Source organism: Anguilla anguilla, chromosome 16 (assembly GCF_013347855.1).
Source record: "Anguilla anguilla isolate fAngAng1 chromosome 16, fAngAng1.pri, whole genome shotgun sequence".
Classification (NCBI taxonomy): domain Eukaryota; kingdom Metazoa; phylum Chordata; class Actinopteri; order Anguilliformes; family Anguillidae; genus Anguilla; species Anguilla anguilla.
In genome coordinates, this window is record NC_049216.1 from 18,931,045 (window position 1) to 18,987,935 (window position 56,891).

Consider the following 56,891-nt stretch of genomic DNA (forward strand, 5'->3'; position numbering starts at 1 on the left):
CACACTATTCCATGGTATCCAGATGTGAACAGGGAGGAGTCCCAGTTGTGCCAAGACTGCCACAGATTACAGTAGCCTAGCTCAGCCTACCACAACCCTCTCTGAGGCCAAACGCGGCACACAAGGCCTCTGATTTAATCTGGACGATGTGCGTGTTTTACATCTAATACAAGGGAAGAAAAGGCAATTACAGTGTTAGGCATTTCGAGGCTGGTCAGCTAACAGGAATAGAACCGGGAATGGGAATATAGGTGAAAGACTGGGTGTTTGCCCCTTGGAACCCTGTTGGAACCCCCAGTCCCACCCCCTGATCACTTGGCTTTAAAGATGAAGCAGAAGGAGAACCACCCTGGAATTCACAGCCTCTGGAATGTTCTGAGGTTTTGGCAGGGGAAAAGCTATAATCACAGGGTTTCCAAAGCCATGTTTAAAAAAGTATAGTCAGGCACACATTTTAACACACATACTGTACTTGCACATACAACGCAAATCTCAGAAGGAAAGTAAATCTTTCGGCATTCAGGAACTTCTGGGTAATCTGCAGGATTTACACATTTGCAGGTATTTTTAAGGTAATGCATTTGTGTTTACAATGTTTATAAGTTTATAATCCTCTGAAGTATAGTCTAGTATGGATAGTAACCGTGGTACACCATTGTAATGCATCAGTTCCTCCCATCCCTCAGGAAACTGTATCATTCATAAGTTAAATTGTAATAAGAAATCACAAGATTTTACTGTTTCTGTTTGTCTTGCTTTAGTATTGCTATTTTTTGTGTGTCAAATCATCTCTGGTTTATTCTTCTGAATTGGGTTGCTTGCAGCTCAGACCATTACACAGTCAAAGAAAACAAAATGGCCACCCAGTCCCCTCACTAGAACAGTAAAATAGCCAACAAAGCTGAGTTAAATCCGCATCCTGTTAATCAAATCCATTCTGCAGGCCACTCACACAGTTCTCCTGTCCCCATCTCCAACCAGCCCAGCTACAAAGCTGCCACAAGTATTTTTTGATCTCCAAAAAAAACAGGATGCTTTCCCAGAGATGCAACCGAGTGTGCAAAAAGAGAAAAAAAATTAGTAAAAGAAGAAGTAAAGGCACGACAATTCACCCTGCAGGGTCTAATTGGGCCCACGTACCCGCTGCGGTTTGTTGTGTAATCTGTGAGCTATGCATTTCGGCTTCTCGCTGCCCAGTACAATCGTCTGCCAGTTCGTTTCCAGTGGTGATTGGGGCCTGTTTCCCACAACGCAGACACAAAGGCATGGGCTAATGCTCCCCAGTTGTACGCAGCTGAGCTGGAGAGGAACCCTGCCTCCGTGTTTGAGCTCTGCACAGGTTTGGCTAGCGTACAGGAAGCAGAATAAAAAGGGCTTGCGGCCCCTTTCTCCAGAGAGGCCACCAAGGATGGAAAGAAAAGATGCCTGAGGTGAAAGTTCCACTATTACTGGTGTGTTAATACAGTTTATGCCACATTACAGCATCTACTCCAGCATACTTAGCTATCTGCTTGGGTAACCCCCCACACCCCTGCTGCAGGAGTGGCACCTCGTCTCAGCATGGAGGGCAATTTCACTAAACACCTAGCCACATTTGTTAAAATAATTTTCTCCACAGAAACAGCACATTTTCGCTAATTTACAGTGTTGTTTTTCTCATTGAAGTCATAAAAACAGTGTGGTGGTGAATGTTTTTTTGCCAATGGGTCTTTACTGAACCTGGGTGCTACAATGCATGAACACTCCCACCCCCCAATCTCCAGCCTCCACAGTGACCATCAATACCACAAATTAGTAAGGAAGCTAGGTCCACCACCTCCAACCACGATTCATTTTAATAGATTTCCCAAATGAGTTCAGCCTCAAAAGTTTCAATAGTGGCCATTCACACAGGAAAGGGTCTAAAACTCTGGCCACCACCTCCTTGATCACAACATAACCTTGAATGTAAGGAGAAATGTAGCAGCAGCCTAGACCAAGAAACCGCTAACCACAGATAATGTGCGCTGGGCTCACTGTAGAGCTTTGTCTCCAGAAGGGCTGGGACCTGGCAGTGAGGTATTGGGCATCCAGACTGCAGAGCAAGCAGGCAGCTGTGCCAGCCCACAGCCAACTCACTGTCTTTGGGTGCTGGAAGCCCTGAAGGACTGCAGAACTGCTCCATCTTCCCCCACCACAGTCCATTGAGAAGCTCCATCTTCTATCTGTATACCATTCTCCAGAACAGACTGGCAATCACTGTGGATCTCCAGAACCTCAGGGTGCTCTAGTTTCACATGAAGTGACTGTGACTGTATGACTGCTAGACTGCTGGAGAAGGGGGGGGGGGTGACCATTTCTTGTGACTGAAGAGTTTGAGGTTCACTGCTGACTTTGAGGGGCTATTGGCGTGAAAGAATCAAAAAGCAGTCTGATCTGCCTCTCCTCTCTTCCATTTGAAGATAAGCCATTAGATGTTATGAAATCAGGGTGGCCATTATATAGTACTTTGGGGGTACGAGTAAGGAGGCCCAACAAATTTTGGGAAAACACAGGATAAAACCTCACCAAACTACTTGAGGACAAGACTTCAAATAGAAATATTGGGGAAACCTCTCCTTAATATCAGATACCCTTTTGCCAAAGCAAGCCTAGAATTTTAAATGCTAACCAAGATTATTTTATCCACTAAAGAGGAAACATTCACTTCATACATCTTTCTAGTACCCTCTCCAAAAGTTGGTTAACCTGAAGTTTCAGAATATTTCACCCCCTGCTTTCCTCATGGAAAGCAATGTGTTTAAAGCTGCAAACCTTAATTGTTTCATATAAAAATTCCCTATTTGATAGCTTTTCACACTAGAATTTTTGTAGCGATATCCATTCAATGTTTGTGTTCTGTAATTGAATGAAAGAAACATTGCATTTATATAGTACTTTTCCAGATGCTCAAAGTGCTATAGAGTGATGAGGGAGAAACTCACCTTAACCAACACTAATGTGTAGCACCCATTAACACTTTAAACATAACAGCACAACATAATATAACACTGATACAAATCAAGGGTGGACTGAATAAGACAACTTGGAAGAGCAACTCAAACCTTCCTGTGTATCTCTCCATTGGTGCGGTTTGCAGAAATAATGGCATAATGACTGAAGATGGTGTCCCAGTGTTTTGTATTTTGTACCATTAGGCACTGGGCATTGTATGCCATCATCACAAACATGTCCACATGCAGACTTTGGCTCTCATCTGTCAGTGTGTGTCAGCACATATATGGCCAAGGAACCGTTGACACGATTGAAGCGTACAAATGTTAACACTTCAAAAAACTGACAGAGATGAGTGCATCTCCACAGGGGTGCCAGTTCTGACACTAAAGCAGAAGAAACTCTCCAGAGATGGAAACCCGGGTGAGAGGGGCTGGGATTTGGGTGACAAAATTAGACAACCACAAACGAAAGAAAAATATTATGCGAATACTTTATTATCAATGTGTGAATGGTGTTAGCTTTTCGTCTGGATATTAATAGTACATGAAAACTATACACCAAAACCAGGCACATCCTATTTTTGCTGTATAATTTTTCAAATTGGTATTGAAAGATTCTTTATCTTTTATATATATTTATATATTTATATATAAGCCAAAGTGCATTTTCCGGTTTCTTTTTCCTCTCTTCCATATACACATTGCACCATACATAAATAATTACATTGTAAAAATGACTCCGTATTTACAGGTATAATATATATTTCATATAATATATAAAACTTTATATTAAATCTAGGTAGATGATATTTGGATATTTTCTGGTGAAAGCGGTCCATCTGTCGAGTCTCTCTGTCTCTGTCTGTCTGTTTGTGTTATCTGTGGTTGCTGAGCAGGATCTCCAGCCAGCAGGGACAGGAAGTGATGAACTGCCGGGAGTAGCAGGGGCCCCAGCCCTTGGCGAAGCTGATGCGGACGCTGTTGGGGTCGTAGGGTCCAGGTCCGTCCAGGTACTCGGGGTCGGCGGCGTGCTGCAGGAGGCAGGACCTGTCGTAGTCGAACACCTTGATGGAGTAGCCCGGCATCACCTTGCGCACCACCAGGCTCCTGCAGTTGGGGATGTCCAGCGTGGGGGAGTTGACGAAGATGGGGTGCTCGCTGCGGTTGTAGGCCCACACGCCGTCGGGCTCCTTGCTCAGCAGGATGCCGAAGCCGATTTTCCCCCGCGTGCGCTGGACGGTGCTGCTGCGCTGCTCCAGGCTCAGCTGGCCCAGGCAGAAGCCGGTGCCTTGAGGTAGATCGTAGAAGATGCTGACGGAGTGATCGTACACTGCGTAGAGGCGGCCCACCCGCGTCCGGTGCTCCCAGTACGCCACGTTGCACCAGTGGCTCTGCTTGGGGGCGTCCGGAGACATACTGGGATCTGAGGTCACGAGAGAAACAGAAGAGAGAAAGGGACGTTTTCAATTTTGAACAGCCTGTCACATGGAACACATTCAATCAGCTACACAGACAAACAGCTACACCAAGCAGAAGCTAGCATTTGCCATCATATAAAACAACTACCAATTGGTCCCTTACAGGACAGAGAGGGGACAAAAGAGACAGATTGATGCTTATTAAACAAATTAAAAACAAAATGAAAAATTCAAGTTACCACGCTGCAAATAGAATAGTCCCAGCTAAAAGGAAGGATTAGGTTTAAGGGGATTAACTGTCTCCTTTTGTTGTCTGCAACAGATGTCCAAGCTATAAATACAGAAGGAGGCATTGTATTGAAATTAAAGCAACATATAAATACTCTCCGTAAGCTGGCAGCCCCACACTGCTCCCTGATATGAATAGCCTATGGGGGTATTATTAGGTCAGTTATGCCTTGGAGGAGAGTACATGGTCTGGTCAGTCAACGCTTTCCACAGCCTTTAACACTGACCTTGCCATTTATGAAATAAACAGACCTCGACCACACAGTGATTACAAGTTTTTTTAAAAGGTCAAATGAAAAACATTGTTCTCCTGCAAATGCTAGCCAAGCTTGGTTGACATTTCTTCTGTACAGAAAACCTGCATGAGGATCGCTTGCTACATTCACAGTACAGGGAGAAATGATGACATTAAATAATTTGTCATAAAGATTAATCTCTTTCTTTTATAGCTTGCTTTTACCAATATAACAACTTTGTTACAGGTTTTACAGATATTTACTGATGCATTATTACATATCGTGCAAGGGTACAATGGCCATGCATTTCTGGAGAATTAAATGAACACCCTGAGAGCTCACCACACAACCGCCTGTAATAGATATGGTTTTGAGATGAACTCTGACCTGTGATGACCACATAGAGTTAAACTTCTGCACACGTTTCAGGAAATATAGCAAGATACAGCTTGCTGAACATGACACCTACCGGGATGGGGGGGGGGGGGGGAGGAGGAGGAGGATCAAGGCAACGGCAATTCAAGCTAACCAAAACCACGTGTCATTGTTTATGGCCACAGAGTCCCATGCATATCGCTGACTTTCCTCTCGCTGCAGGGTTAACTCCCGCTGCACGCATTCAGCGCAAAGCAGCAGAAGCACACCGAGAGAGCTCAGCTAAGAACCGGACTGGCTTCAGCGCAGCGTCTGGAAAGTTCCAGTTACGAATGTTAACAAAAAAAAAGCCACCACTGCAGCATTTAAGATTTCAGAATAAATACAGATCTAATATCTGGTGCACGCACGGGGATGTGCAGAACCAAAGTGCTGAAAGGTGTGGAAACCACAGCGCTGGAAGCCAACGTGCGTAATATGGGAAGGGGGGGTGAATTATGTACAAGATCTGCACTGCACTGAGAGGCACAGAGATGAGAGATGCAACCAGGGCTTCAGTAAGGTAAAGCAAATAGCACAGTTTGTTGTTTAGAGGAGGCAGGAAATTTGCGGCTTGAAATTTTTTTGCCTTTCCAAATACTGGACTGATGTAAACATAGCGACAGGAACTGGGGGCAGAGAAACATAGCCAGCAGGTCTGATCTCTGCTAAATGAACAATGGGGTCTGAGTATCAGGCCTCAGAAAGTATGCGCATATCTATGCATACGTGCACATATGCTCACACACACAAGCATATACATGCACACCCGCACGTACACATATGCAGACACACACACACACGCCCGCACACACACACACCCCCGAACACACACACATGCACACACACACACACATACACACACATTTGCACTTTAATACACACACACATGCTCACACTTTCTCACACACATACACACATATATTTGGCCAGTGATGGGTGACAAAGTCAACACATAAATAAGAACCTCTTATAATTATTGATAGTTGTCATCAGTATTCAGGCTAATTAAAACTTTTTTCCTAAGACACAAAAATAGCCACTTTAAGTCACTTAAAAACATTTTCTGGAGGTGAGAAATGAGTCCAAAAAAAGAGACAAAGCAAAAAAGCAAAAAAGAAAGGAGCGAGAGCACACTCTTATATGAGGTCACATCCGCCTGTCATTCCCAGCTCCAACACCCCCTGCCCCCCTCCCCACATTCCTGGCAGGCAGGGAGGGGGTGCGGGTAAGCGGGCCAGGCAGGGGGTCCCCCTCCCCCCATCTCACCCCCCCACCACCACCACTACAGGCTGAGGGACGGCATTCAGCTCCCTGACAACTTAGTACAAGCCTGCGACCTGCTGACCCCCCCAGCCTTCATGCTATCAGCTCCCATTAACTCACACACAGAGTGAAGCCGTTCTTGTGCTTCAGAGAGTCTATTGACACAGAGGATTTAAAGCCCGGGCCTGTGGCCCCATTCCTTTCATTCTCACCCCTCTCTGGGCTTAATGACTGCCCTCCCCATTAATAAACCTCCTTTAAGGTGGCGAACGGCAGATACGCTGCAGAGAGCTCTCCCCCGTTCGCTTTCCCTTCAGCTTGGCTTCATCTCACACACACACACACACACACACACATGCACACACACACACACACATACACACATACACACACACACACATGTATGTGCCCTCACACATGCATTAGACACATGTACATGCGCAGACACACAAAACACATTCGGAGGCAAAGCGGGTACTCTAGTGAGCAGGCTTGCAATGGTAATGGTAACTCTCCTGGCTGGGTAGACGGTGGGAGAGAGAGCGAGGGGGCGAGTATTGGGGCCGAGACAGGGGTCGCAGTGTGGGCCCTGGTGCCTCTCCAAACTCGCCTTCCTCCCCAGTTCCCACATAACCTGCTCAAATTGCCCCCTCTCATCTGAGCCCCACGTGTGCCATTAGCGAATTCCAGCCCTCCAGCTCCCCACAGCCACAGAGAGCTCACTCCTCTCGGGGTATCGAAAAGAATTCAACCCGGACGTGTTTATGACCCTCTATTGTCTATAATAAAACAGGACCAGCTCACGCAAACCAAGGCAGGAGCTCTCTCAAAGTCTCAACTCAGGCGGACACAAGTCTGTTTTCTCTCACTTGCATCTCTCTCCCTCACTCTCTCAATCAGTCTCTCAGGTTCTCAGTTCAATTGGGCTGTTTGAGAACTGCATGCTGGTTTACACACGCCAACGTTTTCCACACAAAAATAACTTCACACACTCACCTGTGATAGATATTCAACTGCCTACATATATGCTCGTGAGAAGCTATATAAAAGTACCTTCAACTTCTAAATGATCAAATCTGTATCGATGGAATAAACTCTGATTCACAGAGGGGTGCAGCTTGCTCTCTGAGCTCTTGTAATTTGCGAGTCTTTGCTTAAATAAATAATTATTAATTTATGCTCTTGATGAATTTAATTCAGATTAAGTACCAACATTTTTCCCTGGAGCACATTGTCAGCGGTGCTCAGTTCTGTAGACTGAAGCCCCAACCACACCTGCTGTTGTAGTCAAACATCCGGAGCCCAAACGACGCCAAAGACCAAGAAATGGAACTGGTCCCCAGCTCTGGCACAGGCCTAACGGCACAGAATGTGGTGGATCTCCTCACTAGACCCTTTACCAGATTTACCGGACGTGTGAAATGTCAGGAGCAACAGCAACCTCCACACCATGCATATAAGGCCACGCGTTCGCAACCTCCACACCATGCATATAAGGCCACGCGTTCGCAAACTCCACACCATGCATGTAAGGCCACGCGTTCGCAAACTCCACACCATGCATATAAGGCCACGCGTTCGCAAACTCCGCAGCCTGCCTGGTGACATGTGGCTGTTTGATTAACTCCAAGTCAAGGCCACTGCTAGCACACTAGCGAGTTGGAGCCTTTTTCCTTCCCTCACTCTCTCTTTCTCATTCTCCCTCTCCGTCCCCCTCTCTCTCTCTCTCTCGCTCTCTCGGTCATTTCACAGTCTAATGGCCTTAACGGTCCTGCAGGAATGCTGTGTGCTTCACCCTCAGCCCAGCCACACTGCCTCCTTAAGACATATGAGCCCACATCAAGAGAGAGAGCGAGGGAGGGAGGGAGGGAGAGAGAGAGGGAGAGGAAGGGGGAAAAAGTCAGGAATGTCTGTTCTTTCTGCGGGACTTGGAGAGCGGCGCACGGAGCAAAGGTTAATAATCTGTTTAATGTTTGGCCTGAGAGAAGACAAAGCATTTACCACAGGCAGGCCCTTTTCCTGTGCTTGTGTGTCCGCTTCGCAGCGAGCGTCAGAAGAGTGTGCTTCAGAAGCGTGTGCACTTTGGCTATCACAAGCCCACGCACAGGCAGACCGATTCTCAAAAGCCTTTGTGTACGTGTGAGTACGTGTGTGTGTACGCGTACATGTGTGTACGTGTGTGTGTATCCATACATGTGTGTACATGTGTGTGTGTGTGTGTACGTGTGTGTGTATGCGTATGTGTGTGTGTGTGTGTGTGTGTGTGATAGAAAGGGAGAGGGGGCTATTACAAGCCCACGTGCAGACAGAGTGGTTTTTGAAAGTTGTTGTGTGTGTGTGAGAGAGAGAGAGAGAGAGTAGAGAGACGGGGGGCTGGGTGTGTGCGTGTCACAGCGAGAGAAAAAGGAAGAAAAAAAATGGAGTTATGAAGGGCAAACTCATTAGAAACACCTTAACAAAACAGTCACAACCCCCCTCCCCCTGACAAGGCCCTGTTTATATAATTTCCAGAGCGACTCTGGCCTCCTCACAGTTCCCCTCTCAGCCAGTCTGCCTCCATCTCTCTCTCTCTCTCTCTCTCTCTCTCTCTCTCACACACACACACACACTTTCTCCCCCCCCCCCCCAATAGTCCTTCCTCCTCTGCATACCATCGTATCTCTTCATCTCTCTCTTCCACTCTTAAGTATCTCCTCCTGAATACTGCTTTACCTACAACACAGCCTCAGAGTACGTGCCCGCAGCTATGGCATACACCGTCATAAACACAGGAATTTCTGACCGGGAGGGTAAAAGAATTATTTCAACTCAGGAAAAAAATGAAGATGGCAAAAAACTGGACCGGACAGTGTGGGGTCAAAACACCATTGTGGATGACCGTGCATGATGACCATGCATTCATTCTCCGTAAGCTCTTTAGCAGTTCTTCCAAAGCAGATGTCCACAAAGGCCACACTGGCCAGCCTGAATATCCGGCCCTCTCCAAAGGCACCGTCCTGTAGAGCCGACAGTTGTTAAGGTTTTTCGACTCCGCGTTAACCACGCCTCGCACAGGCTTCTTGGGCAGTGTGGCGATGGCAGAACAGCGATGGCGGTACGGCGGGCTGCTGCTGATCCCGAGCGCCGCCGCACCAAGCGGCTGTTCCCCCGCTCTGCCCCGATCAGCAGCTTTAATCAGCCCAGGGGAGGATCAGCCTGTGCCTCAGAGCGGCTCGTTGCGGGTGTACTGGCGCCTGGCTCTTCACGGTTTACGCAGGAGGGTTTTGGGGAGGGCGAGGTGGGCGGGGACAGGCAGTGTGTGTGTATGAGTGGGGGGGGGGGGGGGGGGAGTTAAAGCTGGGAACAATTACGCTGCTCTGCATCCATTTAACCCAGCCACCTTTCAACAGTTCCGTTTACCCATTAGAGAAGTAGCTTTTGTTATTATATTTTCAAAATCGTCCCCCTTTAGTGTCAGTCTCGTGGAACAGGCAGACGCCACGCTTCTGCTCTGGCATGTGCTATAACACTACTCCTAGCTGGACCGCACACCCCAACAAACAGCGAGGGAATCAACATGTCTCCACATTCAAACTTAACGGCATCAAACTTTAGCCTCTTCAGCGAGACAGACTTCACACTTTCACAAAAAGTTTCACTCAAGTGCTCATATGCATTACGTGTGACACACGGCTAAAACTCACGTAAATACTGCGGCTCATACCAGTGTTTCAACAGCAATTAATTATATGTGACTTATGAAACATTCATTCTATGCCTGTGAAGTCCTGCAAAACCAAATAGCACAGCGATACCAACCGCTCCATAAAGAATATCATTGTTGTTTTTATTATATGAAGACATCTAATTTCATCCAACATATGAGAAGTAGTGAGCTGAAGACAGAGCACCGGTAAGAGCACCGGTCTCATGAAAAAGCGTCGAATCTGAGATGTGAGTTTGCCGCGACGGCGCGCAAGCGCCGCAGCCGTGTGACCGGGAGGACGGGGCGAACAGCGGCGGAGCAGAGGAGCAGTGAGCCGGGGGGCCAGATGGGGACTGGGGAACAGAACGCAGATATCAATCACCCCTCGCCCCGCGCCCCTCGCCCCGCGCCCCGCGCCCACGGGCACACAGGCAAACACAAACCCGCATACGAGCAAAGGAAGGAGGAAAAAAAACGCGCTTTTAAACAGGGGGGTTGCAGACCATACGTCACCAGAGCAAAGAGGGCCTGTGAAGCAAAGGGAAAAAGGTTATCTGATGTGGCTGGTCTTTTATTTAGTTTTCCTTTTGTTTGCAGCCACAGGTAAACCAGCAGTCAAAGCCAAACACATTTACCCCCCCTTCACCCCCCCCCCCCCCCCACTCCACCACCCACACGATTCTTTACCACGCTTGTCTGTTTCTGCACGTACAGCATGGCGGACACACAATCACCACGGTAAACAAAGGTATTTTAAACCCCCATTTCACAGGGAGCGCGTCTGCTGCGCTGCTTTTGATTTCAATAACAAGGAAAGGGCACCATGGTAACCACTTGAAATCCATAGGAGGAGAGGACTTTAATTCCCCTCTCTCTGATTGGGCTATACTATAAACAAATCAAACAAAAAATATGCAGTTGAGCCATTTGAGCTCCCAGGGATCTCGAAAAAGCTTTAAAAGTGTGTGTGAGAATATCTATAACTGAACAGTTTCCCCAGTTCCCACAATGCAAATGCTAAACAAATATAATAAAGACAAGCATACAGTCTCAGGGGTGTCTATTACAAAAACAAGCACTAGCATTGACAACACGAAAAATAAGCAGCATATTGGGCAACATTTTTCTAAAGCTTGGTGGCTGGATTAACACCCAGAAACAGCTGTCAGAAGCAGACATACTGCATCATGATCAATAAGTGATCATAATCATAATCTTAACTCACGTTAGGAGCTGAATGCTCCAGGGCAGCGATCAGACAGGCGTGCACTGCTGCCGCACCTGAACAGGTTTGGAACAGCAGGTAGGACTAATCAATAAAGACGTTTAAAAAAGACAAAAGAAGAGATGACTGGAGCGGGACAATGAAGTATGAAGACAGGCAGGCGGGGAGAGACAAACCCCACCACCACAAACAAAGAAGCAAGCCCACCCCCCCTGCTGGGGTACGCACTGCTAAGTACACAGAGGGGGCTTGGGAGTTTCACTGGCTATCCTCAGTTATTATCCAGTAATGCTTTTAAAAGCAACACCAGGCCAAAAAAGAAAAAGACAAGGACAACAAGAAAAGCACTGCCTGCGGGTAAGAGAGAGAGAGAGAGAGAGCATGGAAGAGAGAGCTAGAATGAGTAAACGGAATAGAGAGAACAACATACAATAAATAAAAATTAATGGCTATTCCACAGCTGTTTTAATGTGACTTATTTTCAGAATATACTTTGGCAACTTAAGTGTGTACTTGTCATGCCAATAAAGGAAACTTTGAGAGACAGACAAGAAAGGGAGGGAAAGTGTGACAGAGAGAGGGAGAAAGCGACAGAAAAGGGCAACCGGCGGGAGGGAAAACGACGAACAGACGCAACCTCCCCAAAACTTCAGCTTGGTCCCGCCGAAGCGCAGGCGCGTATACATTATTTCTGAGATCCGCTAATCCGCGGAATGCTGAGAAGATGAACTCATTTCGCTGGGGCTCTGGCTGCAGGAGAGAGGCGCTCTGCCGGGCCTGTAACCAGCGCGGCGACAGAGGGAGGTGGAGCCCGGCCTCTCATCCTGTGCCAAGGATTAGATTCCCCTCCAGCTATTAGACTCCACCACTGAGCCGACAGGGAGGGGGTGGGAGGAGGGGAGAGTGTGTGAGCGTGTGGAAGGAGGGGGAGGGGGGGAGTGTGTGTGAGCGTGTGGAAGGAGGGGGAGGGGGGGTTGTGTTGGGGGGTGCAGTGGGGAGGGAACCCAGCGTGGATGAGACTTCAGTTCTGACACAGCTCCGGCAGAGTGGGGCATTCCATTCTCTTGAGCTTGGAGCGCGGGCCGTTTTGTGGGATTAAGGTTCCTCCGATTTGAGACGCAAAACAAAGCAGAAAAAAAGACAGCCCTCCCTCCCTCCCCCGCGCCCCCGTACCTCTCTGTGGTACAGACTGGGTTTCCCCCCCCCCCCCCAACTATCATTACAGGGCAACTTACAACTTACTAACAGGCTGCATTTAGGCTGGCGTCTCAGCTATCTCTGCCATCAAAGGCTGCTTTATCAGCCAGACGTACACACTGGGGCTCCAGTTTATATATATGGATTTTTTCCTTGGAGTCCTGCTTCCTGTGCTGCAGCTGTGCGGTGGAGAGACGGGCACAGCAGCACAGAGAGATGGGGGGGTGGGGTGGGGGGGGGGGGTGTTCAGCACAGGTCCCACTTACATTCCATGGAACCTTCATGAGTTTAACGAAAAGGACCCATCACACTTTGAACGATAAACTATTACACATAACACATGAATATTTTCAGCCCTGCTTTCCTTCTCTCTCTCTCTCTCTCTCTCTCTCCCCCTCTCTCTCCCTTTTTCTTTCTAAAGAACTAATGAGACAAAGTGGGGATGGCAGATAGTTAAAAGAATCCATAAATTAAATCAATAAACAAGAGAGGGTTTAAAAAGCACAGGAAGTTCTTTCCTAACAAGATTAATGAGGAGGGAGTCGAGTCGTTTGTTCTCCCCTCTGAAGGAGCGAGGAGCCGGGCCGCGGAGAGCGCTCGCTCCGGAGGGAGAGTCCACGTGGCCGAACCTCCTCAAAGCGTGTCCTCCACGGGTCCCGTGCGTGCGAGGAGGGGAGCCGGACGAGCAGGGGGGGTGTCCGCGACATAGCGCACCTACACAGGGTCCTGCCTGCACATGCGTGCCACGCAGCCGGCATAGCGCACCTACACAGGGTCCTGCCTGCGCATGCGTGGCAGAAGGCGCAGTTTGCTCACCTACACAGGGTCCTGCCTGTGCATGGGTGGCAGAAGGCGCAGTTTGCTCACCTACACAGGGTCCTGCCTGCGCATGGGTGGCAGAAGGCGCAGTTTGCTCACCTACACAGGGGTCTTATGTGCAGCTTTTGCGTTTGTGCACAGAACCCTATCTCCGTGCAGACAAGTTTGCGTGCAGCACTTCTGCGCAAGATTCTACTGGTGTGGACAATGTGCAGGGCACTAACTGCATGGACAATAGCATGTGTACTGTGCATGCACAGGACCTATCTGCATAGACAATAGCATGTGTACTGTGCATGCACAGGACCTATCTGCATGGACAATAGCATGTGTACTCTGCATGCACAGGACCTATCTGCATGGACAATAGCATGTGTACTCTGCATGCACAGGACCTGTATGGAAGGCAACATATGCAGTATTTCTGCGCAAAACTCTGATCAGTAGAGACACTAGCATGTACAAGCGCCTCTCTGTCCGTCCACCCCGACTAAGTGTGGGAATACACACACACACATACTCCTGTGCATACTCTTATCAGCAATCTGTCACTGTCTGCCCTTTCAACATCGGCCACATCCACACCATCAATCGCCATTTTAAACATTCACAGGGTATGGAAAACAAAACACATGCAATCTTCACAAAAGCATGCTTTCTGTGTGTGCTTCATGCCAAGACACGTACACTTCAAACACCCACACTTGCATGTAAACACCCACACATGCACACACACACACACACACACACACACTGCTCAGCGCTACATGCAGGGAATTATGTCTCTTTGCTGGTTCACACTGCTCTGGCTATTCTTAACCCCAGTGACTTCAGTATGAATGCTGGAGTGGCTGCAATAATCTTTCTATATACATGGACACACACACACACACACACACGCACACACGCACACACCTATAGTGGAACTGACATATCTGATGGTTTCAGAAGTGGGGATCGAGCAGGAGAGCGGTAAAATGGAACTGGGAATCTCAAACAAATCCTATAATTCACCCAAGAGTAATTTTGGAGGATTTTAGGGAGGGAGAGGGGGCATGTTTGGCATAGGCAGGGGCTCTGGCAGTACCCTTCCCTGTACAGACAGCAGCCAGCCAGGGGAAGGGGAAGAGGTTCTGCTTCACAGGACTCCCCAAAGAGGTTCACCCCAGCCCCCGCCAGGACAGCGTGCTGAATGTGGGGGTGGCATTGGGCCAGTGGGTTGGGCAGTTGCGATGGGAGAGACCCTGCACATTCCTGGACACCCCCACCCCCCCAAATTTCCTACTCCGGCCAGGACGGTGGGGGAAGGGGCTGCTAACAGATTCTGATTCCTCTCTTCCCAATTCTGCTCCCCTCTCTTTCTCTCACCCTCTCGTTCTCCATCTCCACCCCCTTTCTTTTCATCTCTAATCAATCTTCTACTTTCTCTCACTATCTCTCCCCCCACCTCTCTCCCTCTCTCTGTCATCATATGTACCGTTCTCTAACTTGCTACTTTCTCACTTCTCCACGATCCTCTCACTCTTTCTCATCCAATGCCTTCTTTGTCACCCCAATCTCTCAAGAGTCCCACACTACCCACAGCAAAACCAGAACCGGCAAAAGAAGACGCAAGAATGCAAGATTTGCCTTCATTATATGAATGCCATGACTGTTCTTACAACCAAAAGTGCTTAATTTCGTGGACAAAATTAAATTAAAACTACCCTGGGTCTTTCAGACAATGGCAAGGATGTGGTTTCAGCTGAAGGATCACCAGAACCTATATTTATTGAGACTTGTTTGTGTCACAATAATTTAAGATGAAAGCCTGTGTATTCTGTTACCCTACCCCCTGAAGCGGAGCTGTCATGACGGACGTGGCTGCTGTTTAAATACTGTGGGGCTATTGATTCAGCCCTGTCAGGAAGACGTTGATGTCAGGGTTCCGTTTCCATCGCTGAGTAACCCACACTCCCTCTCTCACAACCAGCCCTGAGAGCGACTACCTAAAACAAACCTAAAGCAAGCGCCTTTCCTCTCAAAAGTCTTGTTTTTTCTTAAGATCGTCATTAAAAATGCAAAAAGCAAAACATTTCCAATAATTCAAAAAGCCGATCCCTGTCAACATCTGCAAAGAATCTTTAGGTTAAAGTGAATGGCAGGATTTCATTAAGCAAATTGCGAGTTGGCAGAAACTCTGAGGGAAAGAAGAAAAAGCCACAGCCAGTCCTATAATTTAAACCTTATTTTAAAATGCGACAGGCTGACTGCACAAACTGTGCGGCAGAGCTTTAGGGGAAAAAAAACACATAAATAAATAATAAATGAACACAACATCGACACACCTAAAGGGGACCTTCATTTCTTGTCCGTAGACCACAGCGTTCTCACTAATTGCTCTGGTGCTGCGAGATTTCCCGTTCCCATTCATGCACTGAAAAGCTCTGAAAAACTCTGCGTTGTCGCTTGTAATTAAATTTTCAGAGAATGTCTGAACCATGGAAAATGTGGCGATGTTCTGGAATAGTACGTATCCAGTAGTTTTTTTCCCTGACGTTTAGGGCACTTCACAAAGCCCTCCTTGTATTTTTTTTAAAGAGGTTCCTCGAATTCAAACTCTAACCAACCAAACACAAATAAGGTGATTTTTTTTCTTTGCCCGACTAAACGTGTCAACGTCAACAAACACACGAGTGTGGGGCAACCCGGTCCTCAGAGCGGGGCATGGGAGGGAACGTAACGCAAAACACCACAAAGGGAGGGGAAGCTAGCGGAGAGCGCTTTCACACTGCGTTACGGAAACTTTGAGGATTGAGGTGAAAGAGAGAGCATGGGTGACGCCTTTGGAGCTGCCCAAGCCACAGGAAGTGGACCGTACAGACACACGGCACAGTGGCACCATCCCCCGGCCTGCTGACCGGACCCTGTGCGGAAGTGGGCAGTACAGACACACGGCACAGTGGCACCATCCCCCGGCATGCTGACCGGACCCTGTGCGGAAGTGGACACACGGCACAGTGGCACCGTCCCCCGGCGTGCTGACCGGACCCTGTGCGGAAGTGGACAGTACAGACACACGGCACAGTGGCACCATCCCCCGGCCTGCTGACCGGACCCTGTGCGGAAGTGGACACACGGCACAGCGGCACCACCCCCCGGCATGCTGACCGGACCCTGTGCGGAAGTGGACACACGGCACAGTGGCACCATCCCCCGGCATGCTGACCGGACCCTGTGCGGAAGTGGACACACGGCACAGTGGCACCGTCCCCCGGCATGCTGACCGGACGCTGTGCGGAAGTGGACCGTACCGACGCACGGCACAGTGGCACCGTCCCCCAGGCTCCCGCTGTGTGTGTCCTTACGGAGACGCCGGATGGCATGGGCCTCCGCAGATAATCCAGGCACCGCATTCTGGGACGACAAGAATGCGACGGCTATTCTGCGTTTTAAAAATACTAACGGCGATATGTTCAAACACAACTGCCAATGCCTCCCCTGGGAGGAAGGGGGAGGTTGGGGGAGGGCAGAAACATTCTTAAATCTATTTTAACCCAGCAATCAAACCACAGGTCTGCTCTGTCCCTGGCCAGAGCCGCATTTCTGGGGTTTATAACTGCGGGTGAACCGGTCAGGAAATAAAAACAATATCAACAACAGGCCCATCTTCCCCGACCTCACCCTGGCCCCCATCCCCACCGTACGCCCCTCCCAGCCCAGCGGGAAGGGTGCCCTTCCAGGGGCGCGCTCAAACGGCGTATCGTTCCCCTCCTCACAGGCTTCAAGATGAAGCCGCGTTACAACACAAAACTAACAGTTGGAAATTCCATCCATTTTTAATGGCGTTCCTCTCTGGTTATTTGTTGCTGTAACCCCGTGGCCTGCGCTGAATGAATGGTGCTATTGGAGGAGTCCAGCGCTGCAGCGTAGAGGGAGAGAGGAGAGGGAGTCACCAGGGACCGACCCCCCTACCCCTTCCACACACACGCAAACACACACAAACACACGCGTGCGCACACACAAACACACACACACACCCACGTACTCACACCACAGCAGTCTATCCCAGAATACACTGCAGGATGACCTCACTCACATTGTTCATGAAAAAAAAAAACAGAAAGAAATTCATGCTATGCCAAAGCAATAATTCCACATACTGTGTTTTTGAACTGAAGTGCACTATTTCTACGGCTGACGTGTACTTCTTCCCCTGATGCTTTTGTGAGATGTTCCGTTTTGGTCACCTCAGAAGTAAGGCTTCTGAGGTAAAGGCATTCTTAATCAATCCCAGAGCTTGACGAGTGGGTCTGATGTTTGGCCACTGGGTGTGATCTACTCGCTTTACAATGCTGGCCACCAGTCATAGCTACCATGTGCTATGAGTAATTCTCACACTTCCACTGAATCTTTGAGACTATCAGTTGGACAAATTAACTTATAAACAGAGCTCAGGGCTGTACACAGAATGAATTTAGAGGCGATTAAAAAGAACCGTGAGCCAGGCGTGTGTCAGCGAGATATTTATCCTTTTTGTACACCCAGAACAACCCTGAAGCCCTTAAAGGAACACCTGTCCAACATCTGGCCATGTACCTACCCATATATCACACATACAGTGTATATACGAGCATACAGAGACAATATCCCCTCCTTCACCAGAGACACAGGGCAGCAAATTCACAAGGGAACGCTGCCACTGTCAACAGGTGAAGGCAGAGCCAGATAAGGTTACCAAGTGTTAAAAACAAACACACCGCTTAACAGCTCCAACTCTGTTGACTTTGCTGGTGTTTCATTCGCTTTCTTCAGGGTACGAAAGATAAGGTGTTTTTTTAATTTTTTGTTCGCCAGGGAAAAGGCCGTGCCTCCTCTGCAAGTCCAGCACCTCGGCACTCCATGAGCAGGGAGACACAGGTATGGAACGGCCCAGTCAGGAGCCATGTTGGGACACATTCAGGGGAATCCCGCCGCTACTCGTCGCTAACTAGCAGATCTTTCACAGGTCACATAGATTTTTCATAAATCCTTCATAGACCACCTATAGACCACCTGTGGAAGATCGCTGATGGGTCCCAATAGCAGCCGCTAACCAGAAACAGCAATCAACTTCAACTGCAGTCCATGCGACTCCACAGTCTGCCAAGCACGGTATGCCACAGTATCGCAGGCACAAAAGGAACGTGGGACAAACTAATCAAGCTAATACAGCCAAATGTTCAAGCAAAATATGTGTTATGCGTAGAGTATCTGCAACTTATTCATCCCCCACTAAAAAATCAAAACAATTAATAGCACAATGTGAGCCCTACAAGTTAATTCCAAACATAAGCCGAGAGACTGATCCAGTGCCTCACAGTGACAAAACCATAGAAATAGCAGACGCCTTGAAACCCTTACAATACTCTCTACAACCAGGAGGAAAAATAAAAAGATCCCAATCTTGTACCTGTAGTGATCTGATTTCAGTCCTCCTCAATGATACCAGCTGCATTCACGCAGGTTTATGCATATACACACGCGCACATGCGTGCACACACACACACATACACACACATACACACTCTGTATGTGCATTATTTTATGTGCATTATATAAGAAAAACAGAAAGAGAATGGCATTGAGTGGAATGCAGCTCTATAAGCTGCTCTGATTGGACAGAACACACACAACGGGGAGGGCAGTAGGGGAGGGGGGGGGGGATAGTACACAGCCCATCTCAGCAGCTCCTCCAGAATTAGAGTAGCTGGCCCTAATTTCAAAATTGTATCCCCCCTCCCCCAATGCCATCAAAGAGGCAATTCACTGGCTCGCATCGCCACCGAAAACTGGGCAGGTTTTTAAAACAGGATGTTTGGCGGAGGCCTCTTTCCCCTCAAATAAACAATCCACAAAACCTGATTTTCTGAGGCTGGGTGGAAGTACTCGAGTCACATTATTTCCACATCCTGTATCCTGGAGCAACCAGCACCCCCACCCCCCTTTCCCCACAATCCCCGGAGTGTGGCCGGGCAAGCGCTGGGCTGCGGTGGAAACTGGAGTCCGCATGCCAGGGGTCCCGGAGAGAAGGGTCAGGCTCACACTAGCAGGGGGGCTACGACTGCCACTCGTACAGCTGTCAAGTCATCATATATACCCGCACACACAACACGGAATAACACAGCGCCTGAAACTAAACAGCACGCATTTACTCGTCAAAAAATAATTCTAAAAAGAAGAAGATTTTCATTTTTAAATCAACCATGAATTAAAGTAATCACTTTATTTTTTGGAAATAAAAATATATAATTCATTCTGAACGATAATATATATTTTCAGATCTACTACGTGCATTATCATTATAGTTAAGAAACACATTCAGAGAGTATCAGGGTCCTTCTAATCAGTATCTAATGTGGGGTTAGACCGGCATGTTTTGATTGCACAGTTGCATGCCCTCAAAGTACCTTTCATGTAAGACTGAGATGTGGGTACAGCCTGGCAGGCAAATGAACCGGTCATGTTTCATTGTGTGTGTGTGAGCCACTGTGTCACTAGCTCATGAAAAAAAGTGGCAAAACACCCTTGTTGTGAAACTGTGTGTGTAATGCGGAACACAAACTCTCAAGTCAGATGTGAAAACAAACAAGTTTTTTGAATGAGATTTAACAAAAGAAGGTCTATTAAAATCCGCTAAAGTTCACAGTGCTGTTGCCCCAAGCAAACTAAAAAGGAAAGGGGGTTGAGGGGGGAGGTTATGGGGGCATGTGGAACTGTCACATTCATGCTTTTTCACCAAAAAATCTGTTTTCAACTTCTGCCACAGTTATGCTGACTTTGGATCCTGCCTGTCCTCCCACAGCTCCACTGCAGAAAGCAGAACCCTTGGGCCCCCAGCGGCGTCAGACCTCCAGGTCAATATCCTGTGACAATGCTGGCGCAAGTCACATGACGGCAGGGACGCCGCGGAGACTGCGGCTCCCTCACCAAACGGCAGGAGCGACTTGGCGCTATCAGATTCAATCCCCACCGCGCCTACCGGTGCTCTTTCCTCAGAGGGAAATGGAACTGAACTTTGATTCTGAGCCATAACCTCAACCTCTCTGTTTTACCGACCTTGAATCTTTCCATGACTTACATCCACCTTTCCTGCTTTCTCATAACAGTGAAGGAAGGAGGGATAAAATACGACAATCCGGGTGCTCGTAGTTCTTTTCGGCAACAGCGAAACACTGGAGATAACTACAAGTTACCAACAAGTTATTGATTTTGCTTGTACTAAGCACACTATTCAGAAATTATGGTTTTATGTATATTTTAAATATATAGTTTTAGTTGATCTACTTTTGCATCCTCTTGACAATTAGGGTGACGAAGAATGCACTACTGATTCCTTTGTTTGCCGGCCAAATGAAAAGAATGCATTTCTGCACAAATTGGATTTATACTGAGGCAAAAAATGCAGGTTATTATCGTCTAGCAAATGGAAACCAGACCTACAGACTCCTTCCTGATGGCTGGGAGTGGGGGGCTTTCTGGGAAGGTTTTACCCTCACCACAAAGGGAGAGAAAGAGTGAGAGAAAGAATGAGAGATAGAGATAGAGAGAGAGGAGACAAAAATTTTCTAAAAGAATATTCTACTGGGGTTTTATGGGAGGTAGTTCTATGTAAAATAGTTTTCAGACCCTACATTCTTCTGAAACACTTGCTCTTCACACATTAGTATCAAGCATCTCTACAACCGGTACTGCAGGTGATGGTAGGAGAGAGACTGCTGGACTCTGCACAACCCCAGAGTCTCTGCCCCTGAAAAAACATGAATCTTGAGCTGCATAGCTGGTCACGTCAATTTAAATAAATAGATGAACACGTGAAAAAGAGCAGCACATCTTTACTGATAACCCCTTCATCACCACAGCCTGCGGGGACCTGACTCCTGACCTATGACCTGCAGATCCTCCAGTCAGAGGCCACGTCCTTCCACACTTTCTCTAGCCCCCCCCTCTTTCTGCACCTCTGCCCACCCCCCCATAAACTGCACAGGGCCCAACCACTGCAGCATACAGCGCCCAAGCATCTTTGACTTCTGCCCAACATTGCAATCTCAGAGAGCACACATATATATATATAGCACATACACATATCTAAATCTTGAGAAGAATGGTTTCTGTCTTTTTTCTCATTTACAGTATTTTGGTAAAATAACAGATGGCTAACTTGTACCACTTTCTGAATTATCCTGCAGGTACACACAAAGACCCAATGCCTGGGAGTATGTTTGCCACCCTAACCCCAACTCTTACAGCATCAATCTTAAAAGCTAACTGTGACCTTCTCTGCCCTTCATTAATGACTTAAATGAATGCCTTGTATGAAAAGGGGATTTTGCTTGTTAATTTTTGTAAAAAATCTTTAAAAAATCTTATTCCTTTATCTATTTATTTATTTATTTTATTTATTTAAAAACTCGGTCCTTGCTTGCAAAGCTCACAAAAGGCTGAGTGTGTCCACCTTTCAAAGCCCCCAGGGTGTCACTGGGGTCCCCCTTATCTCCACATCCTCCCTCAGACACAAATTCCCAAATTCCAGCCAGTCCCAGATGCATTAGCCTTCTTTCCCGTGAATGAGCCTGACCTTAAGGACAAACAGCAAAGTCCTGAATGTGAAGTTTCACAAAACCAGAGGCAGGCTTCTTAAGCCTCCTGAGCTCTCACAGAGCTACCACTGCAGGCGCTAACACAGGGAAGAGTCCAGCAATGAGAGGGAGGGTGACAAAGGGAGAGAAAAAGGTAGAAGGAAAGGGGGAGAACTGGGAGGACAGAGGGAGCATGCAACGTGGGCCAGTGTCCAGTTGGATCACGTTTCCCTCATTAACGGATGTTTCTCGAGAGTATGCTACTGAACTGAAGAAGTGTCAACAAAGGAGAGTTGTGTAGGTATTCTTCACTGCTGCACACAGTGGCGTGGGGAATCGCAATGTACCGAAGTTTCAACTGCCATCTGCACAGACTCTACAGGCACAACTACGCATCAAAAGAATTTCTGAAAAATGTATAAAATATTGTGGTTAGCTGGAAGCAATGTACTAGAAATGAACATATGGTAAGTACAGAAAACATTTTGCTCCTTGAGCTATGATGGGTTTCCCATTCTGTTTATTCAAATAAATTCCAGCTGCAAGTTATATGATACACAGAAGACACACAGATTATGAAATGTTCAAGTTAAGGAAGTGTCCAACTGCTGAGGCCCACTTTACTGTGCTATCCTCTAAGGTAAAGACACACCTTTAAAACGGGACCATTTGAATACCTGCACAAGCCTGTGTGTGTGCGCGAAATAACAGAGGAATGAATAAGGACACGCTGCTCGCTGTCAACCCTACATAAAATATGAAACCACGGAAACCCTGCCACACAGAGTACAGCAGCAACCAGAAAAACACTATATCATGGACGGGAAAAATGATACTACACCTACAGGCATAATGGGTATAGGCATGTATGTATCTATGTATGCATGTATGCATATATGTATGTCTTTCTTTAGTTAATATTCTGCTTCATGTTCAGAGCTAATTGTGACAGATCATGAGATTAATTTCATTGACAAATAAGATCGTCTGCACTGCCTTGTGGTTTCTTGTTAATTAATTGTTTAAATTTTATAATTATCATCGAATAATCATGGGCTGGCAGCCCTGACTCTCTGCTGTCTCACCGCTACATGAGTGCAGTGCAGTAACAGCTGTAAAGCGTTTACAACTCCCTCTTTTCACTCTGCTTCTCAGACCAGGAGTATTGCCTGCACGTCATCAAAGAGTGAAAAAGAAAGGAAAAAACTTGCAGAGCTCACAGGCTCAGTGTGCGAGGGGAAGAAAAACATGCTCACAAAAAGCTGCCCCTCTGCCTCTCACCCAGTCATTCAGGAAGCAATGAGATCCACTTCAGAGCGCAATATTCTCATCTCCAATGGGCCGCATCATGGCAGCGAGGAAACAGGTGTGCGGCCAGTCGTGTGTGGCAGACACACTCAGTCGCAGTCATACACAGGCGCACACACAGGCGCACAAAGACGTATGCTGCCACACTCTAATACGCACACGCACGCACACACACACACGCACACTCATGCACACATACATACAGGCACACACACATACGCGCACACACATACACACACACACACGCACACACCCACACACACATACACACACACACCAGAGACACATACAGAAGTACTGTAACTGAAAAGAAAGACGTAAACATACATACTAATACTACAGTGCGCAAGTTGCACTCAGATTTTGCTGGGGATTAGCTTAAATCTGAGAACTTACCTTAGACTGGTTTTAATACTCAGATCAGTGAGGATCACATATCACAGGGCCTTTCTCTGATGCATAAAAACAGAACGGTCAGCTTGCTAACCACTGCCATACATCCCATAATGCACTGCTATGTCATTAAGGTAGCAGTCCTTGCTTCACCTGGTACCCAAAAGCAGTTGAAGATAAAAGGCTCCTAACTTTTTCTCAGTACCCTAATGCAAGAGATCATCCTATTACTTTTTGTAACATCACCTATTACCCTGTTCCTTAAATCTTAAAAAGTTCCAAGTTCCCTTCAAGTAATAGAAAAAAAGCTAATCCACCAACCCGACCAGTTCAAATGCGTTCATCAGCCATTGTTTGACAGAGAAGAGGAATGTTCAGACAGGGGTATTACTGTAGCCCAGGGCTGCTATCTGCTGCTGCACATTTGGCTAACCCCCACATGCCCCCAAGCCCTGCTTTTAAGAGCTTAACTAGTTCCTGCTTGGGGTGGGGGTGTGGGAGTGTGGAGGACCACACATACAACTCCTGTTAAATTGATCTTTTCTTTCCAAACACTTAACCAGGCGGGAGGGGGCCAGGGGGGTGGGAGAATTCAGCTCCCTTGGTTCCCTTGTATGGTTCAGCACTTTGGGCTAAATAAGATAATCGGGCCAACTGCATTACCCAGATTTCAGGCAAACAAGACAGGCTGTATGAGAATGCGCTCTCTATGAAAGAGCACTGACCTGTATGCACCATGTTCCCCAGTTGTAGAAAAGGTTCTCCCACTTACGGGAGGAATCACAGCTACACACGCCCCTATCCAACAACAACAAAGAACTCCTCCATAACAACAACATTTTTGAGGGCCACCAGGACATCTATTTTTCTTGGTTAAATGAATTATCAGGAGTCTTCTGCAAATCTCAATCTGCAACTATCCTACAATGGCTGTCTCTTCTAACGACTGGTTGGCTAATCTAAACCACACAATAACTCTGTGGCTGTCATTTAAAATGGCTGTGAGGTGAGTCACTGCAGGACTTTGACATCCTCCCACCCAGAAAGGGAAAATGGGCTTGTCGTGCGGGTATGAGAAACGGGTACACAAGCGATAGCGGGATCAGGACCTGGGAACATAAAGTTTGAGCATGACGTGTCCACCCTCCACCTCTCCTCGTCTGCTTCCTGTGAGGGAGCGGCAGCAATTTTGGCATTATCGTAAGGGAGGAGAGCCGCCCAGAAGAGTCAGAAAGCCAGCCAGTCACTTCAGAGGTCAGGGGCCTGTAAATGATGTTCCCCTGCCTATCGCCACACCAGGGGCCCTACGCAGCCTCATTTACAGAGGCTGCATTTCCTCTGCACGTAACTTTGATCCTGACCATATATAAACATGGTTCCAATTTCATAAGAGAGGAGTGCTTTACTGCACCTCCATTCACAGCTAAGGTTCCTCCAGGCCCCTTCTCCGTCCCCAGCCTGGTTGGAGGCCGTCTGGAAACAGAGATTTGAGGAGTGGGGGGTCGGGGGTGGGTTATGTGGATCTTATTACAGTGTGAGCCCACTCAAACATTTTTTCAAAAGAAAAAAGCAGCCAAGGAGAAACTAGCTGTGGTCACTCCTCATGCCACACTTCCCTCTCTAGCCCCTTCACAAAGAAACCTTTATCACCCCATGGCTTGTAGACATCTTAATGGGTTTTAATCTGGCGAGGCAAAGACCGACTCAAAAATAAAAACAAATTAAGCACAAAGTCTGCCCATTTATCCAAACACGCTGAACAGCAACCAATGAACCGCTGCACTAGGGAGAATTAGATTAGCTGCTCAACTCTAGCCCCGGTATTAATACTTTCTGTACCGGCCAGACCACTGAAATGCCAGGCATACACCCAGGAAAGGTGGCCAGTCATAATTTACACAATAGCTTGAACAATAAACATGACATCATGCACAATAATAAGCCTCCCTGCCCTTATAGATCCACATTTGAGATACTGTAACAATGTTGATTAAAAAGGTGGTCAGAGACCTGAAAGCTGCCAGGGCTTTGTAGAGCTTCATAAGTGAGCCGTACTTATGGATGATCTCTACGTCTGCCCCTGGACACCCAATGAAATTCTACTAACAGTGAGTAGGCTATGCCATTTACGCGCAGAGCAGCAGATCCCTGTATGTTCTTCTGGGCCCCTGCAGGGGGAGCTCTACCTCAGCGTGCCTCCTCATTGTTGGGGAGGCTCTGCTCCTCACCTTTTGTCCCCATACCGAGCGCTGCTTTCCTACCTGCCCCTGTTCATTACACCTGCCTGGGGCGCTGCACAGACTAAACGGCACCAATCGCCCTAACCAGTATGGCCCTCGGCACGCTACCCACACAGTCCTCTCTCAGATCTGAGCGCCAGATAGCCGGGAAGTGAGATAAGAGGGGAGAGTCATGCTGCTCAGGGTGATTCACTGGCCCCTTTGATTCAGGCAGGGGTCTGAAACTGAAAACAGCATGCACGCACCGAGCACAAGGGCAATAAAGGAGACCTTGCTGTTGTTTAAACTTACTGACCGATAATTTTTCACTGCCGCCAGTCAGATCTTGGCACAAGCACACCGAGCAAAGGATTAATATCTAGATGGAGCGAGGCAATGCACGCTCACATGTATTAACACTTATCTTTTAATGTCGGCGGTTTCTGTCATGTGACACAAGGCGGACTCTTCTGAGTACCCACTGAACTCAGGGATGAACTTAGGAAGTTACGGCAAACCAAATGAACAAAGCTGATATAAACCACAACATAACCCATATTCCAGTGTGTTATACTGCGCTGTGCATCAAAACTGGGCCCAGCGCAGTGGGCCGTTCGAACCTGGAGCGCTGCCGATGGACCTGGGAGGGCTATGCGCTTTCTAGAGCGAGCACTCACCTGAGAAGGGCCCTGGTGTGGCATTCGGGGAGCTGGAGGCCTCAGTTTCAGTGTAAGACAATGTTGAATCTGACAGATCTGCAAAAGGGAAAAAAACAGGACGATCACTGTTTGGGCTTTCACAGGGCCTTCATTAGTCACCACATTCTTCTGATGTCTGGTGCTGTGGTCTAAAACTGTGCACTGCCCACTGTGCAACACCTGATCACAGACCCATAAACTAAGAACTGGAATAATAGATTTAATGTCTGCAGTTGAAGAAGTATCACTTGAACAGAAGTCTGGCATTAACCATGGCACTTCCCATAATCCACTAATGTGATATTTCCTGATATATCTGCAGTCCACTATAATGTATTTTACATCACCAAGTCATGTTTCCCTGAGAGGTACGGCCCAGCTTGGTTTGTGTTGCCTGTTGGTGTATGTCATACCGGGATAGGAACCCATCAGTGGCTTTTAACAGACCATGCCCTATGTCTGCCCCCAAAGAAGGTCAGCACTGCCCAGCTGCAGCATGGACACAAACCGCACCAATATCAAAAGTGCTCAGTGAGTCAAGCAGCGCAACACTGTGGTTCTTATGCCCCACACCACAGATAACCCAGCCTGTGCACCTCCAATGCATCCAAACACAGCGGTTCTACAACATGCTGTCTCTGCACTGTGCAGTCTCAAATCTGCACAGCACCAGGGTCCCCAGTTTCATTAGTGTACCCATAACGCAGAATTTCTCTACATATTCTACATCAGTACACAGCAAAATCTTCCATTTTAAATCAGCTCTAACAAGAGTACATTTTAACCGGATACAACACGTTATCATTTTGGACTCAGAAAAACAACGTTAAGCATTAAATAATCACTGAATATTTTGATTGTGGAAACATCTTTCCTCCCCTCTCACTGAAACGGGCGGCTACAGCATGTTTCTAAAAAACTGCTGATGAACATGAATTTATTGAGAAGGTCAGACAGTAAGTTCCTTTTCAAACCTCTTCATTTCCTGTCTGAAGGTGGAGACAGTGATGGGAAATGTAGTGCACATTGCCGACTTACCCAGTGGCTTGAGTTCTTCAGTGGGGGAGAGCCTTGAGTAGGGTGGTGGAGGTGACTCTGAAACACAGAACATTCATTAGACAGGTTCTTTTGGACTCCTCTGTTTCTTTCAGCAAAGACCAGTCACCACACTACCATGGACCAGAAAGCCTCCTTCCCACTTAAAAAAAAAAAGTATCAATCTCACTTTTGAATATAGAGCTCATGTCAAAAGCTGGCAGCAGATTTAATTGAAGATAAGTGGCCAGAGTCTGGAGAACAGCAGAGTATCCGAAAACCACAACCCCAACCCAACACATCTCCATAACTCTGGAGCTGTGGGACGCGCACGCGGCAGCCAGGGCGTGCCGGCTCCCCTGGAGGCCAGGGGATCAGGTTTGGAAGGGTCTGCGGGAGCAGGGTGCCGGGGCGGTGACCGGCGGCAGAACCCCGAGACTCAGACTTTAATAAACACCACGGCGGCTCTGCCCTCCGCCTCCTAACTGCTCAAATGAATACGAAGGCAGCGTAAACGACTGGGAGCGACTGCAGTGCTCAGCGTTTCAGTGATTGCCATGTTCGCGTCTTAAACTGAAGACTTTTTTATCTGGAATTTTTGGGAAAGAGTGGATTACCGTAATGCCATTTCAGGAGCCAGCTTCTGACTAAAATAGTGGTTTAACAATTTTAATCCACAAAGGCTAGACTTAAATGTGAGCGGTAGGGAGGTAAAGAAGTTCACCAGTGCGACAGAGAAGCATGAGGAAATGTTGGGTGAAATAAAAGGCCCGGCCACCACCACACTTCCAAAACTGTTTGAGACTCGCTCAATTATTAAATAAAGAATGTAGAGTAGAGCAAATATAAACTCATTTCATTTCTGTTCTAGACTGGAAGTTTTGCTCCCCCCAGGGGAAAAGATAAATTACAAATACATTTCTGGAAAAAGCAGAACATATTTAGTACCTGGCATCCACATTAATTTTTCATCACAAGAGGTCATAACATTCAGCCTACATTACATCATGCTGTTTTGTCATCTACCAAGAAAAGGAAGTGGCCCTTCATTTGTTTATACTCTTGAAGACATGCAAAAAGAGCTATTATATATTAAACAATACAAGCTAAAGCTAATTGTATTGCTTCTTTATTATTACTCTAGAAACAGCGTCAAATTGATGTTCTTTTGAATATTTCGGCAACAAATTAGATTACAAACAAATGAAATGGCCTGGTGATTTCTGAAATATAGGCTATATTCACATGTTTCAGCTGATGGTGTAGTGGACCTGGGGAAATCATTAATTATTCTTCTATCTTTGTTGGTTGTTTTATCTCTGGTTGGTTTTCTGGATAATAAAATTCAGTATTCCCTCAAAATGCAAATATTCAAAAGCAAATATATGTAGCAGGCCAGCTTCTTTCACGAAGTAATACTGCAAATGATATATGACCTTTAAGATACACTTCCTGCCAAGTTAATGATTTGGAGGTTGAGTCCCCCACAGAGACCCCCTGACTTTACAAAGTTAGGTACTAAACATATTTTATATGTTGCTTACACATGCCAAAATTCTAAATAAAATAAAAATATAATAAAAACACAAATATGTGAAAACATAGCATTTTCCAAGTTTAGGATTACAATGAAATATTTTTAAACACAGTCCCAAGCATACAGTTTGTATGTGTATGCACAAAAGTATTTTCATTGCTGCACTTACAAACTTCCAAATTGTTTTGTTGTTGTTAATAAAAAAACGAGTTTTGTTTAAAAATGAATTGCTAATGGTCTAAAAACAGGCAGACGTTAGGACAGCAAACTTCCAAAGCACGCAACGAATTTGCCGAAAGGAAAAAGGTTTTTGAAAGGAAAAGAGGAAAATGAAAACAGAGCTGTAGCGGGTTCTTTAAGAGTGGCGGCAGTAATGCCAGGATCCTAACTCAGTCACTCAGATACACAGCTAGTCAGTCTGGCGCCAGCATTATGCAAACTGTATATTATCACCGCTCCTTCACCTAAATAGCACGAGGGGACCTCCTTAGGAAAAAGGGCTTTTAAAGCGCAACTTGAAACTGATCTCATTTCAAAGGCATAATGCCTGCCTAAATAAAAGAAGAATAAAAAGGTTTTGTCTATCTAAATCCCTGTTCTCTTCGCCTAGTCGTGCACTGTCTTTTCCCGACTGTGGTTTAACTCCTATTTACTTGTCAAGATTTAGCGATCAACAAAATAAAGTGGAGGGCGCTGTCTGTCTGTTACATTTAAATATTAAACAAAGTGCGTGCGCACGCTCGTGTGTTTACTGGATGGAGGGTTCCTTAGAAAAGGAAATGACCGACATAAATTTACTTTTAAAAATTAAGGTTTTATTAGTTTAATAGTAACCGAACACTAAGTGTTACTCATTTCATATAATTTTCTTTCTAATACCATGACCGCTCCGTGACAAGCCGTCTAATTCTAATGTCCTTCAAGAAACAGGTTAGAGTACATTTTTGGTTATCAACTGCCGAAGGTCATTGTTAGCCATAGGAGACAAGATTAGACTGTAATGTGTATCGACATAACAGTATTCTTTTGCATTAAGATGTGGCGGGAATGTTTTAGCGTTTCTCTTTCTGTGAGACAATGTGTTAGTAAATGTATTATATTGTTTAAAAGGGGGAAACGGCCAGCTGTACAGAAAACAAAATGTTGAAGAGTTTCCCACGTTTACACTATCGGTTTTGTCATCGTGAATTCCAGGCTTTGAAGTGCGTGTCACGGCCAACTAGCTCCTGTGAACATGGGGGCTATGGAAAGATCAAACCACCGCGCCAGCTTAAGAAGATAGAAATACTAAAGCTCGCATCTTCACACGCGATTTCGCACGTGGTCCCCGGGGTTAGCGGGGCCAACCGGTCCAACTTCACAGACGCCATGGAACCAGTTGACCAGCTATTGAGAATAGAAGGTTGTTTTACAGATTTACACAAATTATCTTAAAGACTCAAAGCACTAAGGTCCAATGTGTATAGCCTGTGTGGAATATAGGCCTATTTGAAGTGGTCTATGGGACTAATGATTTCAAAAGTTATATAGGCTAGCTCAACGTACTGTGAAACAGTTGCTTGCAGTATTACAAATCATGGCCTAGTTTTGTCCACACACACACACTTTACTGTATCTGTTGCACCCTCCATAGAAATAACGTATAGGCCTAACAATAATATACACATGTCATAATATATTCTCATTACCAGTTTTTGTCATAATGCTTCATCCTGACATCAACAGTGTAGGTGCTATGTGTAGCCTACATATATACCTCAGAAATAAAATCCAGTTGATAATGTGCAGGTGAAAAAGTCATATCCAAAATGAATACTATTATTACTACTTCCAGGGAATAGGCCTCTTCTTTAAACTCAAGTTAAATCAATACTCTGTTTGCAAGAGTAATCTACATCACCAGATATACGTTTTGGGGCTGTCCAGCTTGTTGCATATTTGAAAAAGTGTACAGACCCGATCATAGGAAAATACTGAAACACGTGCCTCATTTTTGGAATGAACTGTGCATTATAGACAATCCGAGATTTCTGCAAATGTTAATAGTATACATTGGTAACTCTTCTCTTTTTGAACACACAACTTCTGTTATAAAGCTATATAGAGTGGTGGCAAATGATTTAGTCCGCAACTCCTACATTTGGTGGACAGTATGACATTCCGACTTCATTTACTTTTATTGCTAATTTAAAAAGTGGACGGAGGCAATTTATCGACTCTATATTAATTCGTCTGTAAATTCTGGGAATGACAGAACCGGCTCAGAAATGCACCTGAAATGTATACCTAATGAGAAGATGCCAACGACACTGAAATTCACTTACCACCAAATTGATTTCGAATCAGAAAAGGGCCCGAACTCGGGCATTGATGATTACTTACCTTACTGTCACGCATATGCATTACTATTTTGTCCATAAAAATGTCGTTTTGCGTCCTTGAGAACGCGAAAATAATTAGGCAATACACGAACATTCCTCAGATAAACCCGTAGCCTACCATAAATATCCTCAAATGTTTCGCTTATAGACTGTGAAAATCGGTGTGAGAATCAATGAGCAATGTATCTATTAACAGGTGGCCTTACCTGGACCACAGAGTCGACTGTAGTGATAGGGGTTGCAGCACACCGCCGGCCCATCCTGAACACCGAAGCTCTGGCACTCACAAAGCGGCTTTAGCTGAGCCGTGTGCTGCAGGTCAGACCAGCGGTAGAGCTTACAGAGCAGCAGATGCGGAGGGGCCATATGGCCGCCTAACCGCAACTCCGTCCGAGATACCATAACACAATCGCTCGGCATCCCTCCTTTAGACTCCACGGCCTCCAACAGAGTATCCAGCGGTTTTTCCTTTAGTCTTTTTAAAAGGGTGTAGGTGGCGGTCTTGAGCTCCTGCTCGACTACAGAACGGGGTTTCACCTCCTGTCCCCCAGAAGAGCCGGTGTCCCGGAAACTACGGTTCCTTAGCACGAATTGACAGGAACCAGGTTCCTTACCCCGAGGCGTCTCAGTGCTTCTGGGTCCGGTGTAGTCCCGGTCTTTGAATAGACAGCATGTCACCGTTTTGCTTTCGTCCTGCGCGGATCGGGGGCTTCCCTGCTCCAGGACACACATGGCACCCCCATCTTGGTCCAAAATGACCCTAGAGCCGCCGCTCTCTGCGTTATTTCTGGTGCACTCTCTCCCGAAGTCCCCCTCAGTCGACCAGCCTCGGGTCACCGGTCTGAGTTCCGTTTTGGGAATCTTTTCAGGGTTATTGCCGCACAGATCGTCCCGACCCCCCTCGCCGGTATTGCTACTTCCATCTCCCCCGTCTCTATCGGGAATCAAACGGCTTCTCCAGAGTCGCCGCACAAGACCTGAGCGTTTCGACCTGAACATACGACAATTTATAAATCTATATGTGTTCTATTTTTGTTCAGATCTGTGTGGATTCCAATAATTTTTAAGGTCGTCGTACAACATTAATGATTTGTAGATGCCGTGCAGTGCATGCACAGCCGAATGCTGTATATATGTGGCCAAGCCGCAACATTAGAGTATGAGCTAAAATTATATATTGCATTAAAAAGGGATGGGGTGACAAAAATGCACTGCCACATAGAAATCAAAATGCATTCACTTTAGCTAAAATCCTAACACAGAACACGATAATTCGTGTATGTTCTGACAAAGCAACGGCAAGGGGGCACTTGCAAAAATGATCTAGTGATATCGCACTATTCTAGTCCCATGATTGCAAAAACAAACGCATACAAAAGAAAAAGTACATTAAGTAGTATCCCAAGGAAACACTGCGACAGAAACCGATCGGCTCGCGCTCTGCTGTGTTTTTGGACTTTGAAACACCCTCGGCTCTTTTCTTTTTAAAGCGGCAATCGGCGCATGAATGGAGCGGCTCCGCTGCAAATTAATCCCAAGAAAATCCTTGCAGAACTCTCAATCCCAGTGGTTTTCCGCGATATAAGTATTCGTTTAACAATCCCAATATATCCTAATATTCTTGAGGATGAGTGTAGGAACAATCCCTGGGCTCCGACGTACCCCTGGCTCCGTGTTCAGATCTGGTCAAACAGCACCCCAGATTTCTTTCTTTCTCCGTTTCTCTCTCTTTTTTTCAGATTCTGAAGCACACACACGCACGCACACACACACACGGGGCCCCCGAGGAGAGCTATGGAGCCATTGGCTGGCTCCCATCATGTGCTAGTCTAGACACTTTGGCGGCTGTGAGCTGCACTGATTGTTGCGCAAACAAGGTTTCAAGTTTCTTAACTCTTAAAGGCATAACATCCACTTCGTCCCTCTTTAAAGACTATTCTCTAATTCTCTATCGTACTAATGTGCGGATGTGTGGAGCGCATCTTTTAATCGGCGGTCAACTGTATGTGTGTGTTTGTGTGTGTGTGTGTGTGTTTAATATGATATATAATGATAGGCTACATTATTATTATTATTATTATCATCATCATCATCCTCATCATTATTATTATTATTATTATTATTATTATGCATAATTCTACAATTGTTTTATGTTTGAAGTGTTTAGTTTAGTTTAGTTTAGTTTAGTTTAGTTTAGTTTAGTGACAAAGTGGTTGAGTCTTGCAGTGACCAAGGTGCAAGCCCATCATGTGCACTCCCCTCCGGGTTTGCAATTGTGCCACAGGGAGTAAGTTACCTGCACACAAGGAATTTTCACTGGAGCGGGAAGCCCACAAAATTCCAGCATATGACCTCATGACGCGCTGGGCCCCTCATTTGTGTGTGAATTCCAGCCTCATACATCAATCTGTAAGGTAGAATACCTTTAAGGTTCTTTTTAAATGTTTATTTTTTGTTTGTATTGTTGGTTTTAAGGCATTTTCGCACGTTATCAAACCATTAAAGCACGTTTCAGATAGAAGTCGCACTGTGACAAGGAAATGTCAACTGTAACTGCAAATGAAATAATGCAAATTTTATAACGAGTTTTTTTTTTAAATTTAAGTATGCGTTTAAAAGTCAATGCACTGTAAACTAATATGAGTTTTTTTGTGAATAACAGTAGTTTGGAACAGGGGAATTCCAGGTGGGTGACTTTTCCAAAGAGGTATCTTAAAGCTTGTCATATTTTTCCCTGTTTAGTTAAAGCATTTAATTAATGCTACTGTGCCTATCCATTAAAATTTGTCACGTGGGCAGGACGCAGATATTTTTACTTTGTTCTGGCTATAGGTATTTGGCACTAGATGGCATTTAAGCATTGCGTACAAAGCAGTGTAAAATAAATAATAATAATAATAATAATAATAATTATTATTATTATTATAACTGTTCAGCTCTTAAAGAGTTAACGCGCTTTCCTACTGGAGTCAGTCAGGCGCGGCCACACCCCCAGATGTATTAACTTGCTCAGAGTAGCAAAAGTTCAGGAACGAAGAACGCCGATTGGCTCTGAAGTCTTCATGTCTTGCCCCCTTGAGACAAGGATTGGTCCAAAAAGGAAAATAGACGCGCCCACTATGCGGTTGTGATTGACAGTGAATGAAAGAAATTCCCCATTCTCCGGGACGTTGTCAACGCGCTCAATTCTTCAAGCTTTTATTCGCTGGGGCCATATTTAAGTGCGGTGTGGACAGAATTGTCCAGAAGTTTAAGGAGCGATTATGTGACAAAGCACTATATTGCAAAATCCTGACCTAGAGAAAATGTATTAAGAATAAGTGAATAGGAATGAGGTCTTAGTTACTGTATTAATGGTACGTGTGGATTGCGGATCTTGACAGCCAGCAGGTTTTTGCTATAATGTTAATCACGAAAGGGCATCGAAAATGTCCTCTTTCCAAGCTTATGTAATGATTATTATTATTATTATTATTATTATTATCATTATTATTATTTTAAATACCAACATTAAATTAGATTTTATTCCCATCACTCTTGTGAGGGCAGGGCATTGGATGCACAGTGTATTTTTCAGTGTCAGTCAAACCCTCTGACCAGCACCATGCTGAGCAGATCGGTCCAGGACAGCGGTGCTGAGACGCAAGGTTCCTGTGTTAGCAAGTTTATACACAGAGTGAGCGCTAACACTTCCACTGCCGGGTCCCATTTGGAGACATGGTGGAAGCAGCCGCTTTTGGCTCTGCCACATCCTCAGAGGGCGTATGCTGTTTCTAACGCACCACATGGCCCCCAGCAGCACTCTTCATGCCAGGGGTCTGGATTAGCACAAAGCTGTTTGAATAGCAACCATAATCACATATAATAATTATTAACCTTGAGTGTGTTTCAGCTTGGAATAATGCATACATTTTTTTTTCTTTGCTTCGCAGGATTCAAATCTAAGTGCAGTCTGAACCCTCTTTACCCGCCCGCCCCCCCCGCCCCCCACTCCCCCCGGTGGAGTCATGAAGACTGTGTTGTGCGTGCCAGTCTGTGTACAGGAGTCATGTTTCTCCAGCAGGGTCAGGAGGGTCATGGAGGGTGGACACAGAGGGCTTCTTGCCTTCACTACGCTGTGGGCACCTGTTCCAAAAACGTCCTCCTTTGTAACTCAATCACACGTCGGACTGGAGGCTGGAGGGGAGGCGGGGTGGCTCAAGAAAAACTGTTATTACAAACCGCAGTTGATTTTAAAACCATTCCTGCATATTTCTTCATTAAAGTTGAGTAAAATGGCTACTGTTGTCCCACAAACTGATGACCGGAGGTGACCAGAGTCACAGTGAGAATAATGTACAGTAAGCACATCCTCTGCAGCTTGTACAGTGTTGCTCGTGTGTCTTCTTGATTGGGAAGCAGTGCTGACTTACTTTCAGTAATCCAGGCTTGACTGTTTGGTTCGAATGGAATTTTTCCTAACACTGCATATGAATACAAATCTTTTTTAGACAGCCAAATCTGCAACACATTCATGTGGCCATATATGTAGTGTTACTTGGAGACCACAATTATGTGCAACTTTAAAATATGACTAAAATAACATAAAAATAGATTGAACCTACTCCCTGTGCCGGGGGAAATATAGCAGTAGCGGACCAACAACACAGCGTTGGCCATGAGGTATTGTTCTGTGAGTCCCTCGGCAGTCGTAATTCAGGTTATAGGAGGATTTGAGCAACTGTCTTGACAGCACTGCACATGTCTTTCTAAGTATGGTATTGAAATGGCTAAGAGCTCTTCATTCGTACATGTGATGCTGCCAACAGTAAAAAAAATATGTTTGCTTTTTTTGGCTGTACAGAAATGACTGAAAGTTACAGGGAAGGCAAAGATGTGTGATCTGAACAGCAGCCAGTCTCTTATTTTCTGAGAATGACAAGGAGGCAATTCTTTTAAAAACTCTATTGTATTTGTTCACATTTTTGGTGGATAAATCTTCTCATTTGGTGGTGTCTTCGGCTTAGAAATTTAGCCAGGGGTGGGTTAAAATGTAAAATGAATCTTCTTACAAAATACAAAATCCCTCCCAAACAAATATATCCATAAACTACCATTCAAATGGCAAACAGGGAATAAACTATCAAAAAAAGAGGGAAGCAGTCAATATTACATATGAAATACATGAAGTTACGTATTTCAAATAAATGCATGTGTCTAACTGCCCATTCTTGAATTAGGCAATTTTGCATCACTCTTTACTGATGATTAAAATGGCAAATGGTGAACAATTGAGCAAAGCCATTTTCTGCACTTCAAGTTGGCATACAATTATCTTTTTTTGCAGAAATACCTTGTCAGGAGACAATTCTAAATCTACATAAACACACACCCCATTTTCAGAGGAGTCTTTCCCCCTTCCATTCAACGTTTTCCCAAGAGAATGGAAATTGTTTAGGGAATTGAACAGTAGTTTTGGGATCTGTGGTCACGAGTTTGGCACACTAACCTCTACACCATACAGCTGTTCTAATGTGTGCTGTACACGGGTAAGAGCAGTAACCAGTAAGGGTCTCCTCACAGAGTGTTTAATTGAGTCTGTGTGCCTGAAACAGGGCACAGCTGTTTATAAAGGCTCTCCCATGCACAACTGCTCTTTCCACCCGGCTAGGGCCAAACTGCACCCCTGGGGATGCCTGGGGTAATATCCTAATGGTCACGGCAGTTTGGTATGGGACAGACTCTTCAGAAGAATTAGGATTAGACATGACTGAAGGTCCCTGACCTGCAAGAACCACAGGAATCAGGAATGGAAACGTGAGTTTGTGAAAGGCATTTCAAATAATAATGTCCCTGTTTGCGCTTGGGCTTTGGAGTTTGTGCTTGTCTAAGGATGAGAGAGAAAGTGTATTATCCCAGTTTATTGTGTTGTCAATTGTTTATACTGATTACAACTATGAATAGGCTATTACAGTTTAAATATTATTGTCCATTAATCAATTGTTTCCATCCATCCATAATCTAACCTGCTTATTCCTGGTCGGGGTCGCAGAGTGGCTGGAGCCTATCCCAGCATACATTGGGCAAGCGTAATACACCCTGGACAGGTTATCAATCCATTGCAGGGCATGCTTATACCTACGGGAAATTTTGATTCTCCAGTTAGCCTAACCTGTCTTTGGACTGTGGCAGGAAACTGGAGTACCCGCTGGAAACCCATAGGGACACGTGGAGGGTAAACTCTACACAGAAAGGCTTTGAACCCAGGAACATCCTTTTTGTCGTGAGGTGACAGTGCCATCCACTGCACCACCGTTAACCCCAGAATTGATGTTTCAGATGGTGGAATTTCAGTAAACTGTGTTATTGGTCACCCTCTTTAAGGATTGGGCATTATAATACTGTCATTGTTATTGCTCTGGGATATAACATCATCAGCATTATAATTATAAAATATTACCACTGGAAATTTTTCACGGGACTATTCTTGACCCCAAACCAAATGTCACACATGCAATACATGTACATAATGTACTAGTGTCTCATAAAGAGCAAAACAGCCTGAGTGTGCTGTAGCTGAGTGATCCACGGGTTGTGTGGGTGAGAAGCTGCTGAAAGGCCTGTCGCTCTGCCGGTGTATGTGTGTGTGCTTTATGGGTGCACTGATGGATTGGAGGGGTTCAGAGAGGTGCTGTCCTTCCTTTTGAGTGGACCAAAGGAAACATACCGAGAGACCGAAGGATAAGACCATGTTTGTTCCCCATTTTTAAAGGTTGGCGAAGCAAAAGACATTTTAATCCAGAATACAGAACGGAGAAGAGAAGGGGAATAGAAACACACTAATACTCAGTCCTGAATTCCTTTCATTGCTTTTCATTGCATTTATACTTGTGGCCCAAAAGTTCATGACCTCTTGACCCTTCAAGTGAGAGAGGTGGGTGTGTGTAATCTTGGAGCTACGAGACGAATCATGTTCTTCTACCTAAAGAGCCCCTTTATTTGTGTTATTAATGCCCATCAAAAGTGCAGACTGAAACAAAGATATTCCAGCTATCCTGTCCTGCATAGGAGAGCAGTGTGGCACACTGGGGGCGCTGCCCTTCTTCCCTGTAGCAGAGGCGAAGGTAGGAAGAATGGAGGACAATAATAGAAACATCTAAAGGTACAGCAGAGCAGGGGGCTTTAGTTCTGTGAAAAGAGTGTGGTATGAACTCTTCTGGGCATTAATGGAAACAACCTACACATCGGCAAATGCACAAAATTACACTATGGTGCATGCACACTCAGTATGCTGTTTACACATTGTAACACATTGTTACAAACTGTAGTCTTACATTATTTGTCTAATGTGTAAGTTAATTTAAAAATAAAAAACTGCTTTTTTTGCAGGTAAAAGGGGACTTTGTTTTATATTCAGCACAGTGTTCTTTAAGCTAAACAGCACTGCTTGAAGCAGAGGGAATCTTTCCTCTGCATCTTTAAAATAAGCTCTTATGGGGAAATACAAATTTATGCAGTATCATGACCTTTTAGTCTACAGCAGAATCTTAGAATATGTTAAATGTAGTTTGAACTAACTTTGAAAATATGAAGGGTATGTATAGAGATTTGTTATTATTTGTTACTTCTATTTGCTGTCATAGCTCAGTGGAGGCTTCAAAGTAATTAATTGGCTTTCCAATAGCAAACCAGTGCATCCTACTTAAATTATCACCCCACACAGATTCTTTATTCTTTGAGTGAAATACATCATTGATTCAGCGCATTTATGGAATGAATTTCCTTAACTAATTTAATGTTTGCATCACTAAAATGTAATTGCATCAAATCAATAAACTATGTAAGCAGTAGGGGTTGGCTGTGAGAAAGACACATCTATAAATTGTTATGGATAAAGAGACCATTTTTTTCAAACTGATTTAGGGGAAAGATTATGCATCATGAGAAGGAAATATTGAAAGAGGGCCAGGGGGAGGGAGAGAGGAAAAAAGGAAGAAAGAAAGAGAGGGGGAGGGAGGGAGGGCAGGGGGAGAGAGAGAGAGAGAGAGAGAAGACAGTTAAATCCTTAATTGGGAGCAATTTGATTAATTTGGTTCTGTTGGAGACGGGAAGTCCGAGGAGACAGAGCCTGAGGCCCAGAGTGTGTTGTCTTCGGTCTGTATCGCGGGGAGTAATCAATGCCCCCGGGCTGGCTGTCAGGAGAGAGGCTCCATGATTGCATTCCTACTGATCTGGGCCGTCATCAGCCCACTCACAGGGTCAGAGGGGCGGGGCTGCTGACTGAGGCTGCTGCCAGTCCTCCAGAAGCCCCGCCCAGCCCTCCCCCATGTCCCGTGTCCATCGCTGTTTGAGAACAGAGCTCGACAGATCAGTCCTGATTCATTTTTCGCACAAGAATTGTTTTGTTTGGTGGAACAGCACGCTGGGGTCGTGGAGATGAAGGTTCGAGGGAAAGTCAACAGGACCCACGCCAGGACCCTGGTCAAGTTCCTGATCTTATCTGAGCTGTGCTGCACTGATCTTTGCTTGCCGTACTGTGCTGGTGTTTGCTGTGCTGTACTGTACTGATATTTTCTGTGCTGTACTGTGCTGTGCCATGCTGAGGTCAACTGTGTAATGCTATACTGTGCGACACCAAAAGGGTTGAGCTGTGCTGGCCTGACCTGAGCGGTGTTGATGTGAGTCGCATAAACAGTTAGCGCCCCAGTATCTGGGAGGGTTGCCTTGGCTCTGTTTAAGGGCAAACGGTGAGTGTGAAAGCCGTCATTCATCATTCACAGACGCGGGGTTCCCCTCACGCTGAGCGCTCTAGCTCACTGTCACATCCAGCTCCACACTCGCAGAGATTTATTACTCCTCAGGGGTCATGACATCATCACATTGCTCCCACACCAGTGCTCCTTTCCTCATCTTCATCTACCTCAGCGAGAACATACAGTTAATCTCAAGACATAAAACAAAAAATGTGTGTGTGTGTGTGTGTGTGTGTGTGTGTGTGTGTGTGGGTGTGTTGGTGTGTTGGTGTGTAGGTGACGGGGATTGACTGACCTGCCATCAAACGATCATAAGAAAACTCTCCCACCAAAAAGAATGATATTCCTGTCAAATATTCAGCCCGCTAGCACAGATTCAGGAAATGGGAAAGGTCATGTGACTTTACTCCTAACCATATTATTACCATTTCAAAAGCTTACAGTTTGGCGTCACCATTGTAGATCAATGTGGTGGTTATATGAAAGCTCTTGTCAAAACCATGAGCCCCCCCTTTCCTGACCGACAGAAACAGCATGGCTGTGGCCGCCATCATTGGGTCCTGCTGCAGTCAGACCCAGCCCTGCAGAAGAATAATATTTTCTCACTCTTTTATCAGCATTTGTTCAGTGGTTCATGGAGACAGCCATTAAAATCCAGATAACTCATGCAAATGTCTAATCGTGCTGTCTGACAAATTGATGGAAATACATTCCTTATGACCCAAATTACAGACAGGTCCACCCACAAAGGCAGGAGGGAGTCTGTGCTGGGGACTGCTGTCCCCCTGTCATTCCCTCATGGTTATGGAAGAGGCCACCTCTGGCTTTGAGACCACACTGCATCACGGTGAAGAGCAAGTTAATGATTTATGAATGCACTCCAGCAGGACAACAGGTACTGTTCCTGAGTGAATGTGAGTGTGTGTTTGTGTGCATGGGAGTGAAGAATTTCATCTTAGTGTTTCCAGCCAAACACAGGTAGCCCACGGGTAAAATTGATTTATTGTCCTGATTTGAATGCAGTAGAGACATGGACTTAGGCAGTATGTTCCCTTAATATTCCAGTCTGTAGTGATAGGCCCAAAGCACAGATCCAGCACAGTGCAGACAGAGCTTCAGAGAGTAACTGCATTAACTCACTGACAATAGACTTTTCAGATCGCAGGTGGTTTTTTGCTACAGAATCTAAAACAAACTCTAATTTCACACACACACACACACACATGCGTGCACATACACACACACACACACACACAGTGGCGTGCACAGGCTCTCCAAGGGGCATGGGCAAAAAATGAAGAAAGTGCACCTTCTCTGCATGCAACAACGGGGGTGGGGGGAGGGCATGCATTAGGTCACACACACACACAAACACACACGCAAGACTGTGTCTCTCAGCGACATGCACAGACCTTCTGATAAGGCATTTGTTCATTTGTCCTTTGCTATTGTGTTGTTACTTGTGTAGCGTCCAAAGGCTCACCTATGACTTATATACCCTGTAATAAGACTGCGACCCTAAGACAAATGTATTTCTTTGAACATACCCTCTGCACTCCATCTAATGAACAAAATGAACTCTCCCTCCCTAGGGGAAAAACAAAAAATTAAGGAAAAACAGTTGGTCCCAAAAAATATATTCAACTTCCTTCTTTCAGACTGAATGCTCAGCAAAGTCCTCCGATTGATTGTGTATTTGAAAATGTTAATGACCTCTGTGTGGTTCATGCCAATGTCTGTCTCAATGGACAGTAGGAGCAGATTTTGTTAAGCAGCTTGTTTTTTTTTTTTTTTTACCGGCTTCAGTTTCAAAAAAGCGTTTCATTGAAGCAGTTGTCACAGGCAATGTGGCATAGATTTTGAGGAGCTTTATTAGGGTAGGGAATCCTATTTAGAGTGCCCCTATGGTAAAAAAAAAACACACATTTAGTTTTTGCCCCTAGTAGCTTGTGACCTTTTTTGAGAAACTCAAGTGTGGTGTGACCTTAGGGGGAAAATGAAGCATTCCTTTAGGGTACAGACCTACCCTGGTTAAATAAAGGTTTCAAAAATAAGGGCACTTTGGCACTCAGAGTGTGTGCACACCACTGCACACAATCACACACACACACACACACAGATAGAGAGAGAGAGAGAGAGAGAGAGAGCGCAGTGTCTTTACATTACCGCAGTTTTCAGTGGGAAAAGTACACCAAAAAATACTTAACACTGAAAATATTAAAGAATGCCAATGTCAACAGTAAAAAAAAAGAAAATGGCCCAGCCAAAATAAACTTGCACTAAGCACAGATCTGCACACCTCAGGAAGATAGGACACTCAGGCTCCAGCTAAACATTCCCTTTTAACCTCAAATGTGAATTAAAAGCAAACATATACAAGCACTTTTTTGTTCCCCTTTCTGAACACTGGAAAGTGTCAAAATGGCCAAAAAAGATTAAAAACACTACAAAAAAAATATGTTTGTGAAAAAGAGTTGCATTTATTATCATATATTATATTACATGAGTGAAAATTTAGAACCACTTCAATTTCAAATTCAGTATCAGTCAGTTTTATTTTTATATAGAGTTCAGACCAAGGTGTTCCATGTCCTGAACAGTTAAAACAATCACCAAAATACGGAACACATGCAAAGCACCGTTCAGTCAGTCACTGACAAGCTACACAAAATCACAGCCAAAAATAAATGTTTCCACATTTCTGATCTTAGCTGGCACACAGTTTCACCAGAGATGAGTGAAGGTCACTGGAACTCTGGATGAAGGACTTTGGTCTTGCTGGCACCTGGGCATCACCAGTAGTCATTTTCTTTGCATAAAGATGTAACTGGCACATACTGTGCTAATGTATGATGACTCCTTCCCATTTAAGGCCTTATACGTTTCTACCTAATCACTGACACACTGTTTAAAAGCAGCCATAGCAATGATTTCAAAACAGGTGTGAAGTATTCACTCCAGTGTGTATGAGTCAATAGCCTGGCAGCTGCCTTTTGTACAAGCAGCAACCTATTTCCTTCATGTTCGGTAGTCCAACTACAGTAGTATGGATGAGACTTACCAACACTTTGCATCTTTCCTGCTGAAAGACGAAATATGTTTTGCCATGTTTCTGATATGATAAATGTTTTTATTATTATGAAATTCTACATATTAACAATGACAACAAAAACAGTAATTTGATAATTCAACAAAAAATTCATTAGAAAATACAAGCATACCACACACACACACACACATACACACACACACACGCACACGCACACACCCACTTGGATGGTGGGTTCAGTAAAATGTGTTCACAGGCCCTGATTCTTGGTCTGTGGAAAGAACAGATACTCACATGGTGTGAATTGCTCTGTTTTTGAGCCCCAGTAAAACTGAACTTTCTTCAAAACACTATAGAACACATTGCCAAGTATGATGTCAGTTCCCTGTACAGATATTTTATATAATATCAACCTCTGTTCAACAAAAAGCCGCACCAGATTTGCCAGCGAGCCAGCAGAGGTGGATTTTCCTTTTAGTTTGAATGCCTGACTCTGAAGGCTTACTAAGGAAAGCTCGGAGGTTGGAAAAGATCCGAAGCTGTGTTGTTTATTATCACTTAAAATGTAAAACGTAAAATGTAAAACATTGCTGGATTCCTAGTTAATTGACAGTTGGGATAATACAGCACCCCCGTCTTTCTGTAGCTCGACAGATAATCTGATCCTGAGGGACAGAAAAGTTCATTGCGTTGGCTTGTTACTCTTGGAATTTGGATGGTCTTTAGTCTTTGTTAAAGTATAGCAACAACATTCTAGCATGTCAGATTGACTTTGTATGTGGGCTGATGTTGAAAGAACACCATTACTCTGGTTATCTTCAAATTGTAGGGCTACTCATTCTGACATGGGCTGGGTGTGTGTGCAGCTGCATCTGGTGTTAATGTACCATCAGTGCACAGTTGAACTTAGATAATTAAAGGTAAAATTAACATAAGTGCACATACATTCACAACAATAAACTAATAATGGGCACATGTAAGACCGCAACTTGGTTTAACGGTAACAGTAACAAAATTGTATATGACACACCCTGGAAGATGTCACATTGCTAATCTGCAAGCCATGAAGCACACACACACACACACACACACGGACACACACACACACACACAAACAAAGGGAAGAATGTATCTAATATGCGGTATGCAGTATTACAATTCTTTCAGCTTGTTGTGCGTTGTCAGCCACTCTGATCAGTGGGGACCCAGGACTCTGCATATTGTATGCCCAAGAACAGGCACTGAAGCTTGGCTATACATGTTCACTTTAGGCTCAGGCTCTGGCCTTCACATGCGCCCTGTTACAGCTACAGCAGATTAAACATACACTCATTCCCAGTCTCATTTCTAATCATTGCAGAGCATGCCCAAACACTATCTCATTTTGTACTCATGCAGTTGATTATGGATTTTAAATTATGAATTGCAAAACTGTAAACAGCTCACATTCTGGTAGTAATACATTTCATCCTGAGCTTTGACACATTACAACAAGGGCCTGTACCTTTCAACTTGCATCCCACATCAAGGAGTTCAGTGCTTTTATGAAAATAATTTAAATGTTGAAAGAAATGCAAAACTATACAATCTACACAATAGTTTGAAAGAGATGTTTAATGTTTGGTGGACTCTGGAGGTGGGTGGGTCATATTGTGATTTGTCTCGAAATGATACAAGTAATTTTTTATATAGCTACACATGAAATCATGACTAATTTACCACTGCAATTCTGCCGACTGCAATCCACCCTTCCTAAACTAAGCTATGCCCATTTATGGATTAGCACTGGTATAGTCAGAATTTGATACTGGAACCAATGCTTTAACAGGTGTTTGCTGCTTGACAGTCCTACTCCTTAGTTTGAGCATAACACACAGAAACCCTCTAGTGAAATATCTGTATTGGTAAGATTAATGAAGTGGTTTAGCTTGCTTTACTATATTTAAGAATCTCCTCTGCTAAGACAGTGAGCCACAGAGTGAATGCCTGGCTGCAGGGAGGTTGTTATGGCCTGTAGGACTTCTCTGCCTGTAGCTCTGTCGGATGCTCATTAGTTCTACCGTTGGTTTATCTAGTGTTTGTGGGGTGTGGGAGGGGCGGACGGGGAGGGGGACCTGATAACACGCTGGTGTGGCGTCGGACTAGTCATTGCCACAGCTTCCATTTAAAAACCCGCCAGTTGATAGCGTATCAGCAGACAGGCTGCGCTGGGGAGACAGGGTGTCCGGCACCAAACTGCTTCCCAAAAATAGCCCCTGTCCGAAACCAAGCCCCCCTCCCCCAGGTCTGGAGAGGTCCGCCATAGGAATAACATGTCATCAGGGCCCATTGCTGTTAATGGAGCTCCAGGAGAGGGCAAGAGGCGCTCCCACCCCCCCCCCCCACCCCCCATACTCCCCAGCAGCCAGACTAGGAGCCCCCTCACAAACATACTCCTCTGAGGGCCGGGGAGATAATGGACGCTTACATGCCTGCTCTGCTAATCTGGAGTTAAGGGAACCACCGCAATCACGGTCTCCCAAGCACCGAAGGGACGCGACACTTCTCTCCTCCCACACTTATCAGGGTGTACTCCAGTCCACTTCTCCTCCTCTCCTGATTGCACACAATATCCTCATTTAGATGGAGATTAAGCACGCTTTCTGTGGCCCCGCAGAAAAACACAGTCACCGCCGAACGCGCGCGTTAACCCTCTGCGGGGCCAGCCCTCCCCCAGGAAGCCCCGCGGCGGAGCTCGGGCTCGGCGGCAGAAACGTTCTGTTCTCCTGGAGCCGATAGCGTGCGCCAGCTCCTCGCGCGGCGCGCGCACCTTGGCAGAGCCCGCATCGCGAAACCGTGCCCCTCCATTGCACCAGAGCCCAGACCCAGGCCTGCCCGCTGGAGCATGTTTTTTTCATTAGGTGTCCTTCTGTCTCCACCCAGAGAACCGGGGGTGATTTAAGCCCTGGTGGTGCGGTGGGGTCAGCTGCGTGACCCGCACCCCCCCCCCCTCCACCCCACCCCTCCCCCCACTCCCTTCGCTCGCCCCAGGATGATTTACTCAGTTCCCACTCAGGCCGAGCTGCTGCCCGCGCACGGGCCTCCCCGAAGGCTCGCTTGCCCGAGCTGCAGCACAAAATCACGCTCGCCTGATTCCGCATCATCTTTCTTTCTGTTCTCCGTGCGGTGGAAAGTGCAAATGAAAACAGGAAGGAAAAAAATGAGAAGAGATGTGAAAGAAGGAGAGCTCAGATGAATGAATTATGCGACAGTAAAACGTGACGACTCAAGTTCTGAGCTCTACAGTGTCCTGTCCGAAGGACGTGAGGCTGGGGAGGAAGTGAGGAAATCCCAGGGACAGGATGTGATGGAGAGCCGCTCTGCTTGCGACAGAGTTTGCATTTGCATTTACTACCTGCAGTAGCCAAGAGGGATATGGTACAAATCGCCTATCAACTGCAGGTTTTGTTTGTCCTTGACCCCCTGGATACCTAGCTTATACATAGTTACTGACATCTCACTCCAGATCCAAGAAGGTCTGTGTTAAAAAAAAAAAGCTGAAAAGAGAAAAAGCAACTGACCACAAGGCGACTGGTCAAACCGTTTTTACTTTCGCATATTGATCTCCTGACTCCTTTCCTGCAAAGTGAACCACACATGGACCACACTTCCCTCCATCTGCTGAACTAACCCGGATGGGCCATGCAGATATTAATGAGGGTGGCAGTGTTGCCCTGACCTTGCCATCACCCCTCTCAGGGTTCAGCTCGAAGACTCATTTCTGGCCTTTTTTTCCCCTTCTCTGCTGTTTTCCCCCTGTTTTCTCGCCATTTTTGAATTTATCCTTTCTTCCGTTTCTGGGCTGTCCTGACCCCGGTGAACCCACTCACTGGGGAGAGGCAAATGCTCGATGGCACGTCTCTGCGTTCCACAACGCCAGCTCCCAGCAGAGAGAGTTTAATGGACTGGACTTCACCACAGGAAACTGTTTCGAGGAAATATGCAATTCATTTGTATTTTTTTTTCTGCACTGTAAAATGGCACGGAAGCAGACAGGAGTCACTTTCATTCCCTTCCCCCAAAGACAGAGAGTTAGCTAGAAATAATGCTTTCCCAAACTTTAAGACGTACACACGCTTCTAGCCTTTTAATGCCAGGCCCTCTGCCCCTGCACCTTTCAGTACCCTGACCACTCTCAATTGATCCACTCCAGTCCCCCCTTCTGTGTTCAAAGAACCATGGTCTGCTGATCACAGACAGAACAGGTCATAGATTAAATGTTAGACAAACAGTTATAATGATACAACAGTGATGACCAATCTACTTTAAAACAGCCATGTAGTAAAACGGCACCCCTGACTGGCGATGAATCTAGGATATATGATAAAACTGGTAACAGCTCCTGCAGTAGCCATTTAGGTAAATATTACGCAGCAGTAACACATTATGAAACATGAAAATCTGGACAACAAGAGGGCACCAGGCTGAAGATTAATAATGGAATGGAAAGGAAAGGTATGGGGAAGCACCCCATTCACACCTTAGAGAAAAGCAGTGAATGGGTTGCTGCAGGATAAAGGACAGATGCAAGTGTGAAAGCAAAAGTAATTAGGGGCCCCTGCGGGATAGCTGGAACCAGGAAGTCTCCTGTGGCCTGCTGGGGACTTTCAGAAGGTACAACAGGACTCATGTCATCCACAACGGGATGCAGGGATACTTCCTCCTCTGGTCCTGCCAGCATTTGTTTACTTTCTCACACTGAGCAATTTGGCAACAATGGACGCCGCTGAGCCCCATCTGCTGATGCTGTTGACGCCCTGGTCCGATACACTCACATAATGCACACATAATCTTCAGTATTTACAAGAGTGTGGGTCAGGGGTGGGCAATTTCAGTCCTGGAGGGCTGGTGTGCATGCAGATTCTTATTTCCACCAATTACCTTGGATGAAAGAGCTAATTGATTAGATCACAGTAAAAAGTTTCATATAGGGACACAAGAACACAATACATGAGCTTATGAAGAAGTGTGGCTAAAATGTCAGATGGTGCAAATGTTAGGGCTAATTAAGTAACCAAGGCCAGAAATTGGCATGAAAACCACTTTGGCCCTCGTTGCCCACCTCTGGTTTGGGTACAGCATGAAAGATAGACACCACCAGACCTTTCAACTTGGTTGATGAATGTTCCCCAAAATGGTCTTGAGCTGTAATTATTTATAAAATGGCCATAACCTGAGCAAACAGATGTAGGGGACTATAAGTGAGCAGCACTACAGTATGACCACAGATCTCCAGCCCCCACATCTCATCTCCACACAAATGAGACCAGGGAAGGACCGGATTATCAATACCACGGCCAAGGACATAAATCTCCATGATTCTATACCATTACACCCCCGTGACTGGGCAGACATATTACAATCAATTTGTTTGTCTCTTGTTTTTATAGCCCTGGACAGCCTGTGAAAAATGGATCTCTTTCAAAAGCGATTGAGTAACCATAGGAGGCTGAGGTCCAGAAGATAACAAATGGAGTTGCCTGGCCTGCTGTCTTGTCCACTCTCATCCTGAGTATTTTAATATTGACACAGAAAGGCTCAACTCCAGGCCAGGATTAAGCGGCCTGGCCAGAAGACCAATGCTCATTAGCAGAGGTCCTATGGAACTGGGAGAGGACGTTATGAAGATGTTCATGGTCTGGCGAAAGCAGGTCTACGTTAACTATGTTACTTCCTGTGTTGGCGACAAGCAAATAACATTACATTTCGTTCAAGTCTTAAAGCATGAATCAACCCCCCCAGACCCACCCCCGCCCCCCAGGCTTGTCCAACTGCCTCATTGTTTGTCCTTATGCCGGCGCTGGTCTTTTTTCCACTGTGAGGGGCCACGGCACACCGCTGCCTGCTTCTGAGGGTACGAGGGAGCAGTCTATTCTAATTTTGATTTACTTGATGTGGTATCTTGAAGGAAACTGCAGAATGCCTGCCAGTCTGGCCCCCCGTGGGGGCTCCCCGTGTGGCCTCAGCCGAGCGAGCTGGCTCCGCTCACAATGGACGGCCCGCCACGCTGCGCCTCCCCTGTGCCTCGTGAGTAACGTGGGTCCCACACCAGAGGAGGACATCCTGGCGGGGGTGGCGGTGGTGGGGGTGGAAGGAGCCGGAAACACGGTGGGGCCTTCTCAGTTCAGCAGGCCCATCCTCAAGGGCTTTCTTTCTCGGCCAGTCCTGCTGGGCGCCCGTAAACATCCCACACTGTCTTTCTGTCGCCCCTCTACTGCGTGTTTTTCTTTCATTCCCTCCAAAGCAACAAGGAAAAAAACTGCATAAACAAGTTACTCATGAGTCATTTCTGGATGCGTATTACAATCTGTGCAAGAGATTAAAACATTTGAGATTTTTGTTTTTGCCAAAAAATCTAAAGGGCCATGTGCTAAAATTAGGAAAAATGGAAGATTTAGCATTATGAATGTGGGTCTTCGAAAATGACTTTACCCCAACAGTATTTGCTCTGAAGTGAACACCAAAACACAATGTTTTATGGTTGAAAATTATGGTTATGGTTTGACTGATTCTAAGAATTTTTTGAATGGAAATTTAGACATAGAAGCCTGAAAGAATCAGCACTGATTTATCATTTGTTACCTTTTGTCACAACATAACCTTATGCCTTATGCTACGTTGATGAAAATCTTCCCAGAATAAATTTGAGCCCCCACATTTCTTTTTTCTCAAAAGAAGTCATGAGTGCTCCTTTGCAGACAGGCCAGCGTGGCTGCGAGGCTCTGATTGATGCAACCAAAGGAATTTGAGTCTGAGGGAAGCTGTCGGGCGCCAAGAATGAGTTTAGGCAGGCAGGGCCTCATTTATGGAGCAGTGACAGGACCAGCCAGAGCCCTCAGCAAGCCGCTGATGAGGCCGGGCAGTGACTTGTGACCATGGGGCCCGTACGTGGCATAAAATGGCCGCTCAGGGATGGTCAGTTAGTGTGCAGAAAAAGTAAGCTCAAGGAGACACTTCCTGTTTTTTTTTTTTTTTTTACGTGGGTTGCGCAGGGAAGCAACAACAGAAAAAAAAGAGGAGGTCATTCCAGAATCCCCTGTTGCAAAAACAGAACGAACCCTAGCAAAATGTTTTGTCTTCAGGAAAGCATTTGCATTGTTTCAGACTATGACCTGAGTGCATATATGTGTACGATACGTGTGTGTACGTGCGTGCTTTAGAATCCATGATTGCCTGCAGTGACCACTGTTAAGCCATGCTCCAAGGCTCCTGACACCCATCCGATTTCTCATCCTGTAAATTTACTAGCTGTGTCTGAGCGTGGGGAGCGAGACGGCTCCTGCACCCCCCCACCCCCCCCCCACCCCACCCCGTCTCTGTGCTTCAGCCGTCTCCACGGAGGCCAGCACTGGGAACCACCTCTCATTCATGTGTTTACTTTCTAAATAAGTCTCTGTTTAGACTTACATCAGTGGGGAAAGAGTATCTAAGAAAACGAGGAAGGAAACCAGCGGAAAACAAAGGAAGAGGAAAGAAACCCTCGGTGACAGAGGCTGCCCCCTCGCTGTTCCTGATTACGCCAGAGTCGCGCGCCGCTTGGCGCCGTCGGAATCGGCCACAGGCAGCCGGTCAGGGCAGACAGGGGAAAGGAACGTTGGCCTTTTTGTGAAAAGATTAGCGGCTTTCTCAAATAGCAAAGCAGCCGGGCAGACCGCGGGCCTCCAGGCTTTAGCCCAGCGCGGCACATTGTTCCTTTTCCATACAAAAGGGAGAAGAAAAGGTCTCCTCCTGTGCCCGAGTATATTTTTGGAATTATATAATGTGAGATGTAATATATGCTGCGTGTAGGCCAAAAGGTTGAACATCACGTCATCGTACAGGTAACGTCCATTTTGAAGTGATTTTTCCATAATAGGACTGAGGTAGGCCGCACCCATTAAACATATACACAGTCATTAAAAGTGTGTCGTGAACAGATATGCTCTTGCTCTTCTGTGGTTTATGAATATACAGAAGAATTGGAAGGGTTATAGGATGGTGCGTCCGTGAATCAGTATGTAAACAGTATGAGCCGTGTGGGTGTGATTGCCACGGTGGGGAGACCAGGGAGAGGCTGTCACAGACTCTGGACTCCCCAAACAGCATGGCTCCCCTCTCCTGCCGGTTTCCACCCTTCACTGGAGGAGGGAGACTGCATGTGTCAGACAGCAAGCTCTGTCAGACTCCCACCACAGAGCCCCCTCCCCCCACATCACTTTCCCCCAGTGACTGTGCCTCTCCAAAACAGTCACCCTCACGGTCCCTACTTTTACAATTCCTGTCACCAACAACTCGTGCCATTCCCACAGCACGTGCAGGAAGTTGGCGCCAGACAAAAGAGAAGAGGAAAAAAGAGAAAAGGAAAAAGGCACTTGCAAGTGTCTTTCAACATTTATAATTTGCCTCACAGATGATTAAATACAGAGAGGATGAAAGGACCTTTGCTCACCTTATGATGCTATTTGTAGGTGCAATAAAAATATTAATATTAACTCCTAAAACATTGTACACACCTCTCAATGCCTGTAAAGAGCTAGCTATAGTCATTGGCAGATCTTATCCTTCAGTTTCAATACAAAACTTTCAGTGGCTTGCATGGGTCTGCTATTGTTCTGTCTTTCTCTCACTTTACTGGATCAATGCAGCCTTAGCAGGTCTGCGCTGGAACCTGAACACTAGGGCAGATTCGAGGTCCGAAATGAGTCACGATTGGCTTTTTTTTTACTTCAGATAACAGCCCTGTAAACTCATCCATTACATTCAACGTTCACACAAACTTTAAATGTCTGCTATTAGCGAAGTGTTATTTTACAGCAGTTTATATGCACACCATATCAAATGCACTGGCCACTGGGAAGGAAAACACAAAATCATGTTTCTCCAGCAAATTCACAAACATTATAATTCACTTTACAACCCTTAAGTATCCAGATGAAGACCTTTAGAGTCATATTTCTCCTGGGTCCTCCAAGAGTTTATTTATTTATTGTTATTTTTTCCTGCAGACATCCCTATAAAAAAGATCATGGGAGAAGTCAGTGAGATGTTCTCTAGTTTAGGCCTGAAATGCCCTTTCACACAAAGATAGTCATAGTGATAGTCTCACTGAGCCACAGAATAAGCCATTCCACCAGCCTCTCAGACAAACTGTACCCAGTAAGAATGCTTTGGGTCCAAAGTCCTGGACCCACAGTGCCAGCTTAGACACAGCAACGCACATTCTCTTCTGTGTTCGGAGGGAGTGGAGAATGCAGATTGAACTCTGCAAAGACCTGTTAATGCGATATTTCAAAGTGCTATAATTATGCTTGACTGTGTGTGTTTGTGTATGGTGTACTCTATATGTGTGCTTTTATGTCATGCATGTTAACATTGTGCGTGTGTGTGTGTGCATCTGTGTGTTTGTGTATGAATGTATTTGCTTTACTCTGCTTGCCCAGCGTGTATTTTAGTGTGCATGCATGTATTTGATCATGTATATGTAGGTGTGTGTACGGGTTTGTGTGGTGCGTTTGTTTGTTCGTATGTGTGCATATATGTGTGCTTGCTTGCATGTGTGCATGTTTGTATGCGTGTGGAATCTGGGATATTCCCAGTCTGGCATGACACATCCTGTCTGCTAGAGCTTCAGGAGTCTCTTTGCAGTTAATTATGGAAGTAGCTCAGGCAACACTTCTTCCTCCAGTTAGTTATTTGTTTTACCTGCTGGGTGCACTTAACGATGGAAAATATTTTTGCCAATTACTTGCGTGCTTCCAGATCAGGGCCACGCTACAGTCATTTGCGTCAGTCTGCACGATGACCATATCTAATCTCTCCACCGAAAAGAAAAAAGGAGTTTTTAAAAAAACAAGACAAAAAAAAAAAACAAAAAAAGCCCCATGGCGATAGGAACAGTGGAGCCATGGGGGAACGCCACGGCGGGGACTGAGAGCCAGAGGAGCAGAACCAGCAGCAGAGACTTTAAACAGGAAGAGCGCGGCGTCAGCGCAGGCTGGAGATAAGGGCCCCGCGCTCCGTTCACAAACAGAGCCTTCTCTGGCCGTGGAGCCACGGGCCCGGCGGGCGCGCTCACTGCAGCGCTGTCCCGCCACCCACAATGCCTCGGGGCAGTCTCCCGTCGCCCCCACGGATGGCAGATCCTCCGCACTGATACTCCCTCTCAGGCTCCATGGGCTTAACAGGACTTATTTTTCCCCAGGAAAAAAATACAGCTTTGCAGCAGCCACACCCAGGGGTTTGACATGAGAGACCTGGGGGAATTCAGTACCCCCCCCCCCCAACCCACCCACCCAAACACCCCATCCCTGCATTCCCTGGCATTTAGAACATAATTAAAGCTCTGTGATAGAGAACATTGTTAAGAACAAACCCCCTCAATGTCTTCATCAGTTTTAAATATTTTCCCACTGGATTTTTTGTCCATTTAATATATTTTTTGAAAAACAATCTTTTTGCCCCCCCCCCATATTAGCTCTGATGTGACCAACAGTATTATTAGTCACATCAACAACAAAAGCATCATGCATGATATTATTTCTATTACATATCATATGGGATCAGACTATGACAGGTATGTATCATGAACCACGTCTGAGAAAACACAACAGTCAAAAGTTATCCAAAATCTTGTGCGAGGAGACAAGGCCAGCATAACTCACAGCCACACATTTGCAGAAAGCTGTGGTGAAAATAGTATTTTTCATGTCTTATTATGATAACATGTTTAAGGAACGCAATGTTTGAACAGAAACATAAATCGTCCCAGTAAATCTCTCATACTAATCCACCATAAGGGCTGCTTGCTGTTTTGGAGCGTCTGGGACAGAGATGTGGATACTGAGAGAAGAGTCTGATCAGGGGGAGAAGAGATACCAGATTCTGTTTGCCCCCTTGGGCAACAGCAACAGTCTCTGTCACTGGCATGGCAGCAAACAGGAGGATTTATCACCATTTCGTTTTCTATCTACACAGTGTGTAAAAAAACAATAAAACATTCCTTGTCAATTTCACCAGCTGCTGAGAGTGAAGGAGTGTAACTAAAACACGTCGAATGACAGCAAAAAATCTTAAACTCAAAAAGAAACATGACAAAGAACACAGCTCTGAAAACACTGATGGGGCGCTTTGACTGAGACAGAGTTTCTCTGGCATGCAGCCCGGGAGAAGAAATTCCTTGACTGGTTAATAAATGTGGTCAGTGGGGTGCTGGTCTTTCCCCCTGCGGCCCTGGGTGTGATGTCAGAATGAGGACTCAGACAGGCCCCGCTCTGCCCCAGTGGCCCAGGCAGAGTGAGGGGGGGGGGGGGGGGGCGACTGGGCTGCAGCTGGCACCATCATCTCCACAGGCACAGACCAAACCCCCACCATAAAGTCGCAGGGGAGCGACCCGTGCTCCGGGTGAGAGGCAGTGGCCGCTGTTTCAGACACGCAGCCCGGCACAGCAGTGACCCTCCCTCCATGAGTACAATAATGCACCAGACAGTCCTTTCCCTCCTAGGGCTGACTAATCAACATAGAACTTCTGCAACACAAGTGGATCCACAACTGGATCTGCAAGATCACAGCTAATCATATTGTCCTTTCGGTTCCAAAATGTCCAAATGTCTCCATTTAGATGATCAATAGAAAGCATAAGCCATGCATTGCCATGCATCATTTTATTTTTTTATGCATTTATTTACTTACTTATGAATTACTCACTCACTGATTCACTCATTCACTTCTCTGCATGCTTGCCAAATTTGTTTGCTTACTCATTTTTGGACTGTATTGGAAGGGCTGGCAAACGTACAGGAATAGGAGAGATCGCTCCATGGTAAAGCAAGTGTTCTGAAAAATATCTGTCTGAAATATGTTTTTTATTTAATACATTTTTGAACAAATTATACTGAGTGTAATACCCAAAGCCAAATGACCCAGTGGGTGAGCTGGGTGTGTTGTTGCAGATACACACATTCCATACCTATCTGTGTAATGCACGTCTTACAGCAAGGCTACAGCACGAATACACTACACAGCAAATGGGAGGGGCACCTGAGCACTGAGCCACAGAACATTTTGATTTGTCTTGTCATTTTGAGAGTTTATTGTAAATAGTATGCAATGACTTTAATTAAAGTGATCTGACTTGTTTGTTCAGAGAGAAAGAGAGAGAGAGAGAGTAAGAAAGAGCAAGGGAGAGAGAGAGGGAGAGGGAGAGGGAGAGCAAGAGGCAGCAATTCACAATCTGTAATTAGAACCATACCTCATTCTGTGATTGTGGCCTGGCTTTTCCCAAACCGATGATAAAAATAAGAATTCTGCTCCTCCACTTGAGTCAAAAATACCCACTGTGTCATTTCAGCCGCATCCAGGGGAAAATAATTAACTTTGCTGTAGAGAATGGGCATCTGGGACAATGAGGTCAAAGGTTAAATAGGAGGGCCAGCTTCTGTGAATTCAGAATTTGGATTCATTTTTTAAAATTTTATTTTAGCTGACAGACCATGATTTTAGCTGGCTGATTTCATCTTAAAATATACATTTGACAGGATGTATGAATCTATGCTCCATCCCACCCCCCACTGCAGGGTTGCAACAATTTAGACATTCTAAAACACTAAACAAATACGTAGTTACATTCCATGCATTCAGATCAGTTCATTGAAACCAATTATTAAAGTACAATTCAGCAACTGACATAGTTATATGCATAAAGTTGACTCATTACCTAATAGAGATTCTGTGCCAAAGTAACATGGGTCATAGTCCTTATATAGGAATCTGAAGGCAGAAATGAGGTTATCCCAGGAGATAATAATAGAATAATAGAAAAGCAAGGTTCCCTGAACAATGTATTTCCAATCACTGACTCGCATGAACCAATCAGAAGGTTTAGCCCTCCACCTCTGTGTACCACCATTGGTTCAAATGCAATAATAAGTCATTGATGTTACATGTGAAACTCCACCTATGTTCAGTCTTCAGCCTCACTCACACGTCACTGCTGCAGAGTTGTACTGCTGGTGTGTCTGCCTGTGACCTAAGCTTCAGTGGTGTCACTCTGCATTCTGAACGCAACGCAGGCATCCTCATTGACATAACCCCAGTTTATGAGTGTTGTCTACAATTACTCTGACTAGTTCCTCTGAGGTTGGAGCTGGAGGAGTGCCTGTGCTTAGTAATGTTCTGTCTGGCTCCAGAAAAGACAAAATGATTCATTACCATGGAAACCACTAATGCAAGTCATCATTTGAACCAGCCATTAATTATTCAGACGTGCACTCAGACTGTTTTGGCCGCTTGGTTAAAAAAATTAACGGAATAACTTCCTTCTTAGACTTCCCAGCTAGAAGAGGAGACATGTGTCGTTTCATTCCCGTTCTCTCTGTGTCATAGACTACGGATGGATTTCTGTAC

The 56,891-nt window shown here is 45.6% G+C and overlaps 1 protein-coding gene across 1 annotated transcript; it reads right to left on the reverse strand.

Annotated features, from left to right (window-relative positions):
• Positions 1-3,450: 3,450 nt before the first annotated feature.
• On the reverse strand, positions 3,451-33,488 carry smad6b (SMAD family member 6b). Its single transcript, XM_035396867.1, has 4 exons — positions 31,898-33,488; positions 27,777-27,833; positions 26,718-26,795; positions 3,451-4,398 (listed from the first exon to the last, which is right to left on the reverse strand). Exons 1-4 carry the CDS (start codon positions 32,688-32,690, stop codon positions 3,851-3,853), a joined length of 1,476 nt encoding a protein of 491 aa, XP_035252758.1. The 5' UTR covers positions 32,691-33,488; the 3' UTR covers positions 3,451-3,850.
• Between the last annotated feature and the right edge of the window lie 23,403 nt (positions 33,489-56,891).

What these genes read in the sequence shown, in the direction of transcription:
- smad6b (XM_035396867.1), bottom strand. Translation starts at nt 32,690, where the DNA reads ATGTTCAGGTCGAAACGCTCAGGTCTTGTGCGGCGACTCTGGAGAAGC. An exon ending in CAGTCGACTCTGTGGTCCAG is followed by an intron (nt 27,834 to 31,897) that starts GTAAGGCCACCT and finishes TCTGTGTTTCAG; the next exon opens with AGTCACCTCCACCACCCTAC. An exon ending in CACACCAGGGCCCTTCTCAG is followed by an intron (nt 4,399 to 26,717) that starts GTGAGTGCTCGC and finishes TCGTGACCTCAG; the next exon opens with ATCCCAGTATGTCTCCGGAC.